General features: G+C 46.5%; 3 protein-coding genes and 1 non-coding gene across 5 annotated transcripts; 2 read left to right on the top strand and 2 right to left on the bottom strand.

The window, feature by feature from the left end:
- Nucleotides 1-11,044: 11,044 nt before the first annotated feature.
- On the bottom strand, nucleotides 11,045-26,888 carry LOC127684692 (WAP four-disulfide core domain protein 6A). Of its 2 annotated transcripts, XM_052181565.1 has the most exons (6): nucleotides 26,798-26,888; nucleotides 24,852-24,983; nucleotides 21,342-21,509; nucleotides 15,711-15,842; nucleotides 11,798-11,965; nucleotides 11,045-11,358 (listed from the first exon to the last, which is right to left on the bottom strand). In XM_052181565.1, the coding sequence occupies exons 1-6, from the start codon at nucleotides 26,886-26,888 to the stop codon at nucleotides 11,339-11,341; spliced, it is 711 nt and encodes a 236-aa protein (XP_052037525.1). In that variant the 3' UTR covers nucleotides 11,045-11,338. The 2 variants fall into 2 exon arrangements, with proteins under 2 accessions (XP_052037525.1, XP_052037526.1); XM_052181566.1 differs by lacking the exons at nucleotides 21,342-21,509; nucleotides 24,852-24,983; nucleotides 26,798-26,888 and adding an exon at nucleotides 16,921-17,093.
- Nucleotides 26,889-33,172: 6,284 nt separating this feature from the next.
- Wfdc8 (WAP four-disulfide core domain 8) lies at nucleotides 33,173-41,967 on the bottom strand. Its single transcript, XM_052181567.1, is given in 7 exon segments — nucleotides 33,173-33,312; nucleotides 34,123-34,263; nucleotides 36,847-37,014; nucleotides 39,116-39,256; nucleotides 41,678-41,780; nucleotides 41,864-41,943; nucleotides 41,946-41,967. Coding segments are annotated over 7 exon segments (795 nt in total).
- Nucleotides 41,968-45,776: 3,809 nt separating this feature from the next.
- Nucleotides 45,777-49,641, top strand: LOC127684695 (WAP four-disulfide core domain protein 6B-like). The gene is made up of 4 exons (XM_052181568.1): nucleotides 45,777-45,925; nucleotides 47,004-47,135; nucleotides 48,741-48,911; nucleotides 49,365-49,641. Exons 1-3 carry the CDS (start codon nucleotides 45,835-45,837, stop codon nucleotides 48,905-48,907), a joined length of 390 nt encoding a protein of 129 aa, XP_052037528.1. The 5' UTR covers nucleotides 45,777-45,834; the 3' UTR covers nucleotides 48,908-48,911; nucleotides 49,365-49,641.
- A 9,667-nt stretch (nucleotides 49,642-59,308) lies between these two features.
- On the top strand, nucleotides 59,309-59,441 carry LOC127686553 (small nucleolar RNA SNORA17). Its single transcript, XR_007978168.1, has one exon. It is a non-coding gene; the product is annotated as a small nucleolar RNA SNORA17 (small nucleolar RNA).
- The last annotated feature ends 11,190 nt before the right edge of the window (nucleotides 59,442-70,631 follow it).

The following is a 70,631-nucleotide window of genomic DNA, read 5'->3' on the forward strand; positions in this document are numbered from 1 at the left end:
CTTCTCCTCGTGGGATTACATTCAAGTAAAACACAATTTTACACCCCCAGCTAGTTTTCTAACAGATTAGAGTCCTGAAAGGCCTCTAATCCCTCTACAAAGGGGTGGTGCACACCTTTTCAAATAAAGTTTACCACCTATGCAAAATCTCCCAATCTATATTGACAAAAAGGTTATGAATGGGGTCTTCGCCTCTATGAACTTGGCTTAGATATAGGTATTATTTTCTCTATTAAGCTCCTTAAAGAACCTTTATATCATGCCCAGCCGGTCTCAATGGGGCCTAATCTTATGTTGGTACCTTGTCCTATTCCTCCTAAAGAAACTGACCAGGGCACCACCCATACTCCCTCTCTTAAAGTCACCTTCCTGCCTTCTGTATTTGCCCTCTGGCCATCAGCCAGGCCACTAGACACTATTCTGCTTGTACCACCTCCACAACCATCTTCCACTAAAAATCTTGTCCTTTCTTTAGTTAATCAGACCTTTCTTATCTGAATGAAACTTCCCCTGAACTTGTTGAAGATTGCTGGCTATGCTACCATTCCCAACCACCTTTTTATGAAGGAATTCCTGTTCTTGGTGATCCCCTCCATGTCGATGATCCACGGCACTGCCACTGGCAGAAGGGTGCTTGGCCAGGTCTTTCATTAACCCAAATATCTGGCCTGGGACTTTGTATGATCTCTCGTGGAACAAAATGTCCCCTCAGTTTATGCTCATTTGTGTAATGAAACCTTTTCTCTCCCTCTTGGCAATTTTTTTATTACCCCCCCCCCCATGGAACCTGGTGGGCGTGCCTTGATGGCCTCACACCTTGCCTCTCTGCCTCAATTTTTCAAAATGGAAAGGATGGCGAGAGCCCTGAGTTTTATTAAGATGGTTCCTCGTTTAGTTTATTATCATTCTGAGGAGTTTTTTCACCTTCACTAGTGGATCTATTCACATCCACTAGTGGCTCCACCTCTCTGAGCCGCTCCTGCAGAGAACCTATCTCTGCTGTTACTATCTCTGTCCTACTTGGCCTTGGAGCTGTGGGAGTGAGGACAGGTATTTCTTCCCTTGTTCTTTCTAACTCTAGGTACACAGAGCTAAGTGCCACTATCAATCAAAATGTCCAACGCCTTCAGCAGGGGATAATTGATCTCTACGACTCTGTTGATTCCCTAGATGAGGTTGTCCTCCAAAATAGGCGAAGACTTGATCTCCTGTTCCTTCAACAGGGTGGGCTTTGTGCAGCTTTAAAAGAAGAATGCTGTTTCTATACTAGTAAAACAGAAGTTGCCAAAGATAGCATGAAAAAAGTCAGAGAAGGACTAGAAAAACGAAAGAGAGAAAGAGAACAGGCAGAAAGTTGGTATGAAAATTGGTTTTCCACCTCTCCATGGCTCACTACCCTTTTACCCACTATCCTGGGACCCTTTGTAGGTCTATTATTATGTTCTTGTGGACCATGGACTTTTAAATGCCTCACTACCCTGATTAGACAACAGGTAGATGACTTGGCAGCCAAGCCCATTCAGATACATTACCATCGTTTGGCTATGGAGGATCGAGAGATGGCTACCTAGCACACACACACACACACACACACACCAGGGAAGTTACAAAACAGCCCAAACAGCAAAATCATGTGCCCAGGCAAAGAGAGCATTCCTGTCACAGCCATTCCAGCGGGGACTCCAGAAGGAGCCCAGAAGCTCAAGGCACCAATAACAATAACATTGCTGAGTAGGTGCTGATGACAGGCACTTTCCCAGGGCCACTACCCCCTAAGACAGGAGCCTCTGGAGGCTGGCAGAGACATCCAGAGACGGGAACGGGATGATGGATGAGGGCTGGGTCGATTCCTAAGACAGGGGCTGCTCCATTCCTTTGGTGCCTCTTCTGCTTTTCATCAATGGCTGTCTGACCTCTGCTCTTCCTAATACAGAGAAGGGAGAGATGCTAGGAGCCATTCCAACTTAGATCTCAAAACCTCCTCCTTTCAGCCATCTTACATGCTCAAGCCTGCCTTTAGAAGGAAAAATATTAGCTTTCGGGTTTGCAAATATCAATTTGGTCAGCACAAACAGAGCTCACCTGCAGTTAGGTTACTATAACAATCTTTTTCCACTTCACCTCCTCGTGATCATTTTAGTTTGCCAGCTTCCTTGAAGCCCAAGCCAGCTTTGTCATGAGATTCTGAGAGAAAATTCTGAGAGACTACTTCCTAGAGACAATGTTTAGAGACAATGTTGCCCCCTGAGAGACTGTTCCTCAGAGACAATGTTTACCCCTTCATACTCCCTCCCTACATCCTGCTTGCTTTCCTTTATATTACGGTATGTAAAACAATAGTTTGACAGCTTGATCAGAATATTGTCTTGCTGTCCATCTCTTACATCTCTTGTCTCTCGTCCTCTCCTAGGTGGTCCAGGGACCCTGTTGACAGTCCTGTGGGTTGGGACACGATTTTATCATACAACTCCTTTTCCTTCATTGTTCTCCCCCACCCCTGAGATGCTAAAAGCAACCAGTCAGCAAAATCATTCTTCAATTTTGTTTTCCCCAACTTGTAGAAAGTTTTGTACACCGAATCATCCAATTCATCAAGATAATCAAAGGCATTAGCTTCTTTAAGCTTGAAATACAGTTCCAACCACGGGTCCTCAATATTCTCTCGAGCTCCCAGGAGGGCGAGAATCTGGAGAGGTTTCAGTAGTTGAAGGTGCTGTTGAATTATCAAACCAACTCCAGATTTTTGAAATATTCATCCTTATATTTCTGCTCTTCTAGAACCTACCTAGATCCTCTGAAGAGCAGCTAGTGCTTTTGACCACCGAGTCACCTCTCCTGCCCCCATGAGTGTATACTGTTTTTGCAAAGGACCTAATCTGGGTTCTTAGCATCCAAGATGGGCAGCCCATACTTTCTGTAACTTCAGCTCGAAAAGAATCCAACACCTCTGGCCTCTGTGGGCTCCTGTACATACATGAACAGCCACTCTCCCACACACACACCACACACACTCACACACACACACACACACACACAATTAAAAGTAAAATAAATCCAATTCTTGAAAATAGCAAACTTAAGCTTCTCTGACTTTGTATCTTGCTATATGTTCTCTTTCTTTTCAAAAATATCCCTTGCATAATGTCACCAGCCATCCTGTGACAGTTGATTAGAGGGGGCGGGGATGGGGTTCCCATTGAAAGTCAAGCTGATGGGCTATCTCCTCTTGAACTTTCACCCTCCAATTTTTTTTTAACTAAGTAAACCTCTTTTTAAAATAAGGCATCCAGTCTTAGGCGTTTTGTTATAGCAACAGAAAATATGCAGAAGCACTCCATTTTTGTAACAAAACAAGAAGATTAAACTACTGTGCCCACAGTCATGTGAAGGACTAAGTTTCAGAACTGTGGCTGTGTCCCTGGTCTGTTCAGCTCTGATGATTCAGGCCACTCATTTATTACAGACCCCCTTTTCAAGTCTCTTACGCTGAGCCTGACTGTACTGACAGGAGCTGTCTTCACACCTGGGTGCTTCCAGGGAATTATGGGAACAACACACACTTGAGATAAAAGTTAGAAACTGTCACCTGGTTAGAGAAGGAGCAGATTCAGTGTATTTAAACAGAAATAACAAAATCTCAGAATAAAAACAAGGTGTGGTTTATGCAATCCCCGAACTTGGTAGTTGGGACAGGAAGATCACAAGTTCAAGGTCATCCTTGGCTAAATTGTAGGATAAAGGTCAATCAGTCTAGGTGATATAAAACCCTGTTGATTTTTTTAAAGAAAGAAAGAAAAGATTCCAAACCCACATGTTTACTTTTTAAAGTCAGTGTATCTTTTTGTAAAGCAAATGTTTCTTTTATTATTTTTTAAATTTTGTGTAAATGCACGTGTTGGGGGGGGGCATGTACACATGAATATGAGTGTCTGTGGAGGCTAGAGCCATTGGTCCTCCTGGAATTACACGTGATGGTGAGACTCCAACATGAAGGCTGAGAACCCAACTTGGGTCCTATGTAAAAGCTCTTAACTGCCGAGCCCTCTTCCAGCTCCTAAATTTTAGGGAGAAGGCTTTTTGGGGTATGTCTTAGTCGGGGTTTCTATTCCTGCACAAACATCATGACCAAGAAGCAAGTTGGGGAGGAAAGGGTTTATTGAGCTTACACTTCCACATTGCAGTTCATCACTAAAGGAAGTCAGGACTGGAACTCAAGCAGGTCAGGAAGCAGGAGCTGATGCAGAGGCCATGGAGGGATGTTTCTTACTGGCTTGCTTCCCCTGGCTTGCTCAGCCTGCTCTCTTATAGAACCCAAGAACACCAGCCCAGGGATGGCACCACCCACAAGGGGCCCTCCCCACTTGATCACTAATTGAGAAAATGTCCCTCAGCTGGATCTCATGGAGGCACTTCCCCAACTGAAGCTCCTTTCTCTGTGATAACTCCAGCCTGTGTCAAGTTGACACACAAAACTAGCCAGTACAATTGACCCCTTGTCAACTTGACACACAAACACATCATTAAGCCTCAACCCTTGCTTTCTTATTCATCCGCAAGATCTAAATTACTTTAAAAGTCCCACAGCCTTTACATATTAAAAGTTCAATCACCTTAAAATGTCCAATATCTTTAAAATTCAAAGTCTTTTAAAAGTTCAAAGTCTTTTAACTGTGGGCTCCACTAAAATACTTTCTTCCTTCAAGAGGGAAACATATCAGGGCACAGTCACAACCAAAAGCAAAACTCAAACTCCAAATGTCCATGTTATTGCATTTCAGGAGTTCTTTATATATCATAATAATAGCTATTATTGATATGAGTTATTGTCTTTATTTATTTATTTTTGGGGTAGGGCCTCACTGTATAAACCAGGCTGGACTGGAACTCGAAGTTCTGCCTCCTGCTGCCTCCCGAGTCAAAGGTCTGTGACACTATGTCTGGCTATGGTTTTATTATTGATTTATTATTTTCATTTATTATCTTATTATTTGTTATATATGAATAATTTAATTTAAATAGTAAAATATCTATTTATTTATTTATTTATTTCTGAGTCAAGGTATTACTGTGTGGCCTTGGCTGGCCTGGAACTTTCTCTGTAGACTTGACTGCCTCAAACTCACAAAGATCCACCTGCCTCTGCCTCCTGAGTGCTGGGATTAAAAGTCTATTCCTTTATACCTGGTTATTTATATATTTATGCTGAATACTTTTAAACCCATAAGGATTAATTTTGTCTGTGCATGTGTTATTTATACCTGGTACCTGAAGAGGCCAGAAGAGGGCATTGGATGCCCTGGAACTGGAGTTGCAGACAGATGTGAGCTGCCAATGTGGGTGCTGTGGATTGAACCTACGTTTTCTGTAAGAGTAGCCAGTGCTCTTACCTAGTGAGCCATCACTCCAGCTCCTGTTTTCTTTATTTTTGGAGAATAGTTACTCTGAATTCAACATTATTATTATTTGATAGCGTTTTTCTCTGTAATCAATTTGGCTATATATTCTAATACTTTCTGATAAGCTTTTGTTTCTGATGAAAATGGAGACATTATTTTTTCCCAAATATTTCTTTGTGATAAAATTCGTGGCCAGGTGGTGGTGGTGCATGCCTTTAATCCCAGCACTCTGGGAGGCAGAGGCAGGAGGATTTCTGAGTTCGAGGCCAGCCTGGTCTACAGAGTGAGTTCCAGGACAGCCAGGGCTATATAGAGAAACCCTGTCTGGAAAACAACAACAACAACAAAAATTCGTGATAATGAATTTAAATGTAGTTTTCTTCCTGGGTCTCCCAGTGAGCTTGTCATTAAGATTACTAAGTGATTCCTCCATCTATACATTTTTATTCACCAATAGTCCATCCGTTTATCAATTTTTATTAATTAATTTATAATTAATTGATTTCAACAATATCTTTCTAGATAGTCCTGGCTGATGTGGAACTTGATGTGGAACCCTGTAGAGCAGTGTGGATTTGAACTCTGAGATCCACTGTCTCTGCCTCCTGAGTGCTGAGGTTGAAGGTGTGTGCTACTACTACATACAGCCTAGATTAAAGAATGCATTCTTTTTTTTAGGGGGTTGAGGAAAGTAGGTGATTCTCCCTAGACTTGAATCAAGTGGATCTGTGGGTATCACACTTCTGACATCTTCATGTCTTTTTATCACTGAATTAGAAATAACACTGATTGCATGTTCATTTTACCTGATAAAGTAATACACTAGTGTAGAAAATAATGAAGAAGTCAGTGGCAAAAGGAAGAGAAATTGTGCATATGGAAAACACAGTGAATCGTGTATGATGAACTCTAAGCTGTCAGCATTTAACAGGAAAGGCAGATATGAAGAGTGGATCTTCAGAAAAAAATAATAGAAAAAGTGAGGAATGAGCCAAAGTATAAATGTTATTAATTAAAAGGTATGTGCTCTGCACTTGATAAAACTTACTGAGAGGATATCAGAGTAGGGTGTGGTACCAATAACCACAGCACTCAGTGGGTGAGACAGGGGGCGGGGGATCCAGAGGGTTTGAGGCTAGTGTAGGTTGCCCAGAGGATTTTAGAACAATTTAAGCTACATAGTGAGATTCTTATAAAACAAATTCAAAATATAACAGTATCTGAGATGGGAGAGTCTGATTGATCACTTGTATTGAGTGCTTATTTCCTCCTAGCTGCAAGGGAGGCTGGGAGAGCAAATGTACTGAGTACTTACCAGCAACAATCCCACCCTCTCTGTGGTATTGGGAATGGGGCTATGCATGTTAGATATCCCTACACTGGCTCCTTGTGGTATCCTTCAAACCTGCTTCCCTGTGTTTTTCCCTAGATACCACCTCTAGGTAGGCATACATTTCCACTCAATAAGCCAAAAAACATTAGTGCTCTCAGAGCTCTGAATCCAGCCACAACACATTCTAGAAGACAGAGTCCAGGTGTATATCCCATGGTCTATTCCTTCATGAGTGTCAGCTCCAGTTGTACTTAATGATTCTCATGCTTCCAAACCTAGAAATAAGAAAGCCTCAACTTCCCCTTATTCCTCCTACACTCATGCAACTATAAATCTCATGTTTAAAATACCTTTTTGTGGGTATGTTATTTGCTCATTTTCTATGTGTGTATGGTATGTGTGTCACACATACTCGAGTGTTCTTATGTGAGCTTACATACAGTCCACGGCACCAAGGCATCCTACCTTGTTTGAGAGAGTATTTACTCCTGTGCACACCAGTTTAACTGACCTACAAACATCCAGGAATTCTCCCATTTCCACTTTTCACCTCTCTCAAGGAGTACTATCATTTCAGATATGTGCTATTGTGCCCAAGTTTATATGGATTCTAGGGATTTGAAGTGAGTTATCTTTATCTCTCCAGCCCTGTTGTTTCTGTGTTCTTTACTAGATCCTGACAAATATAGACTGAGAGTCTGGCTTTTCCAGCCCTAACAGAAATGGTGGTTTTTGACTCTTAAGAAAGACTCCTCCAGTAGAGAATTCTTCAACGTGCTGATATTAAAAGCAAAATAACAAATAACTCTAAAGTCACCTGTATTTCCAAGGCTGCAGGATTTGGCAATACCTGACCACTCTTCAGTTCAGGGTTTTAACTCATTTTGTTATGACGTGCTACTGTGTGGTCTTGTACAAGGTCATTTTTTATTAGAAGTTTGCATTTATACACACGTAGAAACAAAAGAAGAAGGGTGAAGTTAGCCTGGATGTTCCCTGCTTCCAAATTACCCAAGCTCCCCCGTGCACTTCTGGTTCTGGAGGTAGATCCGAGAGGAGCATCTGGAGAGAAAGATGAAGGGTCCCGCACCTTGGAAACAACCACAGACTGTCCTCCTGGGGTGTGTGCTGCGATCTAATGAGGGACTAATAGGAGACGAAGGTCACCGGGTTCCTCTGAGGTTCTCTGTGAAAGCTACAAGTTCATTGTGAGCAGATGTTATCAACGCACAGCACACACTAGCTACTTCAAAGGCTCCCCTTGATGCAGGGGCAGGCACAGCTTGTTCCAGTTATTCGTGTATGTCAAACCGGATCAGGGCTGAAGGGTGTAAAGATTCTGAGTGGTAGGTGTTTATCAGATCTGGCAGCACTCCTTTGACGCCGTGTTTTCTCAGAAGTAGAAATACTATTTGACATCATTAGCCAATCACTCTCCTATTATGGATGTGAAATAGGCCCTGAGATGGGGATCCCTCCCCACTATCCTGTCCCAGCTAGGGTGTATACTGTGGTGAACTAGGGTGTTTTTAGGGGGCAACAATGAGGTTTAAATTTGGAGCTTCTGAGTCTCACACAGAGCTGAGACAGGTTTCCTAGGAGACAAGCATGCAGAGCTGATAACAAAGAGGCACAGACACACACCAGGGCTACACAGCCAGTAATGTCTGCCGGGTCATGGTCATCACACCCTGCATCACCGTGACCCAGACTACTCCTCCCGCCCACCTCAGTGGTTGGATAGTTCCACTAATTTCTCCTGTACTATATTTATTTTTTTTTTAAAAAAATATGTTTGAGTGTTTTCTCTTGTATGTCTGTGCACCATATGTATGCAGTGTCCAAGAAAGCCAGAAGAAGGTGTCGATCTACTGGAACAGAGTTCTAGATGTTGTGACTTACTAAACTGGTGTTGGAATTGAACGCAGATTCTCTGGAAGAATGTGTGAGTGTGTGTATGTGTGTGTAAGTATATGTGTGTGTATATAAGTATATGTGTGTGAGTGGGTTTGTATGAATGTGTGTATACGCGCATGTGTGAATGGTGTGTAGTGTATGTGTGCGTGTGAGTGTGAGGGGGAAATGGTGTGTGAGTGTTTGTGAGAGAGTGTGAATGAAACAGGGGGAGAGGGAGAAGAAGAGGGAGGGAGAAGAGGAGATGGAGAGGAAAGAGAAGAGGAGAGGAGAGGAGAGGAGAGGAGAGGAGAGGAGAGGAGAGGAGAGGAGAGGAGAGGAGAGGAGAGGAGAGGAGAGGAGAGGAGAGGAGAGGAGAGGAGAGGAGAGAGTCCACTTGTGGATCAGAGGGCAGTATTTTGGAATTAGTTCTCTCCTCCTACCTCACTGAAGCTGTTTCTGCTTTTCTGTGTTCTTCAGCCCAGCTGGCCCGTGAGTTTCTGAGTGACTCTCCTATGTCCCATATCACCGCAGGAGTGCTTGAAATACAGATGTGTGCTACCACATCTGCCATCTTATGTGTTCTGTGGATCAAACTGCACTGCTCATTCTGTGGCAAATGCTCAGCCCCTGAGCCATCCGGCCAGTGTGGATTATTTTAAAAGAATGCCCTATTTTCTAACACTTGCACCAAGTCTTATTTCCCTGGAAATTATTTGGGCTTAGCTGTAAATGTTTTCTAACAGGTGTATTGAAATACCATTCACATGAAAACGGCACATATGCAAGGTGCATTTGGAGTGTATACATATTGCCACCTCCTGAGTCATTGACACGTCCCTCACTTTACACAGACACTCTCCGTTTTTTGGTGTAGACCTGTGAGAGTCCTTTTGGCAAATTTCAAGGATAAAATACTATTATAAACTATAATTACAATATTAGAACTCCAGGGTTCTCATGTTTTGCACAATACAAACTTTAAAACTGTTCACCAACACCTCGCTGGAAATCATCTCATCTCAATTATGGCCTAGATTCCAACAGAGTAGAGTGTGCAAAATTTGTCTTTCCATGCCTGGCTTGTTTCAGTGAGTATTTCCTTCCTTGTCAAGGCTGAGGAACACCAGCACCGCCACCGCCTCCCTAGTGTGCTTGCCCATTTGTCTGTTGATGGACATTTAGGTTAGTCACACGCCTGCAGTTGTCATGAGTCACCAATCTCTCTTTCCAGGAATCCGTTAAGCTTTCTCATAAGACGTTAATCCTCTCCAGGTGTCTGTTGCATGTGCGGTGAGATAGGAGTCCTGTTCCTTTCCTTTCCTACTGGATATTTGTTGGGTTTCTGTGTACAGCTGTTGAAGAGAGGAGCTTCTCTCTAGTGTGTGTCCTTATGTGTTCTGTGGATCAAACTGCACTGCTCATTCTGTGGCAAATGCTCAGCCCCTGAGCCATTCGGCCAGTGTGGATTATTTTAAAAGAATGCCCTATTTTCTAACACTTGGCACTCTGTCAAAGACCAGTTGTCTGTACAGGTGTGGTTTCAGTGGTTGGCTCTCTGTTGTAGTCCTTTAGTTGGTATCTGACTCATGCTAACAATGCCACAGTACTGATTTCGCTTATTATGCTTTGGAATAAAAGTTAGAGTCAAGAGATGAGATACTGTCACATCCCTCTTTTTTCTAGAGATGGCTTCGGCTACTTGGAGTCTTTTGTAGATCTGTATGAATTTTAGGAAGCTTCTTCTTCTTCTTCTTCTACTTTCCATTAAAATGCCTTTACTGTGTGGAATATATAGATGGTTGAAAGTAGTTTGGACACTTTGACAATATGAAATTTTTTATTTATGAACCTAGGATATTCTTCATATAGCAGTTTGTTTTGTAAAAATTTCCTCATCAATACTTTGTGACTTTTGGTACACACAAACTTTACCCTTTGGATGCTTTAAAGAACTTTGGTTTTTTGCTGTTACTGATGAAATATGATTGTTTTCTAAGTTTCTATTTTGTGTAACTTTATTAGTATGTGAAATCACCACTTTTAGATATTTATTTTTTACCCTGAAACTTTAATGAATATACTATTTGTACTCTCTCTCTCTTTCTCTCTGTATCTATGTATGTATGTATGTATGCATGCATGCATGTATGTATGTATGTATGTATGTATGTATGTATGTGTCTGTCTGTGTGTGTAATCCTTAGAGCTTGTCTCTATGTAGTAACATGCAAATGTACGTAAGGAGGGGTGTATGTGAATGTGTGAACATCTGCATACACAGGACAATGGACAGATGTGAACATCTGCACACAAAGGCCTGTGAAGATGGGAAAACCTGCATGCAGAAGGCTCTGAGCAGATATGGTCAACCTGTGAACAGACAAGATATTAAGACTCTGGGACATCGGTACTCACAGAATCCTTTATTAGGAGGAACATCCTATTTCATAGGAATAAATTTGAGCCCTGAAAGTTAAGGTGATAGGGTCCCAGACTGAGAAGGGGGTCAAAGGTCGAAGGTCATGGTATTTGAATAGAAGCTAAGGTCTGGGGAAGGGAATAAGCAAATTCTAGGGTTCTGGTTTCAGAACAGCCAAAGTCTCAGTGGCTAAGACTTGGCCACTGGCAGCCAATCCAGAGCATGTGCTGGGCTCACGGGAAGAAAGCCTCAGATAAGGAGCCAAGACCTGGGACTTCTTCCAGTTCATCCTTATCATATCCAGGAAGACATATCTGCAAGACAGACACAAGGATAAGGATGGACATGCTTGGCTCCAGTCACCTTAGGAAACAGATCTTCCAGCTAATGGAAGGGGAGATGGGATCCTCTGTACAGCCTCGGGCAAGCAGGGAAGCCAGAAGAGGTGTGAGTGCTGGGCCCAGCGTGACCATGCCTTCTGACTGCCACTCCATACCTGCTGCTTCAGTGTGGTGGCCATGGCAGGCCTCAGGCTCCTCCTCTGAGTTGCTCTGGGTGCTCCCCACTCTTGTGAGCTTTGCACTCCTGTGACTCACCTCAGGTGTGCAGGTCCCTCTGCCTGCCGCCCACCTGCCTGCCTGCTATTCCTGCCATCCCAGGTCCTTCCCAGCTCCTGCCCAGGTGTTGGAAAGGACCAAGGCTCAAATCTCTATTTGGAATTGGTGAACATGGCTGTGGGGCATTAGCACTTACGTTTCTTTTTGCAGATGACTGTGCAGATACCTTCAGATTGGAAGTTGTTAGGGTTCCCTTGGCAACCGCCATAGATGAATTCGGTACAGAGGTCAGCTTCTTGGTCATACCACCATCGTGGAAAGTAGGCCAAGCAGGGACCAGCATCCTGAGGCAGACTGCACACATCTGTGGGGACATCATAGGAGACAGATATTTGGATGCCTGTCTCCCTAGGGGACAACCCCGCCCCCTTCTGTCCACTGCTCCTTTTGTGTAGCTCAGAGCTGTGCTCCCAGTTCCATGAGAACTGTGACCAGTCACTTGAACTGCTTTGGTCTCAGTTTTCTCATCTGCAGGATGGTAACACAAAGTACCACCTTGCTTGTCAGGACAGGGCTGTCGCTGGAGCAGATGCAGCCATCGCACACAGCTCTTCCGTTGCTTCTCAGCACTGGAGCAATGGCGTGTTGAAGATTTTGCCTCACAAATGTTCCTGCTTTCTTTCCTTCTGCCAGGAATGGCATCCATCTAAATCCAAACCTTTCCAGTCAGGTTCCAGAGTAACTGATCCACTAGCTCATGACAAAGTTGTCCCCAAACCCCAAATTCCATGTCCCCCCTCTCCACAGCTTCTCTCGTTTGCTGCTCCTAACGCACATCCTTTCATACTCATGCCTGAAAGTCACGATGTCCTCCTGTCTGCAGGTCCTCCTGTCTGCACGTCCTCCTGTCTGCATGTCCTCCTGTCTGCAGGTCCTCCTGTCTGCAGGTCCTCCTGTCTGCAGGTCCTCCCGTCTGCATGTCCTCCTGTCTGCATGTCCTCCCATCTGCAGGTCCTCCTGTCTGCAGTCCTCCCATCTGCATGTCTTCCCATCTGCATGTCCTCCTGTCTGCACATCCTCCTGTCTGCATGTCCTCCTGTCTCCATGTCCTGCCGTCTCCATGCCCTAACACCTGCTCAATGCCTGAGCTGCTCTTGCTAACAAGGCAAAATTATTCCTCAAAGCTCTTTCTGTAGCCAGCCATGGTGGCATTTTTCTGACATCCCAGCACTTGGGAGGCTGAGGCAGGAGGATTGTAGTAATTTCAAGGCCGCCCTGAGCTATATGGAAGTCCCTCCAATATCAAAACACTCCTGTACGTCAAAGCTTTTCTGACCTCCTGGGTCCACTCTATCTCATGGTGTTCATACGTGCTTTTTAATGTCTGGGATGTGGATTTATCCTGGGCTTGTTCATACTTTTCTGATGGCCTCAGAACATGAAGCCTTACCCTGGCACAGCAGTTCTGAGTTTTTCATTTGGCAAGGAATGCATGTTTCAGGAACGTTCTTAGAAAAAGAGAAAGATCCCAAACTTAGGCTTTTAATGGACGACTGATTTCCACGCTACAGGTTTAGCTATTAAAGAACTTGCCGTGGGGTTTAGCACTATGCTGATGGCTCCTCTTGGGGGCACATCTCTCACTGTTCTCATTATGCAGATAGGGAGCATGAGGCTTGGAGGGGTGAAGTGACTCTCCTGATGTCACATAGCTGGTGAGGGAGTTAATTGCAGGTGACACAGCAGGTGTGGTGGTGCACACTTAGAATCCCAGACAGCAGAGGCTGAGGCAGGAGGATGTCAAGGTTGAGGTCAGCCTGGTAATACCCTCATTCAACAACCAGAACCCAAGCGGACCACAGCCAGGGGCTGGATCACTGGGAGGATCAAGGCCAGCCTTCAAAGCTCCCTCCTTCACCCAGCTGCTCCCTCCCCACCTGCCAGTGGCTCCAGTCCTGATCAGGTCTCCTAACCCAAGGCCTTCCCATGAGCACTTGCTGCTGCCTGCCAAGCTGCTCCTCCCCTGACTGAGCACTCCCCATGCTTTGGTTTCCGAGGCCTAGATGCCTTTCCCAGGAAAAGCTCTCCTGCCCACAGTGAGCAGGTGGAGCCCTCAAGGGTGTCATGAGCACCCAAGTATTTGTTGACTGGTAACATTGGGGGAATAATTTTGATGGTCATTTGTAAGATTCAAGGATGTGAGACAGAGAGAACAGAGTAAAGGAGGCCGGAAGTGCTAGAGAGGACAGCACCTGGACAAACAAACCAGGAGACCCCACACCTGCCCATGGCACACCCACACCTGCCCCATAGTACACCCACACCTGCCCCATGGTACACCCACACCTGCCCCATGGTACACCCACACCTGCCCCATGGTACACCCACACCTGCCCATGGTACACCCACACATGCCCCATGGTACACCCACACCTGCCCCATGGTACACCCACACCTGCCCATGGTACACCCACACATGCCCCATGGTACACCCACATCTGCCCATGGTACACCCACACCTGCCCATGGTACACCCACACCTGCCCCATGGTATACCCACATCTGCCCATGGTACACCCACACCTGCCCCATGGTACACCCACACCTGCCCCATGATACACCCACACCTGCCCCATGGTACACCCACACCTGCCCCATGATATACCCACACCTGCCCCATGGTACACCCACACCTGCCCCATGGTACACCCACACCTGCCCCATGGTACACCCACATCTGCCCATGGTACACCCACACCTGCCCCATGGTACACCCACACCTGCCCCATGGTACACCCACATCTGCCCATGGTACACCCACACCTGCCCATGGTACACCCACACCTGCCCCATGGTACACACACACCTGCCCCATGGTACACCCACACCTGACCCATGGTACACCCACATCTGCCCATGGTACACCCACACCTACCCATGGTACACTCACATGTGTCCCATGGTACACCCACACCTGCCCCATGGTACACCCACACCTGCCCCATGGTACACCCACACCTGCCCCATGGTACACCCACACCTACCCATGGTACACTCACATGTGTCCCATGGTACACCCACACCTGCCCCATGGTATACCCATACCTGCCCATGGTACACCCACACATGCCCCATGGTACACCCACACCTGCTCCATGGTACACCCACATCTGCCCATGGTACACCCACACCTGCCCCATGGTACACCCACATCTGCCCATGGTACACCCACACCTGCCCCATGGTACACTCACATCTGCCCATGGTACACCCACATCTGCCCCATGGCACACCCACACCTGCCCCATGGTACACCCACACCTGCCCCATGGTACACCCACATCTGCCCATGCTACACCCACACCTGCCCCATGGTACACCCACACCTGCCCCATGGTACACCCACATCTGCCCATGCTACACCCATACCTGCCCCATGGCACACCCACACCTGCCCCATGGTACACTCACACATGTCCCATGGTACACCCACACCTGCCCCATGGTACACCCACACCTGCCCCATGGCACACCCACACCTGCCCCATGGTACACTCACAAATGTCCCATGGTACACTCACACATGTCCCATGGTACACACACAGGTGCCCCAGGGTACACCCACACATGCCCATGGTACACATACATGTGCCCCATGGTACACACACACCTGCCCCATGGTAAACACACCTGCTTCATGATACACCCATACCTGCTTCATGTTACACCCACACCTGCCCCATGGTACACCCACACCTGCCCCATGGTATACCCACACCTGCTTCATGGTACACCCGTTCAGTGAGCTTTTCATAGCTTCTGGGCATCTCAGAGCAGCACCACAGAACAGGCAAGGGAATCACATGACCCATGTTAAGAAGGAAAACTGAGGTTCAGAGAGGAAACACACCAGCAGTTCCATTGTTTGCTGAGCTTGAGGAAAACCCTTAGAGCACATGTGACAGGTGTCCCTGTCCAGCACCTACAAAACTTGCATCAAGTAGATAATGCTAGGGCACATTTGAGAAGCACTAGCTTTCAGTCACTCAGCAGAGGGGCAGAACAATGTGAGGGCAGGGGGGTGGGGCTGCCAGGGACCAGAGAGGTACCTTGCCTGAGGTCCATGCATTTCTTCCCACAGCTGAACATGCAGCACCTCTTCTTGTCTGGACACTGTCGGTGTCTCGTGCACTCATTTCTTTCTTCAACCTCACACTTCACCCTGACTCTTGGACATGTTCCTATGGGAGGAGATGTGGTCCTGTGAGGGGTTGAGGGAGATATTGTTCCTCCTTCCCAGTCCCAGGGCACCCCTGCAGAGTTCAGGAAGCCCCTCACCTGTCACTAAGAGGGGACAACCCTCAGCAGCTCAGGATTCTCACAACACTGGCCACATCTCCAGTTGTAATAATTCAGCATCTAAATCGCTGGACCTTCTCTATCCCCAGCAACTACAAGATTCTCCAGAGAAAGAGACCCACCCCTTTGGGACTATTCTGAGCTTTGTCCTTGGTTGGCTCCTGTTTGCCGAGATTATTGTCTTGAAAGCCAAATTTGACAAACTTGACAAAGTTTAAAAGGCCTTGGTCAAGGTGCCTGGGTTAAACGAACAGTGGGGCATACCGAAGAAGTACTTCCGGGCACAGTACTCATACCGAAGAAGCACTTCTGGCGTTCTTGGCCGTTCTCCTCGCTCCTCGCTCCTCACTACACAATTATGAGTGGGCCTGGTCAGTGTTGCACACACAGAACAGAGGACCCAGAGCATGGGGAGGCTGCATGGACTCATGCAGCGTCACACAGCTCCCGAGGAGTGGACCCAGAATTCGCACCTGTCACGTGACCTCCTAAGCACCCACTTTCCACCACTGCCTTCTAGTGCTCAGAATCTCCGTGCTTCATCATGCTAACGGACTCCTGGGGGCTGCCCTTTAGCACCAGGGAATGTCCTCTGTGGTAGAGGAAAGCTTTGGGGAGCTGCTGTGGGCAGGTTTGGGAGCTGAGGGGGTGGTGCTGGGAAGAGGCCAGGCCTTCAGTGGAAATCCCTTTGGCCTTTTAATCCCCAGGGCCACTTAATGCACAGTAATCCCAGTACTTCCACCAAGAATTCTTTATAATGGTGGGGAGTCAACCTCACAGACAGAGGGGCTGGGTCCAGCCAGGCCATCTTTTCAGGATTTGGGGAAACACTGACTCCAAACATCACCCCACCAGGGCCCGGGGCTGAGGTGGGGGAGACACTGTCACCTGCAGAGTGTTTTCTTCTCTAACCCCATCAAGTTTCTTCTCTCCATGCTAAGAACTGGACCCAGTACTTACTGACAAAGAACCCCTCTGCCAGCTCAGGTTCCTGGATGCTCCACAGGAAGATGAAGGGGACCAGGAGTGGCAGAAGTCCCCAGAGTCTCATTTTAGGAAGCCGTAGCCTGTTGGAGGCATTAAACTCGGAGCAGCTTGTCAGTGGCTCCGGCCTCTGCTGCGTGCTCCAACAGTCCAGGAAGCAGCTCTGGATGTGAGCCAGTTACGTTGCCTCCCCAGAGGCTATCAGGGGACTAGCTGTCCCTGCAGTACAAACTGTGGGAGAGAGGGATCTGATGTGCTGGTCTGGGCCTCTGCAAGCTGAGATTCTCCGGCTCTCTGGCTTACTTAAGGAGAGGGGGGTGCACTTGTTTAAAGTTTTCTAGAATCTTTTCAAAAGTTACATGAATTCTAGAATCTTACTTTTCCCAGGGGCAAATCGGAGACTGGACGTTTCCTGGGTTGCTTTTCTGCTGCTGAGATTAAACACTAACTAAAAGGGTTATTTTTAGGTTACAGTTCCAGCCCATCATGGAAGGAAGCTAAGGTAGGATTTGGACTTGGGATCTGAAGCAGAGACCTTGGAAGAACGCTCCTTACAGTGCTTCCTCTGGCTTGCCCAGTTACTTTCCTTACACAATCCAGAATCCCCTGCTCCGCGTTGGCACTGCTCACCGTAGGCCAGGACTCCCATCACCAATTAGCAATCCAGAAATTTCCCCACAGGCATGTCCTCAAGCCAGCTCTTTAACTGAGGTTACCTGTTTCATCCAGTTGACAGCCAAGATCCCTCCCCCTGTATCCAAGTCCCCTCCTTATTTCACCTTTCCCCTTCATGCCAAATTCTCATCTTGCTTTTCTCTTTCTGTTCTTCAACCCTCCTTCCTCCTCCCTCCACCCTCCCTCCTTTTGTTTCATGTTTCCTTCCTTCTTCCTCTTCCTTCCCTCTCTCCATCCTCTTTCTCTTGAGACAGGATCTCATCTCCCCTAGGCTGGTCTCAAACTTGCTACATAGTAGAAGTTACAGATCCACCTGCACCATCTCCGCAGCTCTGGGATCGCAGGTCTGCATCTCCTCACCCAGTTTATGTGGGTCTGGGGGTGGAGTCAGGGCTTCACACATGCTGGGGGAGAAATGGACCGATTGAGCTGTGTACTGTCCTGGCCTCGATTCTCCTCATCTCTGGGCTAATTATCTGTGGCTTTGATCTTGTGCCTCCTTTGTCTCCTTCTCAATGTCTCTGCTCAGATCTCTCTCTTTACCCTTCAGCTCCCTGTGGATGTTCCCTCTCTTGTCTTTGGCTCAGACATCATCTTCAGTCACCACCCAAGAGTAAAGACTGTTGGGTGAGCATGACCCCACTATTCCCAGTAAGCATCGGGCCAGGGCATGGGACCTCTAAGGCAGGAGAGCAAGGGGAGCTGAGAGCCTCCATCTCCAGTGCGGGTTGGCAGGGCTACGAGAAGCAATGGCTTAGTCAGCTGTGGGAGGGACTAAAAGTGGCTCTCTGACTGCTCTGGAGCATTCCCTCACCTTAAATCCTGGACCCAATGTGAGCCGTGCAAGGGTAAACTGAGGCAGGTACTGCTAGCAGGCTGCAGCCACATACACTTGATGCACCCAGGATTTTATCTGTAACTGCAAGAGACAGTTTCATGGCGTACACTTTGACAAACCCTGCTAATTTCTACCAGATAAAATCCACCATTTTCAGGTCAAGGATATGGAATCTGTCTTCTTAGTACATTCATAAGATTGTGCATCATTGCCAGTGTGGTGGCATATGCCTTTAACCTCAACACTCAAGAGGCAGAGGTAGACAGATCTCTCTAAGTTTAAGGCTAGCCTGGTCTATAAAGTGAGTCCAGGACAGGGCTATGTTACACAGAGAAACCCTGCCTCAAAAACAAAACAAAACAAAAACAAAAACAGCACACCAACACGTTTTGTGTTTCCTATCTACTGGTTCAGAAATCGTTTTCTCTCCAGCTGTAAACCCTGTCTCACAGCAGTCCCTCTCCAGCCTCCAGCCCCCTCCTGCCCCCGAGACTGCATCCCATCTTATAGATCTTCCTGCTGTCTTTTTCTTTGCTGGTGATGAGTTCAATCCTGGGCCTCACTCACATGCTCTACCTTAGAGCCCTATCTCTAGCCCTTCCCCCACCCCACTCCCACCCCTTTTTTAAAGGGATTGTCACAGGGTTTGACTAACTTGCCTAGGCAGGCCTTTAACCTGTAATGTCCCTGCCTCTGCTTTCTGAGTGTATGTGATTACAGGTCTGAACCACCACGTCCAACATTACATTTCATGCAAATGGAATTATACAGTGTGTGTGTGTGTGTGTGTGTGTGTGTGCGCGCGCGCGCGCGCGCGCACGTACTCATGTGTGCATGCACAAACACACATGCCTGAGTGTGTGCAAGTCAGAGGAGCATCTCTGAATCTCTGATATGGGATCTCCTCTTCTACCTTGTTTGAGGCAGGGTCTTTTTGGCCCCACCTCCATTCCTATACCATAATCTGTTGTATCTCCCGGGCTAGGTGGCCCATAAGCTTCTGGGGATTCTTCTGGTTTTGTTTTGTTTTGTTTTGTTTTGTTTTGTTTTGTTTTGTTTTGTTTTGTTTTGTTTTTTTCCTTCCCCTCTCAGTGTAGGAGCAAATGTAATTGAAGGTATGAGATACTTGTCTGGTTTTACATGGGCTCTGGGGCTTTGAACCCAGGTCCTCATGCCTGTGTGGCAAGCTCTTTACTCCCTTAGCCATGCTCCTAGCCGCCCGGTGTGCGCTCATCCACAGCAGAGCATTATGTTGGTTCCTGGTTTTTGTGGCTGAATAGCATCCTGCCGCACGCCAGAGTTTCACTCTCTGCTTTTGGGTCCCTTGGAGCCTACTCAGCTTGAATGTAGAGCATTCTGGGCTGAGGTGGGTTTAATAGTTCAAGCTTCCCGGGGGGTAGGGGACATAGGAAACTCTGGACCAGTGTCTTGGCTTTCCTGTCACTGGAAATAGGGGAAGAAGACTCAAAGGCATGTTTTATTGGTAGGAGTATGTTCCAATTCCCTAGCAGTAACTAACTCAGAAACCACTGCAATTAAAAAGAAAAAAAGATTTTTTTTAAAAATGGGAGGGGTGCTGGAACACATTCTTGCTGTTACTAGTGGAATTGGGTGGGAATCAATGTTGAGACATGGTAGCAACAGTCCCGCTACATTGTTACCACCACCCCTCCCCCAACCTTCACGGTCTGCACCTTGCATGTCTGGGGGATTTCTATAATAAGCCGCTTGAACCCCTTTCTCTCTCCCAGAGTCAGTCAGAAAGCAAAGCATTGCTCACAGGCCTCAGAGGGAGGAGAAAAATATTCCCTGGGCCTCCCAGGTTTCAAGGATGTTTCCGTACACATGTCCTCGATTGATGTCACCAGAGGCTTCGTTCTCCCTGTACTGAAGACGTGCGGACCACCCAGTCTCACAGACACAGGGTGAAGCCAAACACTTTACTGAATCAAGTTGAGAGCTACATGGAAATAAACTGGGAGCTTTTGACGGTGGCTCTGAGCAGCTGAGGCTCCGCCGCTGATGGGGACCCTAAGAGGCGGTGTTACGAACAGCAGCTGGCATGGTGGGAGGGAAGGCGTCCTAGGATCCAGGAACTGGGAAGACCCAAGTCCTTGCAGTGCTCAGAGTGGTCCCCAGAAGCCGGTCTGCAGCATCCAGGAGGCACACAGAGCTTGGAGCAGAAGCCCAATCCTGATGGTTTTCCCAGCGTGGCCTCTGTTCAGGTGAGGCTGCCTGTTGAGAACACGGAGATAAGATGCAGCTCAGCTCTTGGGCTCAGCTTATTTCCGGAGCCGGAAGTTACTTTTCTACTTCTTGTCATAGGATGGGGATTAAAAGTGGGGTTGGCTAATGGGAGCTGAGTTGAATGTGAGCGAACTGCGACCGTCTAGCGTAAAATACAGCAAACCTTGCTATTGCATGTGCTCGCTCAAAAGGACATTAAAACAAAAGTCAGTTTATTTGTTTGTTTCAAAGAAATGGATAGAATTGGCTTGCCAGCAAAAGGAAGGGAAGAAGTTGATGGCTTGGGATGGTTCCTTGCAAGGAGTGTCTGGGTGGGGCTGGACACTCTTGGATCATTTTGCAGCCAGTTTTGGGGGACCCTTCTACATCCTCCTTTACCCCTCCGAAATCCATTCTTGTTTGCTAACTCCCCCATGTCTTCCCAGCTTCAGTTTTCAGGAGGTCCTGTCTCTCCGCCTGATCAGATATAGTTCTGTCAGGTCTGAGAAAGACACAGCTGCCTCGGGACAGGCCAACCCATACCCACATTTCCTGGGACAGCTTTGGGGAGGATGTTAGATGCTGTTGGGAGGGGGTGGAGGGTCATGCGCGGGGCGTGTGCAGGACGAGGGTGGGGGTGTGCAGATCCAAGACTCACTTTTTTTTTCACAGGCGTTCTGACATATACTTTGGGATTGGAAGTTGTTATTATTTCCCTGGCAGCCACCATAGATGAAGACTTGGCATGTATTATTTTCTTTATTAAACCACCAACGACGAAAGTAAGCCATGCAGTAGCCGGAGTCTTTGGGCAGGCTGCAGATATCTGCAGAGGGACCCCAGAGTTGAGAAATCAAGAGTGCACAACCCGAAACAAAACAATGTCCTTCCTTCCCCTGAGAGCCGTCATAAGTGCAGTTGGAACAGACCCCCTTTCCCCTCACGTTCCAGCGGTTCAATACCCCAAACATTGCCCATACTTGCTGGAAGATGCTATGGTGGATATCTGCATTCCTGGAGGAAGGATCTTTGCGGGTGGTTATGGTTTGAACAAGAAATGTCCCCCACAGGCTTACATTTTGAATACCTGTCACCAGCTGGGGATGACATTTTTGGAGGCCACAGGACCTGTTAGGAGGTGGAGCCTGGCTAGAGGAAATGTGTCAACAGGAGAGGGCTCTTTAAGGTTATAGCATAACCCTGGTTCCCAAAGCTCCCTGCTTCCTGGTCTGAAGCCATTTGAGGAGTTCCCACCACATGTGTGTCTGACACCACAAACTCCACCATACTGTTTTCACAGGTCACAAGAAACCCTTCGTATACACGCATGCTGTTTCTCTTGAGTATTGTCATAGCAAGGTAAAAGGAATTAACACACAGGGAACACTCTCTTCTGCCTTGGTTCTAAGGGCACTAAGAACGGACTGGGGGCTCATGCCTCTGGCAAGGCCTCTGTTATTGAACTGTGTCTTCAGTCTGTAAATGTAGTCTGTTAAGATGGTTGTTCATTGGAGCACGGAGGGCCTCTAATCCAACATGGCTGATACTCTGAAAAAGTAGTAAACGCATATTGCCCTGAGATACACACACAAGGAGGATGCCTCGAGGACTTGAAGGCAGAGATAAGAAGCCAAGGAAGGCGGAAGACTGGCAGCACGCCATCAGCTATCAGTAGAGAGCTGTGTGATAAGGTGTTCACTCGAGAGCCAGAGAGATGGCTCAGCAAATTAAGATACTGTGCAACCCCGACAACCTGAACCCGATTCTCAGAGCCCAGGTAAAGGTGGAAGAAGAGAATTGAGTCTTAAGTTCTCTGCTAACCTCCCCCATCCCCCCCCCACACACATTTTTTTCTAAAAAACTCTTGCAATCCTGAAAAGAGACCTCACTGGCACCTTAACCTCATCCTTTTAACCTACAAAGCTGTCAGACAATACATTGCTGTCACTTTATTCGAGGGACGCTCACCAACCTACCATCTATCTCCATGCCCGTAAGTCTCCACAGTAGTGGCTTTTCCCCTCCTCACAGCTCATCTCTCTGCCAGGCTCTTCAAGCCTGAGTTTCACACCTAGTTTATTGAGGCAGCCTCTAATTCATTCTCCTGCCTTCGTCCCTGGCTCCTCCGATCAACTCTGTCATCCACCGGGAGGAGAACTCACAAGGTCCTTCCCTGTCTAGCTTCTATGCCTGGCCCTGGCCTCTTTTGCCATGGAATCTCTTTAAGCTCCACACTGAGACAATTTTCGATTCAGCACAGCACACTGCACTCCACATACCTTTGCATATCCACACGCACCATTGGGTACTAGCAGAACGTTTATTCTCCCTTCAAAACCTTTCTCAAAAATCAGTTCCTCTGTGACGTCTATCTTAGCTCTGCTCCATATCCCATACCATGGCAGTGGCCTGAACTGAGCCTACATTTCCCCATCTTGTTTCTGAAGCTTCTGTGTTCATTTACCACCACCACCACTACCACCACTACTACTACTACTACTACTATTATTATTATTATTATTATAAATGCCTCCAGTCTTGTCCCTGGGATTGTGAATCTCCAGCATGCCAGGATTGGGTCTGGTTCAACCTAGCCCAGGACTGAGCTTTATGGGGTGTCAAAGGTGAAGGAAGGTATGCTCCAAGGGCCTTTAGCATCATGTGAAGAAGTGGAAGCACATAAAAAAATTATTAATGTGGTTACGATTTTTAAAAGATGCTAAAAATTGGCCCAGAGATTCGGATTTTGGAAGTCTGGCATCAGACCCCTGGCATGTCACCTGCTTACCTAACCACTCTGCTCCACTGTCATGTCCTGTGCTCCCCAGTACTTCTCAACTGCCACCCACTCTTCCCTTCTCTGAGCCATGTCTCTGAAGCCATCATCTCCTTTCTCCTGGAAGTCCTCCAACATAAATCCAGTCCCTCCCCCCTCACGCTCCGGAGGACCACACATGTTCGTCATGACATGGCCTCACTAAATAGCAAAGACCATGCTTTCTCTTTGCCTTTTAGCCCATGGTTCTTAGGATTAGGATGAGAGTCCTTCTTCTAGCCCATCAGACTGGGACTGTTCGGTCCTAAGCCACCAAGGGCCTTTTCCGATGACAAGCACTCTCTGTCTCCCTAGAATCCCTGCTGAGGTTTTTTTTTTTGAGCCATTTTCTTGCTCGGTGAGCCTTTTCACCCTCAGTTTTACTATTATCTTTGATTCTGAATTCAGCTCTAAGTTTAGTTGCTGAGAGACCTTTCTCGGTGGTTCTGACCACAGAGAACTAGTCAGGTGCTGTTATAGGCACTGTGGTTTAGATATCTAGGCTCATGATTTGGAGTCTTGGTCCACAAGGTTGTAGTACCTTCAAGAGATGAGATCTGTTGGGAGACTCCTAGATCACCTGGAACATGTCCTCCAAAAAGATTGTAGGACCCCAGCCCCTCTTGGCTTCTGTTGATCACATGATCTCTTTCTCCTACCCACTCATCATCTCTTGTGGGGTTCATGCTAGTGTCTGCTCATCATGTTTGGTGAGCTCAAAAGCTCATCTCTATAAACCTTTTTCTTCATAATTAATTTGTCTCATATATTTTGTTAGAGAAAAATGAACTAAAAAAAAAAAGTTGGCATCAGAAATGCTCAGCAAATATTTTTAAATGAATGGAGAATCTCAGATAGCCTTTTGGGAATCCAGAAGGGCAGGAAGAGAGTTGGGGTTGCAGCTCTGGTTTGGGATGTTAGGGTAGGTTTCCTTGTACAGAGTCAAGTTCATATGGGCAGAGAGGCAACTGCTTAGCCGTCAGAAGCTTGGGAAGATAAATTATCTTGCTTGTCACTGATAATGGGAGCGTTTGTTAGCACAACAATGGCCACTTGGGGACTCAGAAAATCCTGGCAACGGAAAAATAGTCAAGAAACCAGTCTGACTCAACCCCACCCACGCACCCAACATTTATTTATTTGGGGAAACTGAGGCTTGTACCTGCTGGGATACGAACATCACTGCCACAACCTCACCAGGAGCTGTAACAAATCTAAACCACAGGATCCTGAAGGCAGCAATCTTACCCAGGGCCCACCCCCCAGTGAGTCACGGGGCAGTGGCAGCCCAGGTGGGCAGAAGAGGAGACATGGTAGCAGGCTTGCGGTGTCCCAAGCCCTTCGCATCATTACCTTGTTGGGGGTTTATACATTTCTTCCCACAGCTGAAGACACAGCACTTCTCCTTCTTCTGGCAGTCCCTGTCCTTGGTGCAAAGGTCCCTCTCTTTGTGCTCACACTCCTCTCTGAATCTGGGGCACCTCCCTAGGGAAGAAAGAGTCTTTCAGCCTCGGGGCCTTCAGATTTGGTGGGGGGGGGGCAAGGAAGCTTGTGTTCAAGTTTGCTCACCCTGAAGGAAGTCTTTTCTTTGCTCATGTTTCCAACTCCCCCCTCCAACCTCTTCAACACGCCCACCCTCCCCCACACACCTTCTTCCCTCCATCCCCGCTACCCCCATCCCCTGGAGCAGAAGTTTTCAACGCTGGACGTTTAGGTTAGACAACCCCCTGTTGGCCATGGGCACTGCCCCGTGCTTTGTGGGACCTTTAGCAGTCACCTTGGCTTCATGTACTAGACATCCAGAGCACTTCATCTCCTAACAACCCAAACTGTCTCCAGATGCTGGGAATGCTGGGAATGCTGGGAATGCCTCCTTAGGAGTAGACCCTTTCCCCCCTACAGTCTGTTTCCTCTGTTCTAGCTATTCAGTCATGCTGTGTCCCCACTTTCCTCTAGAGGGGGACATTGCACAGTGATTCCTCTCTCACCTGCAGCTGGGTTCTGGAATTCTAACTCTGCTGAGAGTATATATGTTGAGGAGGAGAAACATGATCCCAAATACATTGTTGAAATTTTTCAACAGATTAATAAAAACATTATCTTAGAAAAATCTTTAGTGGGTTGAATGCTGGTAGCCATGTGACCGTGGGCACATTCTTTAAATTCTGTGTCTTCAAAGAGGGAAGTTTATGGACAAAGAGTTATATACAACTAAGGGATGATGAGAGCAGGAGAAAGTCTTTCCCAAGGAACAGCCCCCTAATTTAATTGCTTATCCAATACTAAATGTTTAGCCCTGAAATCATATACATACAGGAAATAATAAATGGACACAGCAGGTTGTATTTATTTATTTAGGCGCGCGTGCGCACACACACACACATACACACACACACACTGATGTACATATAACAGCAACAATTAAAGAAAAAGAGGCCATAGTTTGAGACAGACTGGTAGCAAGTACATGAAAGGAATTGGAGGGAGGAAAAAAAAAGAAGGGGGAAATTATATTTTAATGTTTAAAATTCCAAAATTTTAAATTAAAAGAATAAAATAGGGGTGTTGATAGGACAAACTCTTGTGGAGCTCTTACAAGGATTAAATGAGATAGTAAACACAAACAAATGTTAGCTAATGCCTGCAGAGCAGTCACCATGAGGGAAGCGTTACTCTGTCCCGTTTCTTCACCACAAAGCTATAGGGCCGAAATTTGTTTAAAATGAAGAAATCAGGTTTCAGAGAGGCCACATGGAAGTTAAATATTTTTCTCAAGGTCACCTGGATACCAACTCTGTTCAACCCACCAACTCTGACCCCAGAGCCTCCCGATAAAGGGGTCTGTCTGCTTTTTTGAGAGGTGAAGGGTCTTCCCATTGATGTTGGAACCATAATCCTTCTCCACCTCCCCAAGGAAGACACCTCTTCAAAAGGACTTTGATGGTGTTTCCCCAGCCCCTAGTCCCTGTGTTAACACAGAGGACATTGTAACACAAAGAAACTTTTTTTTTTTTTGAGACAGGGTTTCTCTGTGTAACCCTGGCTGTCCTGAAACTCACTCTGTGGACCAGGCTGGCCTCAAACTCAGAAATCTGCCTACCTCTGCCTTCCAAGTGCTGGGATTAAAGGCGTGCACCACCACTACTCAACACACACAAAAAAAAACCTTATAAGTGTCTCTATCCTCTCTTGAGCCACATCCAGGAAGTGGATGACCCACACCTGAGGAATTGTTCCTTGTCTCTTCCTTCCAGTAAACTTCCCTTTCTCCCGGACAACACCAGAAAAACAATACTTACTGGGAAACAGCAAGTCAGTCAGACTAGGTCCCTGGACCTTTGTAAGCAGGCCAAATAGCATGAGGAAGCTCACGAATCTGGAAAACTTCATTCTGGCGAGGGGCTGGCCTGGCTGGCAGTTCTAGAACATGGAAATGTCTGCTGCTTTCGCGCAACCGATTCTCTCATAGTCTGTACCTTGGCTTTGAGAGCTGGAGAAAAGCCAGTCACCTACTATCTTGCTGGGAACACCAAGTTCTCGAGATCATAAGTGGAGCTAATGACATTCACAGCCCACATCAGTGGAGAAAGTCAACATCCTACTTTCTGCTTGGACTGAATAGAGCTAGCCTTCTGGTATACTCTACACTGTGCATGCTGCAGTAAAGTAAATGCCCGCCCTCTTGTGTCTTCGACTTGATAACTCAAAGTTAATTCGGAATGCCCTCTTCACCATTAATTTACCACTTTCAAAACACTCACTCCAATAAACACACTCTATTGTCTTGATATCTCTTCACATCGCTATCTAATGTTTATTCCCATGGTAGGTCCAAGGTCTCTGTGTTCCCTTCTCCCTCTCCTACAATTTCTTCCCACCATTTTCCGGTTTATCTTTTCTTAGGGGCATTCACCTTTTTGATCAAGGCCAAAGAGTAAAGACTTGCCAAAGAGAGCGTGGGACTGGGGAGAAACCGGGCTGATAATAGAGTCTTTAGATGGTATTTGTTACAGTGTTGTTGAATGTTGCAGACCAGAGGGAGCCTCCATCACAGGACAGTGTTGCCTGGGGAGACACTGAAATAAAGATACAGGTCTGAGAGACTGCAGCTGAATCAAGGTCAACACCACTGCAGAGTTGCTAAGTTTGCTGTCAGAAGAAGGATGCAGAATTGAGCGCCCCCCCCCTCCCCCTGCCTACCTGGGAGTCCACAGTACCAGCTGCTCAAACCTGGGCTAGAAGGCTGAGAGGCTCTCGGCTGAGGGAAAATGTTATCAACAAGATTCTTTCTTAGACTGGGCTGGTGGTGTGGATAGCCCAGGGCTTGTATTTTGATGCTAATTGTACTCCTTGGAGGAGCTGCAGATGAGAAGTTGCCTTAAAACCTTTTCCCCACCCAAACTTTTCAAATAAAGGCTTGAGCCAATGATTGGGCAGGAGGAAGGAGGAAGAGCTGAGAGTTTGGGGGTGGGGGGAGGAGGAGCTACAGAGAGGCTGAGAGAGAGAAGCTTGTGGCCTGGAGAAATGGCAAGTTATATGTTGGGAATATAGATGGGAATACATAGTGTAATGGGAGATCTGCCCAACCTAGGTTTACAATGTGTATTGTTACTGATTGAGTTGAGATTTCTTTTACCGGGTAATTGTGTTAGAAAAACATAGTAACAGGCTGGTACCATATTGTGGGGTCATTGTCCTCAACTTGTTTTACATGACAGATAAGCACACAGTTTCATCATTAAGTGATAACATGACCTCGAAATTCAGGATCATAAGCAGAACCCCCATGGAAATCCCATGTCAGCAGATTTGCAATGTCACTTAAGGATTATTTCACAAAAATGCTAAAGAATTTTTGGTGCTGGGGATCAAGCCCAGGCAGGTCTGCATAGCCTGGGAAACACTCTCCCAGATCTCAGGTCTCCGAAATAGAATCTCCACTAAACAACTAAGATTTCTTAAGCCAGCCTGATCTTCTTGGACTTCTGTAGTTTCTCAAAGACAGCTAGACAGTGAACACTTGATGTTTCTAGGCTGGAAGGCCCTGAGGTATTTTACCTTGCAACAGGGATTATGTGGCCCAGCGCAGAGAGGGTTCTGACAAGTGTCATCCAGCCAGTGAGTGTGAGAGACAGAATTCCAGGGCACTAAATCTGTAAGTCTCCACCTCAGGCCACCAGGGAGTCTTCTGGCTGGTGAGGTGGATGTAATTTATTGTAGACTTGAAGGTAAGAGTTGTAACCCTAATCTGAAGGGAACAAAAATAATGCATGCCAGTAGAGACAGGCTTCAGAACTACAGTTAATATACACTTCCTGCTGTCCTCAGGACAGATAAATCTGCCTTCTTCCTTAAACTCTTTCGGGGACGGAGAAGGGGAGGAATGTTAACACAGCCTGGTTATTCTACCACAGTCTATCTGACCTGTCTGATTCGCATGTCAATATGCATGTGTGTCATTTTCCAAGGAGCTGACATGAAATGCGTGTCTTTGGGGCCTAGGATGTATCTTGGGCTCCTTCTAACAATTCATGAACAAGCAGTGTAGGACACACTCAGCAGGTCCTCGCCTTTATTTTCTTCTTTCTTTCATGGAAGGTCATGGCCTTTATATACCTTTGTTCTAGGACAAATCTGCTCAGAATGAGTGATTTAGGGAGAACCAGGGCACATTGACCTGTATGTAGAAACTCATGCTTCTCCGTCAGACTAGGATCTGCTAGGTGGATGGCTCTCTGTATTGCTGCCCAGGCATCTAACTGCATTGCTGTCTTGGACGTCTGTTCTCCCAGACAGGCTCTGAGAGCCATCAGGCAGGTCAGTCAAGCCAATGTCTAGCAACTGGTCCTTAAAGTAGGATGAGGTTCTGAATAAACTCTCAGTATATCTCTCTGAGCAAGTCAGGTAGGCTGACTGGTAGGTATCCAAGCAGATACATGGGGGTTGTGGAGTAGAGTGATGGATGGGAGGGTGTTGGGACAGTGGAAAGAGGAGAGGAACATGGGGGTATTTGGAAGATGTGAAATTATATATCATAATTTATATTACACAAAGTTTATATGACAAAAGCCGTCGAGGAAAGGCTATGGTAAACAAGTGGGCTCTTTGGTGATGCCCTGCCATTTTGCATGGCTGCGATGGGTGTGCTCTGGAGACAAAGTCTCCAGAGACTTCATCTCAGGATTGCTTCTTGCTGCTGATACATGTTTCCTGCCACTGTCACATAGCTTAGTGAGTCATAGACATCAGCCCACCCCATTGGGCAAGTTTCCTGCAGGGCAACATGAAGATGTACTCTTATGTAGTAATAGTGTGTAAATGAATGGATGATTTCATAATCCCTGATAATGATTTTATAGAAATCTTAAATTGATAAAAGTAATCTCACAGAATAAAAGCTGCAAACAGAGCTCTGTAAACCTTCATGTGTCACAGGCTGACTGCACTAGGAAAAGAAAGTGGGCTTGGAACTAATTTACAACCAAGGATAACATTTCTTCTAGGTTCTGAATGAGGCCACTATTTGGCAGCTGAAGGTCGTAAATTGGGAACAGACAATTTAGTGTAGGTTCAAGGACAAAAAAAATTTAAAACATTCACTAGTCTCTGGGGACTAGTTTATCTAGACAAGACTTCAAAGTAATAAGGCACAGGCAGATGATTTGTCTCTTGATAAAACTGTGCTAACTCGTGACATAAAAACTATTGTTTTAAACTTGTAATGAACATATGGAGCTGGAAATTATATAAGGAATGTTTAGTAAAGGACCGGTCTTAGTGAAAAGACATGTAAACAATTCTACTATAATTCCCTAAACCTTATCCACCCACAACATGAACTACTGCCTTAAACTTACTATGAAATTATGGAATGTAAAAGTGCTTCGAAAACGGAGTGATCCACTCTCCTGAGAAGGGATAGAAACTAAGAACAATAAAGTAGTGGGTGTAGTCCTTTCCTGCTTCTCTCTCTCTGTCTGTCTCTGTCTCTCCCTCTCTCTGTCTCTCTCTCTGTCTCTGTCTCTCCCTCTCTCTGTCTCTCTCTGTCTCTGTCTCTCCCTCTCTCTGTCTCTGACTCTGTCTCTCTCTGACTTTCTCTGTCTCTCTCTGTCTCTCTGTCTCTCTCTGTCTGTCTCTCTGTCTCTCTCTCTGTCTCTGTCTGTCTGTCTGTCTCTGTCTCTCTCTTTCTCTCTCTCTCCTTTTCTTTCTGGCTCATGAACCATTAACAAACTCCCAGAGCAGACTCTGGTCTAGCCAGTGAGATGCCCTTGAGTCAAAGAGTATAGAGCCCAACTAACTAAGTTTCTTTTCTTAACCCCCTGCTACTATCAGCAGGGGTTAATTGCCAGAAGCCATTAGGTTTTAACCCTGCAGATGCCACACCTCCATGCCTTCCTCAATTTACCTGGATGCTGAGCATTAATACATTTGAAATATACAGAAAAACAGATCAATTTTAGAAAAGCATTCAAGACTGAAATCCACAGAGGAATGGGCAGAAAAAGCGCACAGGCTATGAGATGAAGAATCGAGTGGTAATAAGCCAGAGCCAGTGGCAAGTGGGGGAGGACACAATATGTATCAGGTCCATGTATCTGATAGTGTTGTGTTGCAGAATCCATGAGGGAGCTTCAGGGACTCTGGGTGAAGGAGGTGGTGGCCTCCACAGTGCAGAGGAAGGAGAGTTAGAACTCGGGAAGATGCAGGGCTTCACTGCATGTTCTGGTGCAGAACCCACAGCTGTGAAACAGGCAGCATCTGTGCAAGAGGTGTGTCTGTGCATCAGGCATTGCCGTGAACTCATGGCTCAAGGCCAGTCCGTGGCTCAAGGCCAGTACGTGTGCCCAGTGAGTTAAGAGGTCCTGGGTCCCTCTGGACAGGCACAGCACGCATCGCAGGGACAAATCCAAGATTCCACGGATACAGTGGGGGAGCATCCTGTGACATGGCCGCTAGACAGTTGTGTCACCAAGTGTGTGGATGACCATCTGCACCTCATTCCAAGGGTGACTGAAAAGGTGAAAGGGTCTCTCGTGTCTATTGGGGAAATAATTCTTCCCGGTTGCTGTCTAAGCAGAGAGCAGGAATCTGCATAAAAAGAGGGATGGAAACTTAGTCTTTTAAGTAAAACCTCCCTCCCCCTCTGTCTCTCTGTCTCTCTGTCTCTCTCTGTCTTTGTCCATCTCTGTCTCTCTGTCTCTCTGTCTTTGTCTCTGTCTGTCCATCTCTGTCTCTCTATCTTTGTCTCTGTCTGTTCATCTCTGTCTCTCTGTCTCTGTCTATCTGTCTCTCTCTCTCTCTCTCTCTTTTGTTTGCTTTGTGTTCTGGGACAAGCTCTCATTGCATATCTCTAGCTGGCCTGGATCTTGCCATATAGACCAGGCTGGCCCAGAACTCATACAGGTGTTCAGATCTCTGCGTCTTGAGTGCTGTGACCAAGCTCACCACAAGAAAACCTGTAACCTCCACAAACCGGAACTCCCAGGGGCTCCCGGAGACAACTGACAACCAGGGAGCCTGCATGGATCTAATGCAAGCAAGTCCTCTGTATGTGTTTCATAGTGCTTTTGCAAGGACTCCTAACAGAGGGAGTGGGAACTGGTTGTGACACGTTTGACTGCTTTGGGGATTCCTTTCCTCCTACTGGGTTGCCTTGCTTGTCATTAACATGAGGGGAGGAACCTAGTCTTATTACAACTTGATATGCCATGTTCAGTTGATATCTCTAGAAGGTCTGCCCTTTTTTGAAAGGAAAGGGAGGAGGAGATGGGGAGCGGGCAGGTGAGGGGGAGAGACTGGGAGGAGAGGATGGAGGGGAAACTGTCGTTGGGATATAATAAATTAATAAAAGGAAGGAAGAAAGGGGAGAGGAAGGAAAGGAAGGGAAGGGAAGGGAAGGGAAGGGAAGGGAAGGGAAGGGAAGGGAAGGGAAGGGGGACTGAATGAGCTGCAGAAGGCAAGCAAGCAAGCAGCAATCCTCCTGCCTCAGTCTTTTGAATGGCAGGATATGTGTGCAATCAAGGCCAGCTGAGGGGTTCCTGAAATTTTTTTTTTTAGTCAACAGAATGTGATAGTGTGTGTGTGTGTGTATGGGTACATGTGTATGCAGGTACATCTGTGTATGCTGGTGTGTGTGTACATATGTGCACACATGTATGAAGGCCAGATGTCATGCCTGGGTATTATTTTCTCATTGGCCTGGTGCTCACTGATCATGCTAACCAGTGGCCCACAGAGCCTCCCCTCCCTGCCTCTGCAGCTCTGGGCTCATAAGCACAGCCTTCCACACCCGGCATTTTCACATGAGCTCTGCGGATCAAGCTTAGGTCCTGATGTTCGCACGCCAACTTTGGTTCCCACCACCCCCAACAGGTGGTTCCCTTCCCCTTCACAACCCTTCCCTTATACCAGGGAATCTGACACCCTCTGCTGCCTCCAAAGGCACACACATAAACACATCTATACACTCACAATTACATAAATACAAGTAAAACTTAAGTGTGTGTGTGTGTGTGTGTGTGTGTGTGGCACAGCAGGCTAAGCAGTACTGTCATAACTGGCTAGTTGGCAATGTCACTTATGACTGTAGCTGGGTATAAAGACAGAGGTGAGGGCCTTATTTTACGCTACCCATAATGCACCACTGTGACAGCGGAGTGTCCCCCACTCACTGTTCAGTGTCTGGGCTCCAAGCACTTCAGTCCACAGCGTGTACAGCATTTCTCGTCCAGAGGACAGTCGCTGTCCTGCAGGCACTTGGGCTTGTCGATCTTAGAGCACACAACGGGCTTCCTCGGGCAGAAGCCTGTTTTGACTTTGTGAAGTAAAATAAGACAATTGACTTTTAATACTCGGAAATAATCTGACACAAATTTGGAAACCCCAATAATGTTTTCTCTCTCTCTCTCTCTCTCTCTCTCTCTCTCTCTCTCTCTCTCTCTCTCTCTCTCTCTGTGTGTGTGTGTGTGTGTGTGTGTGTGTGTGTGTGTGTGTGCATACATGCACACTTATCACAAGACACCATCAATTTGTGGTCACTGAAGAATGAAGACAGAGAACAAGCAAGGTTTTTTGTTGTTGGGTTTTTCTTTTTGTTTTTCCCCAAGACAGGGTTTCTCTGGTTTCCTGGCCTGTCTTAAAACTCACTCTGTAGACCAGGCTAGCCTCAAACTCACAGAGATCAGCCTGCCTCTGCCTCCCGAGTGCTGGGATTAAAGGTGTGCATCATCACCACCCAAGTAAGGTTTTCTTTTTTTTTTTTTCACATTCACAGAGAATGATTGCACTCATGAGAGGCTTTGAAGAGATGAGTGCAAGTGTCCAGAGGTCAACATGAGGGCGCTGGTTGGACATTTTAAGTCTCCTGAGAAACCTTAAAGATTAGGGCGAGGGGTATCTGAGGCTCAAGGGACTTCTTCATCTCTTAGCCAGGTGCTGCGGCAGGAGGATGCTAAGTTTGAGGTCAGCTTGATTCTATAGTGAGATCTAGACCAGGCTAGACCATCTAATAACTTCATGCTTTGCAATGCTGCCCTCACCCATTCCACAGCATACTGATGCCACCACAGGATGTCACCTGTGGCAAATGCCCATAGGCTCTGAGAGGTTTGCCCGCAGTCCTTACCTAGCCAGGCTTGGGCACAGATAAAGCCACACTTGGACTCACAGCATTTCTCCTTGTCCGGGCAATCCATGTCATTCTTACAGGAGGCTGGGCACTCCATCCGCATTTGGAAAGGGAACAGCGGGCACTGTCCTTTCTTCTCTGGAACAAGAGCAGAGGTGAGTTTTAGGGTGACTGACTGCCACACTGCCCTTCAGATAGCTCTTCTCAGGGGTGATCTCCAGTAGGCTGAGGAGAAACAAAAACATGGGGTACGCCATGCAATAGAGTGGGCTTAATGCTGCAAGCCAACCTTATCAAAGCCCCAGTCCTAGGGGCTGGAGAGGTGGCTCAGTGGTTAAGAGCACTGGCTGCTCTTCCAGAGGTTCTGAGTTCAAATCCCAGCAACCACATGGTGGCTCATAACCGTCTGTAATGAGATCTGGTTCCCTCTTCTGGCCTGCAGATATACATGCAGGCAGAATGTTGTATATGTAATAAACTAAAAATAAAAATAAAGCCCCAGTCCTGTCTCTCAATAAGCTCAGTTTCTCTATGAAATAAAGGAAACTATGTGTCATCTTCAGGTTTGTGGTTTACATATAGTCACCGGGGCCAAGGCCTAAACCTAGACCTAACCCTAGATAGGGTAGATATGTGAGCTGCCTATGAATGTAAGGGTGTCCTCTCCTTACCTTTGCAAGCTGGCAAGGGCCCCAGACGTGGTGCGAAAGTTTCCCTTTGAGTTATAATGGGAGAAAGCATCACACATGCCTCCCTGAGACTCCTTCAATTCATTCTCTCTCTGTCTCTCTCTGTCTCTTTCTGTCTCTGTGTCTGTGTCTGTCTCTGTCTCTCCTTTCTCCTTCATCCCTTCCTTTCTTTTTCTTAGGTCAGATTCAGACATGAGGAGTTTTTTCCCAACTTATTCCTGATTTTGTTTCTGTTTTAGTATTTTGAGACAAAGTCTCATGTAGCCCAGGTTGGTCTCCAACCCACTGTGTAGCCAACACCACCAACCTTGAACTCATAACTCTTCTGCCTCGACCTCCTAAGTTCTGCGTATATGCCTCATGTGTTTGACTTTCTTGAGTCCGTGGCTCAGTGATTCTTTAGAGCCCTCCAGAAAGGGAAGCACATGGCCCTACCTTCTCAAAGTCAGGTCACGAAGTTGTCTTTGCTATTCAGACACAGCAAGGCTGAGAAATTAAAAACTTCAGCTCCACCCTCTACCAGCTGTCCATCCCTGGGCAACTAAGAGGATTGTAACTCTGCTTCCTCATCTGCAAAGTGTTAGTGATGGAGCCAGGTATGGTGGCTCACATCTATAAATCCCGCAGCTGGATGGCTGAGACCGGAGACTTACTGCAAGTTCCCGGCTGTCCTGGGCTACAGAGTGAGACCAAAGAAATAAAACCGTAAAGTATCAATGATGGAATATTTCTCAGCTTGCCTCATGAAGCTTACGGTGGAAATACAGTGGCAGTAAGTCAACCACACTCAGCCCAGAGCTGGCACGTGCATTTTGAAGATCCACAGTCATTTCTCACTTGTCATGTAGTGGGCACATCGTGAAGAGCCAGCATGCCACACCCTTTATATCACTGACGGCATAGAATCCTGCCAACACCTCAGTGAGCCGCTGGATCTTCCAGAATCGGAAAGGTGAGAGAACTTGCAGCGAACAGAGGGGAGTAAGAATTTAATCCAGTTTATTTGGTGCACACTGGCTCCCAGCAGTAGCGGCACTGATCATTGCATTGAAGAACCAAGTCTATAGGCTTCCAGAGATTGTCACCACAGTCTCCACCTGTCAGGTCTACACTTACTTCACAGGGTTCTAGAACTGACCTGTCTGGGCCTCCTTCAAAGGTGGTTCCTCAGGACCATGCTCAATGGGTTGATGTAATGAGAAGCATCTTCCTCCAAAGAGTTAGACCCGGGCCTCAGCTTTTACTGGCCCGATGTTTATGAATACACTGTGTGTATTGTCTCATTTCTGGGGGTTGTGGGAGACTTCAAGAATAGAGAGGTCACACACAGGCAGGTGAAATGGGGAGCAGGAAGAGCAGGATTGAGTCCTCAAATGAGGGCCATGGAGAATCAGAGAGATCGGGGGAGCAGTATGGGAGCCCATCGTTGGGAAGAGAAAGTGAGAGACAGTTGCCCAACTGCTCAGAAGAGAGGAAGGGACCAGAGCTCTGAGATCACTCAGTGTAACCTGGAAGCCAGGGCGAGCCTGGGAAGTTAAGTTCAAGGAGTTTAGCTGTTTCCCTGGAGACAGCAGAAGACTGGGTGGGAGGGAAAGTCTTAAGATGCAGGCTGCTTGCTTGGAGAGTCACCTCCTGAGTGGGAGGCGGCTCGGAGCAGGAAGGACCACACCTCCTGGCCCTTCCCAGACCTCAAGCCTTCCTTGTGTAGGCATCCCAAAGTGAACGGGCAGAGGGGCCAGCCCACAGGACCACTTCCTGGCTCCCAGAGGCCTCCAGTCTGCTAACTCTTCCTCCTTTCCCAGCCTCACAGTGTTTGCCTTAGCTTAGCTTCCAATCACAACAATTCCATTAGGGAACACCGTTAGCGTCCCCATTTCATAGTCCAGCCAAAAGTCATGAATGCAAGCAGCTACCCAAAGGCCTCTCAAGCAGCAACCATAGAGCAAGGGTTTGGACCCAAGGCAGCTTGGTCTATTATTATACTGTTTGTAGTTAAGCAAGGCCCTCTGACTACTAGGGATATAGGTCTTACCAATTAACATGCAAGCATTCCTGCAGTCAGTCTTGCTGAGGAAGTTGTTCGAATTCCCATGGCATCCACTGTATATAAAGGCCCTGCACTGGTGCTTCTCAGAGTCAAAATACCAGCGCATCAAATTGCTGGAACAGTCTCCTTTGTCTGCAGGTAACATGCAGGGCTCTGAGGTGAGGAAGCAAAACAGGAGTGTAAAGAGGAGGTCAGGTTCCTAGCCACAAGCCTGCATCACAGAAAAATCCAGTGGGGAAAAGACATAGGTGGGCCATGGAGATGGCTCAGCAAGTAAAGACATTTGTCGCCAACTCTAATGACCTGAGCTATGGATCTCCAGGACCACACAGTGAAAGGAAGAAACCAACTCCTGCCTGTTGTCAGGTGACTTCCACAAAAATGCCATGGCAACCTCCCCAGCAGAATGAAAACAAACACATGTAGATTTTTCTTTTTAAATTCCCACCCCTGGTATTTTATATGTACTGAGTAGTCGGTCTACTTTCATGGGGCTTGTACACTATGTGTGTGCAGTACCGTCTGAGGCCAGAAGAGGGAGCCACAGCTCCTGGAACTGAACACAGGTCTCTGCAAGAGCCAACAAGTGTTTTCAACTGCTTGAGCTATCTCTCCGGGCCTCCAATTTTTCTTTTTAAAAGACATAGGCTTTGTGGCACACAACTGTTTATAACTCCCGTTGCAGGTGACTCGATATTCTTTTCTGACCTTGACAGGCACCAGTCAAACGTGATGCTTATACTTACATGCTGGAAGGCCCACCACACAGATAAAACATAGATAAATCTTTAAAAAGACATAGGTTCTAGTTCTAGCTCTGCATCTGAGCTCCGTACTGTGCAGCTCTTCCAAGCATTGCTTCTTACAAAGTGCATTATGAACAGCACACAGAAACACTTTGATGCAAATCTTTCTTGCAAGTGACCTTGAGCTTTGAGAGGGCAAGATGTGCTCAGGAACTGTGCCCAGAACGCCCGACAAAGTGTCTGGGATACAGGGAGAACAAACACAACCCCTGATGTCTAAAACTGGCTATGACACAGGGAGGCCACAGTGTTCCACTGCTCACAACCCACACATTATTACTCTAAGATCATGATAAAGGGAGACAAAAGCAAGACAACAGAGACTCACGGAATACTAAAGACTTCCAACTTCTAACTAAAGTCAATAGCTAACATTCCTCCACTGATTGACGCTTTCTCTCCCCTCATCCTATACACCCTCGTTAGAGACAAGAGCCACAGAGATAGATGCCCAGCCACAGAATTAATCCATTTTTGGACAATATCCAATTTAACACTAACCCTTACTTGTCTAGTCTCTCAGAGTTACCCAACCCAAACCCAAATCCTACAATAGGCTCAAACAGATTCTTACTGAGCTAGACGCCTCGTGGTTGTCTATGGGGACCCTTCTCTGTGAAGGTCACGAACAATAAACTGAAATGAATTTATGTTAGTTTTAGGTCAAAGAAAGTAAAAACTGATCTCATATGGCTCCGAGTTAACAGAGAGCTTGGGCTCTTAGAACACTTCCAGACAGCAGGTTCTCTGGTCTCTCCGTCCAGCCAAGCCTCTGCTGTCATGTCTCTCTTCAATGTCCTTCATGTATCTTTAATTTTGAGATACAAACAGTCAACACTGTGTGTGTGTGTGTGTGTGTGTGTGTGTGTTGCTTTTTTGAGACACAGTATCTCTATGTAGATCCAGCTGACCTGGAAATCATAGAAATCTACCTGTCTTTGCCTCTCAAACGTCTTAATATATTAAGACACACGCCACTATGTCTTAATATATTACTTAGGTGTGAAATCAAGAAAGAAGTGAATGAATCCCTGTTAAATGTTTGGTCCCTGACATAAAGGATACTGAAAAATTAGGATTTCTAGGAAACCCTTTTTAAAGGCCAAAGAGTTTAAAATGATCCTAGCATCTGGGTTGAGGGAAGCTTCATTTCTCAAACAACAATTTGATTGAAGTTTGTTTTTGCAAATAATAGCCTTATACATAGTGAACCCTGAGTAGGCACGAGATATTTGTAAATGATCGAATGAAAAAAAAAATCTAGCATCAATATCAACTACTTGAATTCATTCCACCTGGACACACGACTTGGACTTAAAGGCAGAGAGTGGAATTACAGAATGAGGAAGGCATAAACTCTGACCTTTTGGTCCGGTCTTCTAAGAGGATTGTTCGAGTAGTTCTGGGCATAGCAAGAAGTGGGCAACCTCCCACCTGGATGCCAGTACCTTCGTAGGGATCCATGCACCTCTTCCCGCAGGCAAAATGGCAACACTTGAAATGCGCCTCACAGTTGAAGTCTGTTATGCAGGAGCTCAAACTCTCATTTTTGCATTCCAACCGCTTCGGAGGACACTCCCCCACTTTATCTGCGAAGAGAGAAGCAGCCAAGTTCACACCCCCATTCAGCCCCCTTCCTCCACGGCAGAGGCGAGCTGTGGGGGTCTCTGTCTTCATCCACCTCCGACTCGCAGTTCTTCCCTTGCTTATACGTAGGAGCCACATCTGTCACTCTGTGTGAGCACTTGATCCCTTCCAGTGGAGCAGAATCAAGAATTTGAGCTCAGGTAGCCAAAGGAAAGCTGTCTTGGGTTCCAAAGCACATAACTAGGCAGAGACATAGCTGTTGGTCTTAAACAAGAGCTATTTCCATGGGACCCGATGACTTTGGCGCCTAACTCCTCTGCCTCCGGCACCACAGTCAGCAGAGGACATTGAAGAGCAGTGAAGGAAAGGCAATGGCATGGAGCCAGGAGTCCTGACTTTGGTCCCCGACATCTTTTGTGAACTAAGGACCAGTCTGGGTTCAGTTCCTCTGTCCAGTCTGGCAGAGGAAGGAAGTGCAGTCCGACAGATCTGATCTTGTTAGCCTGGCAAGGTCTTGTTAACTAGACAAATAATATTTGAAAATACTTTTTATTGTCAGAGTCCCAAGTTTCCCAACTATAAGATGAGAATATTGATCCCTGCTTGGAGTCTGCTTGTTGAAATTATGTGGGACGATGCCTGTAATACACGCCCTACAGTGCCGGGCATTGGGTCAACACCAGTTATGAGGTCGCATCCTCCCTTTTACGCCCATGGCATGACTTCCAGGCTTCATGGTTTGCGGTGGCCAGGATTCTAACGTTGTGTGCCTCAACACTCTTGTCCTTTTTATTGAACCAAGCAGTGATCTAGGCACTGCTCAGAGGGACCTCGTGGGCATGATCCAAGCCCTATCAACAGGACCCTTTAAAAGCAGGGTTTCATCGTTGGTGGAGAAGTTAGAGAGATTGTAACTGTGGGAAGGTTCCAACAGACTGTCTCAGCAGCTGTGACCATCCATGGCAGATGGCCAAGTGCCAGGAAGTGACTGTGGCTTCTAGAAGCTGGCATCACTATAGAAACAAGAGCCCCAGACCTAAAATTGTAAGAGGACGATTATACTGCACGTTATCTGAGAAGACAGATAAGAAGCCCCACCTGGCACTTTGCTCTCTGCCTGGTGCGAAGCTGAGAGGAAAATCTAGACACACAACACCAGATTTCTGACCTCTTGATAGAGGTTCCGTAGCAGCAGGCAGCTAATGCAGTGCCCCGTGACTCTGAGCAGAGCACCTATAATCGGGATTTAATCACAGAGTGCAGATCTTCCTGGGTTTTTGGAACTATGCAACTTTAGAAGCAAAAAGGTCCACATATCAGTACTGGCTTCCTGGCTTTGTAAGTTCAGAGAATTAGATCAGTGAATTAGGTGGAGTCTGGGGCTTACAAGGATCACTCCAGGAGCCCAGTCCTGCTTTGTAAGGTACCCAGTAAAGACGGCCTGGTTCTTATCTGGAGCAAACACTGAAATAATTTGTGATTCATGAAGAAACTATGGACTATGGGGCTGAGTCAGAATCTCTATAACATAAGGGCTAGGTGATTCTGTGTTTTAGAGATACCCTAGGCAATCCTGACACAGGCATTTGGATGCTACATTGAAGCACAAGAAAAGCTAAACAGATAACGTGGAATCACCTCACAGTGATCAGGACGAGGAAGTTTTGAGATTATAAAGTCCAGTCCCCCATCTCAGTACTGTTGACTCCAGCCTCCCTCCTGCTTCCTGGGGACACTTCAGCCTCAGTGTGGGGTTGTTGCTATTGTGCATTCTGCCCACCTTGTCACCTTGTCATTTGAGCTCTCCTTCCTCCACAGATGGCCCTCAGTCACTTACCTTTTGTGCACGCACCCAAGGGACTCTTCCATGTTTTCTGGTCTCAGGCGTCTCCTGAGCTTCCTGGACTCTTCCTGGCTTAACATGATTCCTTCCCCACAATTCTGTTTAGTTCGGGTGTTTCTCCCCCAAGCCCACCCTCTCCTCTGAGCTGAAGACCTTTCTTCACAGTTACCTGAGGAATAGCCATCTAGGAAGCTCTGGAGAGCATTGGTTTCAATGTGTTTAAGACAGAACCAGCGTCTCCCAGGCCCCCACTCTCTGTACCCCTTCCTGACCCCACCCTGACCTTCAACACGGAAACAATCCTGTTATGGAAAGCACTGAAGAAAGGAGGCCATTGCACACCTCTCTGGATGCACAGTGAATAGTTAAGTCAAAAACCTTGAAGGCACATATTGAGGAAAACTAGGGAAATAATTTGGGTAAACAGGTGAAGGAAGCCACCAACTGGTAAACAGAGGTGGCTCTCTGTGACCCTGAATCCAGCAGTGCCAAGCAACCCTAGTCCCCGCCTCTCGCTGCAACCCTCGGTCCCCAAGAGCACTGTGCAGGAAGAATGGCTTAGCCAGGCAGTCATGCGCACGTTTGATCTTGGCGGTATACGATGCTGTGGTCTGCTCCAAGGAGAGGAGGAGAGACAGCAGGAGAACTCCACTCCACCAGGAGCTGGCGAGGCCACGGAGGGTCTGTGTGAACAAAGGACAGGCCCGAGTTAGGCTCACACGGCCTGTGCAGAGATGCCCCGGGGAGAGCCCCCAGCCCCACTTACATCTCGGATGAGAAAGAAGAGCCGGAGGCAAGAAGGGATCTGTCTGAGGTGGCAGGTTGAGACCAGTCTGAAGCAGTCACCCAGGACTCCCCATGGCACCCCATACTTAGCCATGGTGCTGCATCTGGTCCTCCTTGGTCGTGTCCCCACTGTCTCGCTCCTGGGTAAGAGGTCACACTTGAACCACCACAGGGCTCCATTTGGAACAGTTCCCAGGTCACTTTCCTGTGCTTCTGTCTGAAGTAACTTCAGACACGATTCGGCAGGACCTTTGCTCTGCTCCACTGATGACAGGAATGGAGATTGTCTGGAGACCTGGGCAGATGTCACAGGATTTGGGTGTCTCAGAATTACCCAGGCATGAGTACATTTATGTGCACGCACACACATAGAGAGAGAGAGAGACAGACAGACAGACAGACAGACACATACCCAAACACACACACACACACACACACACACACCTTTTAACAAAGAGATTCTTCTTATTTCTTCTGGCTTTATAGAACTCTTAAGATCTTATGATTCATCTAGACAACCTGTTTGTTCCTGTCCCACATATGTTTTTAAATGTATGTGTGTGTGTGTGTGTGTATCACAGTATACATGTGGAGGTCAGAGGACAACTCTTGGGAGTCCATCTCTCCTTCCACTGTGAGTACTGGGGTAGAACTCAGAAAGGAGCCCCTACCCGCTGAGCCAGGGCCTCTACATGGGTTTTTTGTTGTTGTTGCTTTGCTTTGTTTTGTTTCAAGATGAGATGACCCTGTGATGTCTGTAGCTTCCTCTAGACAAACACATTTCAGAAGCAGTGAGAAGAAGGGAGAGGGAAGAGAGGACGCCCTCGTGCAGCCTCTGCCGGGATGAATCCTACTGGAGAGTCTCAGAGCCCACAGAGCTATGACCATGCCTTGAAGCATCACTCCTGGAGCTCCGACCGTACGACAATTTGCAGAAGCTGCCACCCCTTTCCCCACCTTTAAAAGAACCCTGATGTCCTTCAGCCCCCCAAAGACAGCAGCACCTGGACTCTTCAGGAATAGGAATGTTAACCCCAAATCAGTAATTGTGATTTTGGCCTTTTCTTGCTCATGCCTACAGCATAAGTTGGATCCTCAGTTTTTCTCTCCCAGAAAATGGGCAAATACAGCTAGCTTAGCAGCCTTGTTGTGGGAATGTGGACGTAACAGCGTAAAAATCTGATCCATCATTATAGAATCACGATAGCATGGCATAAAGCTTGCGCTCGGAGTTGGACTGTTTTCCTGGGTACACCGGGTTACCAGCTGTATGGCCTCAGCTCAACCATTTAACTTCACTGTAACCTCTATTTCTTTTTACTACAAACAAAACAAAACAACCAAGAACACCTATTGCCCGACAGGAGAATTGGTCAGACGTAGTCTGATTAGACATGCCCTGATCCATGCTTGTTAGGGAACCAGCAGCCGCAGTGAGTGCCAACAGTAAGCCCTGCCTTGTCCACCAGCTCCACTTCCCCAGCCAGACTGTAGGCTCCTCAGAAAGCTGAGCCAGACACTTAAGCTAGTCTTTTGGTTTAAAATTTAACTTGTCTATCAATCTAGTCTTGAGAAATAATTGATCAGATTAGCCTCTAGCCAGTCATTAAAAAGGAGAGTTCCCAAGATAAGCATGATAGGAAAACACAGATCTGTCTATAGTCCTCCCAAACATAGTGGAGGATATTCCATTGCAATTCTACCCCATGTCTACCCTATGGAATATAGTTATATTAACATGGAACATATATTACTATGCACACAGGGAATGTGGATATATTACAATAATTTATTGTTTACTTAACAAGTCATTCTGTGTGGTTTTTAGGGGGCAGCTTTACCACAGGATGAGTCTGTTTTAAGTGGGAGGCATTTATTTGCCAAGAAGCCATAAGATGGGATTGGAGGGATAACTCAGCGGATACGAGACCATTGAGCGCTCTTCCGGAAGATCTGGGTTTGATCCCCAGCCACTGTGACACCGCTTACGATCATCTGTAACTCCAGTCCCAGGAGACCTAGACCTCTCTTCTGGACTCTCCTGGTATCAGGCATGCATGTAGTATACAGACATTCATGCAGGAAAAATACTCATATACATAAATTAAAAAAAGAAAAAGAAATGAAAAGATGCTGTTTGTAAGAGGCAGGGGCATACTGCTGAAGAGTTGCCTGGTACAGTTTAACAGAACCAGGATGAACCAGAGTGCCCAGGTAGAAAGCTGTCATAAGACATAATGGAAGCTGGGCTGGGGTGGAGCTCAGTGGACAGAGTTCTTGCCTAGCATGCAGGAAGCCCTGGGTCTAATCCCCAGCCGCACATAAACCTGAAGTGAAGATCTGACATCCCAGCATCAGGAACTAAAGGCAGGAGGATCAGGAATCCAAGTCTCCATAAAGAGTTCATTCACCCCGGACTGCATGAGACCCTGGCTCAAAAAACAAAACGATACGAGAGATAAAGACATGAGTGGACACCAGGTGACCCTGCCAGCCGCAGTGCGGCAGGGGGGAAGGGGGGCGGACCAGGGAAGACCCCAGAGGTCCCACCTGGGGACCACGAAGATGACCAAGTGTGCTGTGGAAAGATGGGAGGGAACGAGACACAGAACAGGGCGCAGCGGAGACAGACGGAAATGGAGAGAAGCAGTTTGGTGTGAGCAGCCTGGACCTTAACTGTCCAGCCGAGAATTAAGATTCCAAGTGGCAAAATGTGTCTGGAAGGTCACGCGTGAGCTTGTCTTTTAAGTCCTTCGTGTAGTTTCCCATGATGCATTGTCATTTGGTTTTCAGTATTTATTTCAATATTGCCCTTCGTGGTTTCAATTAGATGTAGTTCGCCTGATTTATCTTAGTGTTTTCGTCTCTCAATACCTGCTTTCGTTTTTTAATGCAACATAGCTCTCCCCCTTGGAACATCGTACATATTACCCTTTTCATTTTAACTTTTACTGGGCAAATGATGGTTGCACATGCTTATGGGGTAGGATGAAATGAGAGGCATGTACACTGCAGGCCAATGTGAGGTAACTAACATAGCATGGTTATTCTGTTGGCAACTCTGAAATCTGCAGAACATATCATTGACCGTGATCCTTAACATGCACAAAGACATGAAAACTTACCATGTTTTCTTTGCTTGAGTTCTGTGGGAAGCATGCACAGAGGAGTGGAGTTTGGAGGTAGGTAGAGCACGCACCACGAGGAGCTGAGTCCAGATCTTCAGAAGCCAGAGAAGGCTGGATGAAGCAATGCATGCATCTCTAAGGCCAGGGCTCCTACAGTGAGATAGGAGACAGAGACAAATTCCCTGGAAGCTGATGGGTGAGCTGTCCTGGAATACATGCTAACAGAAGCAAAATCTGAGGAGACTGCCTCAAACAAGGCAGAAGAGGCACAAAACAGCCCGGGGGAAATGAGATCCTGTCTCAAGGAAAAGAGAAGGATGGAGAGAGGGAAGGAAGAGGAAGAAGGAAGGAAGGAAGAAGGAAAATGTGAAAAGAATGGAAGGGAAATGGAGGACTAGGGACAAAAAGGCAAAAAATAAAAAACAAGAAACAAAACAAAACAACAAAAATAGCACACGAGGGGAATCAGAAAGTAGGAGTAAGGTATTTCCAAACCCCAATTTGTCTCTGAGAAATGGAAGGTTCTGAAATTCGCATAACTTTGCTACGAGGTTCTAGAAGACCCCAAGTACTGCTTTCCCTCTCCAGAAGAAGCCACAACTCAAGAACCACCCATTACAGAGGCCCAGACCAGCACAGCAGATCCCTCTCTCCCACAGTTTGCACTGCAGGGACAGCTAGTCCCCTGATGACTTCTGGGGAGGCAACGTAACTGGCTCACATCCAGAGCTGCTTCCTGGACTGTTGGGGCACGCAGCAGAGGCCAGAGCCACTGACAAGCTGCTCCGGGTTTAATGCCTCCAACAGGCTACAGCTTCCTAAAATGAGACTCTGGGGACTTCTGCCACTCCTGGTCCCCTTCATCTTCCTGTGGAGCATCCAGGAACCTGATCTGGCAGAGGGGGTCTTTGTCAGTAAGTACTGGGTCCAGTTCTTAGCATGGAGAGAAGAAACTTGATGGGGTTAGAGAAGAAAACACTCTGCAGGTGACAGTGTCTCCCCCACCTCGGCCCCGGGCCCTGATGGGGTGATGTTTGGAGTCAGTGTTTCCCCAAATCCTGAAAAGATGGCTTGGCTGGACCCAGCCCCTCTGTCTGTGAGGTTGACTCCCCACCATTATAAAGAATTCTTCGTGGAAGTGTTGGGATTAGTGTGCATTAAGTGGCCCTGGGGATTAAAAGGCCAAAGGGATTTCCACTGAAGGCCTGGCCTCTTCCCAGCACCACCCCCTCAGCTCCCAAACCTGCCCACAGCAGCTCCCCAAAACTTTCCTCTACCACAGAGGACATTCCCTGGTGCTAAAGGGCAGCCCCCAGGAGTCCCTTAGCATGATGAAGCCCGGAGATTCTGAGCACTAGAAGGCAGTGGTGGAAAGTGGGTGCTTAGGAGGTCACGTGACAGGTGCGAATTCTGGGTCCACTCCTTGGGAGCTGTGTGACTGCATGAGTCCATGCAGCCTCCCCATGCTCTGGGTCCTCTGTTCTGTGTGTGCAACACTGACCAGGCTCACTCATAATTGTGTAGTGAGGAGTGAGGAGCAAGAAGAATTGTCAAGTGCCCCGGAAGTGCTTCTTCGGTATGACGTACTATGCCCAGAAGTACTTCTATGGCCCACTGTTCATTTAACCCAGGCACCTTGTTTGACCAAGGCTTTTCAAACTCTGTCATATTAACTTTCAGGACGACAATCTAGGCAAAAGTGATAGCAACAGGGGCCAACCAAGGACAATGGCAAATGCTCAGAACAGTTACAAAAGGGTGGGTCCTTCTGGGGATTCTTGTGGGTAGTGGAAAGAGGGATAGAGAATGTCCTGGAAATTAGATGCCAGAGTCATTACAGTTCGAGGTGCAGCTGGTGTTGTGAAAACCCTGAGCTGCTGAGGGTTGCCTCCTCCTAGTGACAGGTGAACTTGGCAGAGGTGCCCTGGGACTGGGAAGGAGGAACAGTATCTCCCTCAACTCCTCACGGGGCCTCATCGTCTCCTCCTGTAGGAGCATGTCCAAAGTATAAAATAAAGTGCAACTTAGAAGAAAGAGACCGGTGTTCACGACACTCACACTGCCCAGAGAAGCAAAAGTGCTGTCTGTTCGCCTGTGGGAAGAAATGCCTGGACCTCAGCGAAGGTACCCGTTCTGTCCCCTGTGCCTGCCCTCCTGCTCTGGCCCTGCCGTGCCTTCTGGGTCACTCAGGTTTCATGTGTGACCCAGATTCTCAAGGTGTCTGAGTGATGACACCACTGGGCAGGGCGAGTGTCCTTTTTCATTTTTCTTCAAGTATCTGAATTGAGCGATATTGCCTTTTCTTTTAAAAATGATTATTTTCTGTGTAAATATGTTTTGCCTACACGAATATGCACTACATCCATGGAGAAGAGAAGAGGGCATCATCTCCTCTGGAATTGGTAATGCAAATGGTTAGGAGCTGCCATGCGGGTGCTAGGAACTGAACCCAGGTCCTTCAAAAGGGCAGCGAGAGCTCTTAGAAAGGAGATGTTGATCCACCTTTGACTTTTCTATTTTGGACTCTGTTTTCTCTTTCATAAGATGGATGTAGGTACGGGTCATGTGATCTCTTGCCTGCTCTGTGGTGCTGCTCTGAGATGCCCAGTAGCTGTGAAAGATTCATCAAATACCAACAGTGTGTCTGGTTATAAGATAGCATGAGGCAGGTGTGGGTGTATCATGGGCAGGTGTGGGTGTACCATGGGGCAGGTGTTGGTGTACCATGGGGCAGGTGTGGGTGTACCATGGGGCAGGTGTGGGTGTACCATGGGCAGGTGTGGGGTCTCCTGGCTTGTTTGTCCAGGCACTGTCCTCTCTAGCACTTCCGGCCTCCTTTACTCTGTTCTGTCTCACATCCTTGAATCTTACAAATGACCATCAAAATTATTCCCCCAATGTTACCAGTCAACAAACACTTGGGGTGCTCATGACACCCTTGAGGGCTCCACCTGCTCACTGTGGGCAGGAGAGCTTTTCCTGGGAAAGGCATCTAGGCCTCGGAAACCAAAGCATGGGGAATGTGCAGGCAGATGGGGGAGGAGCAGCTTGTCAGGCAGCAGCAAGGGCTCATGGGAAGGCCCTGGGTTAGGAGACCTGATCAGGACTAGAGCCGCTGGCAGGTGGGGAGGGAGCAGCTGGGTGAAGGAGGAAGCTTTGAAGGCTGGCCTTGATCCTCCCAGTGATCCAGCCCCTGGCTGTGGTCCACTTGGGTTCTGGGGACTTTCAGGCACGAGTTTGAAAGGATGTGTGTCAGGACCAGCAAACAAGAGAAGCTGTGGAAGGGGGGAGGGGGGACATGGAATTTGGGGTTTGGGGACAACTTTGTCATGAGCTAGTGGATCTCTGGAACCTGATGCCCAGTCAACTGGAAAGGTTTGGATTTAGATGGATGCCATTCCTGGCAGAAGGAAAGAAAGCAGGAACATTTGTGAGGCAAAATCTTCAACACGCCATTGCTCCAGTGCTGAGAAGCAACGGAAGAGCTGTGTGCGATGGCTGCATCTGCTCCAGCGACAGCCCTGTCCCGACAAGCAAGGTGGTACTTTGTGTTACCATCCTGCAGATGAGAAAACTGAGACCAAAGCAGTTCAAGTGACTGGTCACAGTTCTCATGGAACTGGGAGCACAGCTCTGAGCTACACAAAAGGAGCAGTGGACAGAAGGGGGCGGGGTTGTCCCCTAGGGAGACAGGCAGCCAAATATCTGTCTCCTATGATTTCCCCACAGATGTGTGCAGTCTGCCTCAGGATTCTGGTCCCTGCCTGGCCTACCTTCCACGCTGGTGGTATAACCAAGACACCAGGCTCTGTACGCACTTCATCTATGGTGGTTGCCAAGGGAACCTTAACAACTTCATGTCTGAAGATATCTGTACATCCATTTGCAAAAACTAACACTGTAAGTGCTAAAGGTCCCCAAACTTCATGCTTACTAAGTCTAATCAGCCATCTGAGAGCCTTGGTCCTTTCCAAGGCCCAGGCAGTCCTGGAGCTGGGAAGGACCTGGGATGGCGGGAATAGCAGGCAGGCAGGCAGGCGGGCGGCAGGCAGAGGGACCTGCACACCTGAGGTGAGTCACGGGAGTGCAAAGCTCACAAGAGTGGGGAGCACCCAGAGCAACTCAGAGGAGGAGCCTGAGGCCTGTCATGGCCACCACACTGAAGCAGCAGGTATGGAGTGGCAGTCAGAAGGCATGGTCACGCTGGGCCCAGCACTCACACCTCTTCTGGCTTCCCTGCTTGCCCGAGGCTGTGCAGAGGATCCCATCTCCCCTTCCATTAGCTGGAAGATCCGTTTCCTAAGGTGACTGGAGCCAAGCATGTCCATCCTTATCCTTGTGTCTGTCTTGCAGATATGTCTTCCTGGATATGATAAGGATGAACTGGAAGAAGCCCCACATCTTGGCTCCTTATCTGAGGCTTTCTTCCCGTGAGCCCAGCACATGCTCTGGATTGGCTGCCAGTGGCCAAGTCTTAGCCACTGAGACTTTGGCTGTTCTGAAACCAGAACCCCAGAATGTGCTATTCCCTTCCCCAGACCCTAGCTTCTGTTCAAATACCATGACCTTCGACCTTTGACCCCCTTCTTAGTCTGGGACCCTATCACCTCAAATTTCAGGGCTCAAATTTATTCCTATGTAGACTCTAGTTCCTCCTAATAAAGGATTCTGTGAATGGTGTCACCTCAGAGTCTGAATAACTCATCTGCTGTCTGCAGGTGTTCACATCTGTTCACAGTCCTCTGTATGCAAAATCACAACTGTGAGTCAGGATAGACGTATCTATCATAAGATGCTACAGAACCGTGCAAGGGAAGAGCCAGCAGCCCTAAATCTGAGCGGCTCATTTGAAAAGTATTTAGAAATGTGGTAGAAAGTATTTCAAATAAGAGCATGATTCACAATCAACTTTTTAAAAGGTGTGTGTGTGTGTATGTGTGTGTGTGTGTGTGTGTGTGTGTGTGTGTGTGCAAGTGCATGTCCATGGAGTCATCGTGGTTTGGAGCAGTTTGAAGTGGTTGCTGGAAACCACACTTGGATCCTCCACAAAAGCAGTGTGCCCTCAGAGCCATTGAGTCATCTCTGCAACATGTTAATTCTATTATTACTTGTAAAAAAAAAAAAACTCCTAATGAGGCCTCCATAAAAACGGACTTATGGGGTGTTTGCAAGATATCTCAGAGTGTTATGGGGGTCCACTTAAATTCAACATAACTCAAACACCAGGTCAATGCAGATGACAAAAATGCATTGTAGGGCAGTGGTGGCGCACTTGGGAGGCAGAGGCTGGTAGATTTCTGAGTTCAAGGCTGGCCTGGTCTACAGAGTGAGTTCCAGCCAGGGCTACACAGAGAAACCCTGTTTCAGAAAAAAAAAAAAAAAAAAGGAAAGGAAAGGAAAAAAAGCATTGTAATGGAGCAGCTACTGATTGATCAGGACCTCAGAACAGACTCAGGAACTGATCTGCAACAAGCCAGAATAGCCCACAAGCTTGCAAATCTTAAACACCTGTGCCAAGTTATTGCTACATTTTCCCACCACTCAGGATAGTGTTGTTTTCTGGGCCTGGGAACATGACCTTAGTTCAACCCTGCCGGCAAGATGGAGAAGCTGCCCTTGAGATGGCTGAACTCAGGCAACTGTCTCCTTACACGTTGTCCCTGAGATGTCTGCATTCCATCAGCTGTTTACAACAGATGCTGCTCAGCTGGAGGGAAGTCCCCAGCTCCCCTAGGGCCTGGGGCCCTGAACTTAGATTCCCTCTATGATTAAACTGAGTCTGAAAAAAAAAACTTGGCAACATTTAGAACAAGTTCATTCTGCTTGTTCCCAACAAGGCCAGAAGATAAAGGTGTTTGTTGAGCAAACCTGACAGCCGAGTTCTATCCCTGTAACACTGTCTTAGGGTTTCTATTCCTGCACAAGCATCATGACCAAGAAACAAGTTAGGGAAGAAAGGGTTTATTCAGCTTACACTTCCAAATTGCTGTTCATCACCAAAGGAAGTCAGGACTGGAACTCAAGCAGGTCAGGAAGCAGGAGCTGATGCAGAGGCCATGGAGGGATGTTCCTTACTGGCTTGCTTCCCCTGGCTTGCTCAGCCTGATCTCATAGAACCCAAGAACACCAGCCCAGGGATGGCACCACCCACAAGGGGCCCTCCCACCCTTGATCACTAATTGAGAAAATGCACACAGCTGGATCTCATGGAGGTATTTCCCCAACTGAAGTTCCTTTCTCTGGGATAACTCCAGCTTACATCAAGTTGACACACAAAACCAGTCAGTACACATTCGTGAACGTGAGAAGACAGAAGTGATGCCAGTGTCATCTGACCTCCACTTGTACACTCTTGTCACACACACACACACACACACACACACACACACACACACACAGAGCGCATCACATACACCATATACATATACTACTTGGAGGTAGATCCTAGCATTTTGGAGGCACTGGCTTCTATCCCCAGACAAGCACACATACATGAGGCATGGCAAGGAGAGAGTTGTTTCCATTTTAATTTATTATATTTCTTCACTTAGTGGGAGCATGGGCCATGGCAAATATGTGATAGTCAGAGGTTCATGCTCAGGAGCTGCCTCTTCCTAAGTCAGTATGGTGGTTTGAATAAAAATGGCCCCCACCGGCCCCAAAGAAGGCACTATTAGGAGGTGTGGCCTTGTTGGAATATGTATGACCTTATTGGAGGAAGTGAGTCACTAGGGGCTGGCATCAGAGATTCAGCCATTCAAGCTAGGTCCAGGAAGTGTCACTTTGTCTTCCTGCCACTTACAGTCTCGGATGTAGAATTGTCAGCTCCCTCTCCAGCACCATGTGTGCCTGCCTGCCACCGTGTTTCCCACCATGATAATGAACTAAACCTCTGAACTATAAGCCACCGCCAAAGAAACATTTTCCTGTCTAAGACTTAGCATAGTCATGATGACTCTTTGCAGCAATGAATCCCTAATTAAAACAATCAATGTTAGGATTAAGCAGTGGAGGGTACCTTGGAGGTTTGGGACCAGACCAAGGTGAGTTGCTAAGAGGTCACAGCTGGCAACAGATCTAATGCAAGGGGAATAACTTATATTATGTGAATGTTTTTGTTTTAATCATAGGTGTGTGATATGAGGCTGCCTCAGTCTACAGCCATTAACTATGATTATTTTGAGGTCTGGAAGGGGCCTGATTTTGCCTGCTGCAGATAGTTTAATTCTGGGGACTCTGGAAAGGGAATAAATAACAGAGCCCCAGAGACAGACAGGGGTGTTCTGAAGGAGGAAAAAGAGGAGAAGAAGGAGGAAGGGGTTAGGAGGAGGGGAGGCTGCTGTTACTCCCTCCTGCTGCACCTGGTTGCTGCTGCTGTAGTTTGTAAAGTGATCATGGGCAAAGAGAAGAGACGTTGGAGATATCCTGCTGTCAAAGATTGGACTTGCCCCAAGGAACTCCATACCCCTAATCATCAGAAAACCCTTTCTCCTCTAACCTTCTCTCCTGCCTAATGTTGGGTGGTTGGAAGGATGTTACAGGTATAAGAACCAAATAGCTTTTTAAAACTACCAACCAAAAGGTTTATTGGGAGTGAGAGGGAGCGAAACATCATCTCAGAGTGGAGATATGAAAGAGAGACAGAGACACAGGGAGACATAGAGAGAAAGGGAGGGGGGAGAGAGACAGAGGCAGAGACAGACCAGGAAACAGAATGAACAAGGCCGAGGGAGCCCTGTGGTGTGGCTGGGACCCTTTAAAGCTTTGGAAACCAGTGATGACAGCTGCTGGCTTGCAGAGTCCCTGAGGCCAGGCTGGGAGAGCACCCGATTCAGGACATTCCTCCCTTCTGTTTGCTATAAGAGCTGAGGAAATAGGAAAGGATGTGGTGAGGTAGGAAGGAGGCTACTACTATGCTCTTTTGACTGCTTCCTGCTGTCTGGGGGTGTTGACATCTTTGGACTAGTGAGGACCCTGGTCAAGTCCTGGGAGAGCGGAGTGTTCCACTCACTGTCCAGGCTGTGGGACCATCTGGGGCTAGGAAGGTACAGGCCTATTGGAAGCAGTCTGTGACACTGGACCAGTTAGGGTAGCTGCTTTGAAGCTGTCCAGGATGCAGATTCTTGAGGGAGCACTTAGCCCTGGAAGAATGGTGAACAGAGTAGGTGTGGTGTGGGGGGCAGAAGGTAAAGTTAAGGAGTTTAGGGAGATTATTTTTTTTTCCTTAGGTGTACTTTTGAAACTTTTAGGCCCGCGGTACTGGTAGTTGGGGGAGGGAATTCCAAAATCAGGGAAAGAGGGAGAGATCCTTCCTCCTCAGGAACAGGCAGTGGGTAGGGAAACTTAGGCTGTTGATAAACAGGAGTGCTTATTAGAGTCCATTTCACCCTTGAGAGTTGCATTCAAGTTGACTCTCCAAAGCTTTCAAGAACTTCTGAAGTTTACAAAGATACATTTAGACACGCTAGCACTACCACTGTTTGTAATCTGCACTGAAATCCACATTGTAGAAAAGGCAGTAGACTCACACCTTTGTGTCTTGCAGAAGATTGGGGACCCAAAATGATTTTGAGTTAAAAGCATGAACACTCTTTCCTCTGTCTAGAAGACTGGCTGCATATAATTGGACAGATGTTTTTAGCACAATAAGAAGAACTTTTAAGTCTATACTTAGAAGACAACCAAGGGAAATTTAAAATCTTGAGCTTGTGACTGTGATAGAATTCCATTGATTAATATTAAAACTCTGAACACTTACAGTCTTGCCACAACAGTAGCATAGCCAGGGAGAGAAATCTGAAGCGGTTTTTATTTTATATACACCTTAAATCACTTTGTTATCGCAAGTTAAGCTTTTGCATCTTTGGACCTTATATAAACTTTACATCTTTTTTCTCTTTCCAGTCATTTGCCAGGAGACACAGACGGTTGCTTACTGAGAGCAGTCATTATAAAGCAAGGTCCTTTAAATGAAGGAATATTAAAAAGTTACATCGAATCGAGTTTATCTCTTTTCTGAGTCCCTTAACAAGGTAAACTGTGTCCAGACCTAGTAGTAGCTCTGGGAGAGTGAGGCCTGCGGCCTGATTTTTATATATGAAGAGATCTAAAGCCTGGGCTGCTGCTGGTAAACTGGTAAATCCATCACTAGCGTGGTCATCAACCCCATTAGAGACCCAAGAAGGATCAATTTCACCCGAGTAAACAGGAAATGCAAACCAAGTAGCTTCTGAATCTATTAAAAATGGCAGACTTGTCAGCTACCTGGGCAGTCACCCTGGGTTCCTCCAAGGTCAGTCAGGAGCAAAGGTCCTGGGGCGGCGTGTATTTTTGTCTGCTGGGCCCAGAAGATCCAATAGACTGTCCTGTGGGTAAGGGTTGGGGGACAAGCCTACCTGGTCTAGGCAAGTGGGCCAATCCACTCTCCAGTGTCTTGCTTGTCCTCAGTTTGGACAGTGTCCTGGTAGCAATTGAGGTGAAGGATAGTTTTTAGCCCAGTGTCTACCTTTGTTGTATCTAAAGCAAGCTCCAGGTGGAGGTTCTTCTGTGCCTGTCATCTTCATTGGAGGAGATTCTGGGTACTGCCAGGAGCCGGCATGTCTCTCTATCATGAAAAGCTTTCTTTTTTAAGATTTATTTATTTATTGTAATACACTATATATTTATTATAATACTATATAATGTTCATTATAGTACACTGTAGCTGTCTTCAGATACACCAGAAGAGGGTGTCAGATCCCATTACAGATGGTTATGAGCCACCATGTGGTTGCTGGGAATTGAACTCAGGACCTCTGAAAGAGCAGTCAGTGCTCTTAACCGCTGAGCCATCTCTCCAACCCCATTAAAAGCTTTTTTGGTTAAACATTTTAAAGGCCATATTCTGCATATCTCTGAAGCATTTGAGAACCATGTATCTATTAAGTATATCTAAACTGAACAAACTTTGCTTGTTTCTTGGTACTTGTTTTGGGCTTAACATTGAGAGCACATACAGGAGGCTAAACAAGGCTTATTCCTGTGATTAACTACGTCAGGACTTAGCATGACCACAAGTCTAGTTCTGAACACATTAATGAATTTGATTATTTATAAGGTGACTGGCCACTAACTTGTATTTCTTAATTATCTTTAACACTGTACAGTAAATTAGTAGGTTTTATAAGACTAAGACTTTATATAACACCCCTGTTAGCCTTAAAAATAACACTTTTTAAACTGATGCTCTTTTAATATCAAAATAAAACTTTTAATCATAAATGCAGTCCATAGAAAGACTGGCAACTTTATGATCCTTTTATAGTGTGCCATTATAGAATATTGCAGATTTTTTGGTATGGTTCGGTTGATCCAAATATCTAACACTTAAAAGAAAAAGAAAGCTAGACAAATATTACTGGGAACCTGAGTAGACCTTAGGAATTTATATTTATCTTGATTATCAAATATACCTTATTTATCATACATAACCTTAACCTTTTATCATCCTATACAATATATTCTAAGCCAGGGTTGAAGCACATATACACAGGATGCTGTGACAAATATAACCTTAAATTTTTATCATCATAAAAAATGTATAGCAATCCAAAAGATGAGACTTGTTGCTTCCTTAGTCTAAAATAAGGTACAATGAGAAACAGAGAGCTCATCAGAACTCAGAAGTTTACAGCTGTTGCCCTGTGCCACATGGTCACGCAAAGATGGTAGTCATGACATATGACATGCAATCTTTAATACAGTGAAGATGGTTGCCAGCCATGCTTACATCCTCATGATGTCACCAGCCAAGATGGAGGAGAGCCACATGGTTGCTAATTTTAAGTCTGTTTCTAGTACCTAGAGTTGAATCCAAGTTGCATACAAACACACAGGTTTAAATCCAAATCACATACACACATGTATAGATCTGAATCCGAGTTACATATACATGTACGCACAGAGTTAAATCCCAGCTACACACACACACACACACACACACACATTCCAGAGAAATGTCAAGTCAAGAGTGTGATGACACACCTCAAGAATTAGAAAACATGACCAAATCAAACCTCAAATCACTAGACATAAGAAATAGTGAGAATCAGGGGGGAAAATAATAATACAGAAATGAAAACACAGAGGAAATGAAACACAGGGTCGGATCTTGACATTATAAACAGTATTGATGCTGGGCGGTGGTGGCACACACCTTTAATCCCAGCACTTGGGAGGCAGAGGCAGGCGGATTTCTGAGTTCGAGGCCAGCCTGGTCTACAGAGTGAGTTCCAGGACAGCCAGGGCTATACAGAGAAACCTGCCTCGAAAAAAACAAAAACAAAAAAATAAACAGTATTGACAAAGCATTGACTGAACTTAACAAAGGGAAAGGAACAATGATGCAAAGGCATGAAGCCATGGTTGGGGAAGGAGACATCAGTGAAATCAGATTGCTGGGGCGTACTTTGAAAATTTCATATTCTCATACACCGGAAAATCTAGAAGAAAATGAATCTATTTCTAGACATATGTCACTTACTAAATCAAGCTAAGATGCATATTCAAAACAAGTGATTCTGTTGAAGTGATAATAAAAAGTCTTCCAATGGGGGGGGGGGGGAATCCAGGTCCCGATGGCTAATCGTGTATAGTAGCAACAACTGGACTCTTTTTGTAAATTAGAAAGTAAGGAATGATACAGGATCTTTTTACAGATGCAGTGTTATTCTGATTCCAAAATCAGACAGAGATACAACAAAGAGGTGGAGGCTGCATGGGGGAGGGGAGAGGCCACGGCCATCATGCATGCATGTGTGTAGGAGGAGAGGAATCCAGAGCTCAGCCTTGGATATCACCCGTAGATGTCAATCACCTTGGTGTTTTGAGAGCAGGTCTCTCATTGGTCTGGAGCTCATGAAGTAAACTAGATTTTGACTGGCCAGTGAGTCCCAGGGATCTGCCTATCTTGACCTCCCTAGGATGGAGATTTCAAGTTCCCGCCCTTATGCCTGTCATTTACGTGGGTGGCGCGTGGCTCACGCAGCAAACACTTTCCCAACAGACCTAGCTCACCAGCCCCTTGATTTTTTTTTTTAAACGTAGTCACTTGCAGCTATGAATGTTTCTTTTAGAATTGCTTTCGCCTTGTCCCAGAAGTTCCATTTTGTTGTGTTTCTGGCTTACAAACAAACAAAATGAAAAACAAGATCTCACTGTAGCCCTTGCTGGTCTGGAATTTACTTTGTAACCCAGGCTAGCTGTTAACTCCCAGAGATTCTCCTGCCTCTACCTGTGATTAAAGGCACACACCCTGATGTCTGGCTTCTGTTTTCTTTTTGTCTTAGGAATTTACACTTTTTCCTATTGATGTTCTGATGATCCACTCATCATAAAATCATGTGTTATCAGAGTGTACTGTGGGCACAGTGGTGCACATAGCTGACTTCAATGAGTGGGCCATTCAGTTCTCAAGAGTGTTTACACTGTCTATAGTTTCTTGCTATTGACTTCTAGTTTATTTCATCATGATCAGATAGAATGGGAAAAAGTATTTCAACTTTCTCTCTCTCTCTCTCTCTCTCTCTCTCTCTCATTTCTTTCAAGTCAAGATTTCTCTGGGTAGCCCTGGCTGTCCTAAAACTAGTTCTATAGATTAAGCTGACTATGAACTCAGAAATCCCCCTGCCTCTGCCTCCCAAGTGCTGGGACTAAAGGCATGTGCTATCACTCCCCGCTTCAATTTTCTTATATGTATTAAAACCTGCTTTGTGTCTATTTTAGAGAAAGTTCCATGTACTGAAGAGTTGAGATGGAATATTCTGGAATGTCGGTTAAGTCCATTTGTTCTATAATGCCTTTAGCTCTGATGTTACTTTGTAACTAAATCACCTGTCTGAAGTGGAAACTTGTGGGTTCTTTGGAAAGTCAGTTGGATGATGTTTTGCTGGGGCAAACATGAACGTTTTTCATTAAAGTGGACACAGGTGTGAAAGGCTAAGGCAGATTTGTGAAGGAATGTTTCGCTGAAGCAGACACAGGAGATAGGATGCTCTGCTAAAGCAAGGATGTGGAAGGACTCATGATGAAGGATTTTTTGCTAACAACATGAATGTATTGGTCTGCCATACATTGCACAGCTGAGCTGCGTTTGTAGAGAGAAACAAACCGAAAAACCTCGGGTGCTGTGCTGCAGTTTCTTGCCGCTTCTGCAGATTCAGCCTGATGGGCAGAGTGACATCACTTGAGTGACAGATGCACAAGCTAAGACTCACGGAGCACATGTGATGTTTGGAGGGTATAAATAGGACTCAACGGACAGCGGTGGGGGCTGAGCTAGGCTCGCTTATAGAGCTATCTGTGCAACGCTTGTGCTGAGAGAGGCACAGCTGAGAACTTCTGGTGTTCCTCCGGGTCCCTCCTGCTGGCTCAAGCCAAGGCCTGGCTGTCTCTGCTAGGTAGTTCCACCACTGCTGACTTGTGTTTGCTATCCAGACTCTACAGAACTGGACCGCTGATGCATCCATGAAGTGTTTGCAAGGGGATCTAGCTACTGCTGCTAACCTGTGCACTGAACTGCTGATTTCCAGACAACACAGACAGGAGGAGTCACTCCAAGGAACCTTTCTAAGCAAGTCCACTTCCCCGCATCCTTTCTTTCCCACTGCCTCTGGCGGGTGGTGGGCTACAAGGGAGGTTAAAGAGTTTAAGAACCATCATTCAAAATAAGCCTTGAAAACACTAAAGTTACACCTGCTGGCTGGTGAGAATGGGCTATTAGGCACCCACTATTGACAAATGGAGGCCAGTCTTTGTGTTTACCTCTAGTATTGTTTGTCTAAAGAAACTGCAGGTACCGGTGCTTGATCCATACACGTCTAAGGTCATACTGTGCTCTTGATGAATTGTTCCCTTAATCAATATGAAGTTACCTTCTTTGTTTCTTCCAAATTTGGATTGAAGTCAGCTTTGTCAGGAATGAGCCCAGCTGCACCCATCTGGGTCCACCTCAGTTGCCTGGCCGCCGTCCGTTCTCTCGCCATAAGGCTGTGTTTATTTTTGCCCATCAGGTGCATTTCTCGCAGGCAGCAAGAGATGCTATTTTTTTTTAAGCCAATCTGCTAGTGAATGTCATTTGATTGGGGAAACTAAGACCATTTGAATTTATAGGCCAGGATGGTACAGGCCTGTAAGAACTGCATCTGGAAGACAGGGGCGAGAAGATCCATCCAAGCTCAAAACCAGCATACGCAACAGTGACTTTTCAGGATTCAGCTAAGGCTGTATAGTGAGGCCTCATCTTTAAAAACCAAAACCAGCCTGCCCCTAGAGGCAGTGCAGGTATGACTGCTGTGTCACACACGAAGCAGTAGGTGGCAGAGAGGAGAGAGGCCTTGTCTATGCTCAGCGTTTCTGACCTATGAACATCTGAATGATTAATAGCCTAACATTCCCTGAAAAAAATAAATTGGGGTGACCACCAGTCCAGACAGGTTCTCAGGTCATAACCCTGCCTGAGGCCACGTGGACTAGCAAGAGAAAACCCGAGACTAGAAGAACCTCGCCCAGGATCTCAGCCTGGGGCAGGAGACAGACAAACCCCACATGGGACCATGCGGTGGCCTAGGCAAGGAGCCAGCCCAAGATGACTACCAGTCTAGTGCCATGGGTCCAGACAGGGAACTAGCCTGAGGTGACCAGCAGTCAAACCCTGCACAGGCCTGAGGGGCAGAGCATGGCGGAGATGACCCTGCCTGGTGCCATAATGCCACAGCACTCCTGAGACCACTCCTGAGATGACCTCAGATAGTCAGAGACCCGGGGCGCCACAAAGAGGATCAAGTTATTGGTAGAGAAATAGATGGGAAAGAGAAACAGAAGGACATGGGCACAACGAAGAGGCAGAGCTGGAGACTGGAGGGTAGTGAGGAACAGTCAGATGTGAGTATTTGGGGATGCCATCTGGGACCATGGTGGCGTCCTGGCCTGTGCTGCCACCCGGGGCCTTGTCTGGGTCCATGGCTCTGCAGCAGCAGGGACTGTTACCAGCAAAGGCCCGACGGACGTCCCTGCTCCGGTCTGCCATCCAGGGACATGTTGATATCTGAGGGTTGTGCAGAACTGGCCCTACCCCTCACCTGGGTATCATTAGGACGTGGAGCACGAAGACAGGAGAGCTACCCTCACCACTCACCAGCTGCAGTACTTGGGACAGTGGGCCCTGAACATCACCAAGCACAGTAGTGCTGGCCCTTGTGGAAACTGTGGGTGAGCCGGCCTGAGGGGATGAATGTGGGAGAATCGGTCCTGCCATTTGTCTCCCACATGATGGCATGGGTGAGGGAGAGATACCTTTCTCTCCCCTCACCCCTTGCAACCTGTGGCAGGTGGGAGACAAGGCTTTGGGTTCATGAGAACAGTAAAGCTGGCCCTGCACCCCACCAGCTGTAGCACTCGGGAGGAAGATGTCTCCCCTCCTGCCTCTTGCCATCTATGACAGGCAGGAGAGCTGCCCCTGAGGCCATCAAAGTGGGAGATCTAGTCCTGTCCCTCACCTACTGTGGTACTTGAGAGAGCAGGCCCTGTACCTCACCTACGCTATACATAGAGCTGGCCCTGGATGTGAGGGATATGGGTGAGCCTGCTCGAGGGCGAGAGAACAGAGGCAGGAAGTTAGCTGGTGAGCTACGCAGGTCAGATGCCTGTCAGGCCCAGATCCAGGGCTCTGATTGGCCCACCCTAACATCCACCCCACTGATGAACTGCTGGAGTGTGTGAAGGGACCAATCCCACAGACCCAAAACTACAGGATCCCCATGACACAAGGCAACAACAAGATACCCGAGAGGGCCCCCAGTGAGGATCCAGAAGCTGGAGGCCTTGTACCAGGCCAACATCTCACTGTAATGAACATTTGTGAGCAAAGAAGTGTGGACCAAAGGAATACACTACAGCTTCCATAACAAGATTGTTTTTCTCTGTTGGTGGGGGGGTTGCAGAGGTGGAGGGTGGGTATGAGAGGAGCGGGGTGCGGGGGGAGGGGGCGATGAGTGGGATTGGGTTGCATGATATGAAATTCACAAAATGCCAATAAAAAGTAAAACAAAAATCAAACAAAAAATTAGTTATTAGTCAATTTCTTAATTTCATAGCATGCTCTGTGCTATTTATACTGTCTTCTAATTATTGGTGCTGTATTAGTGATAATTGACATGAAGTTTCCAAGCCCTTAAGAGCTGGGTGTTGTGGCTGTTGTAACTTAGATTTGTTTCTTCTCCCTGAGTGGTATGGGGATCAGGGCATTGCTTGACAAGAAGACTTTCAAATAACACAGGAAGAGAAATCAACACTAACGTGTGTCCAGAGTGCAACGCAAAACACAAGAACCATGCTAAACGCCAAGGCAGCATGGCGGCTCCAAAAGATCAAAACTCCTTAGCTACTGGATTAAAGATATTGAAACAAGGAATGGAGACATGACTCAGAGGTTAAGAGCACTGGCTTCTCTTCCAGAGGTCCTGGGTTCAATTCCCAGCAACCACATGGTGGCTTACAACCATCTGTGATGGAATTGGATGCCCTCTTCTGGCGTGCCTGAACACAGTGTGCCCACATACATGAAGGAGAGGTGAAAGGCAAGAAGATGGAGCTACAGAGATGGTTACATGGGTAGGAGCACTTGCCAAGAGAGCGGGAGGACCTGAGTTTGGATCCCAGCCCCCATGTGAAAAGCCAATTGTAGCCCAGCTTGCTGCAGCACACTTATTACCTAAGTGTTGAAGCAGAGTGGAGACAGGAGGATTGCTGGAGCTTGCGGGCTGCCAGCCTAGCTATGAGATCTGCAGGTGTCGTGAGAGATTCTGTCTCAAGAGAATAAGGCAGAGAGTGACAGAGGACACATGACATCATCCCCTAGCCTCTGTGCACACACATAGATGCATACATACATACACACACACACACACACACACATGTGCACACACATGTACACATATATGCATATACCTAACATACTCATATACTGCACATGCAAACATATACACAAAGTTCATTAGTTAAAAATGATCGATGGGTGGCTGAAAAGATGGCTCAGAAGCTAAGAGCTCTTGTTGCTCTTGTGGGAGCCTTGTGTTCACATTCCAGCACCTGCGTGGTCACTCACACCAGTAATTCTACTTCCAAGGGGACCAATGTACTCTTCTAACCTCCCGGAGCACAGGCACACACAATGCACATTGCTAACATTCAAGCAGAACACTCATGCACACAAGATAAATAAATCTAAGTTAATAACAACAGCAACAACATCCTTGGAAAGGACACAACAGAGCAAATTAATTCAGTTCAGGACCTGGACCGAGACACCAGCATCACACAAGGACAAAACCAACAATGCGGACAAGAAAAGCATCAGTGTGAATGAGCAAGTCAGCCACATGGAAAGTGGAATTCTTGAAAAACTGGAAATGCCATTTGGAGCTGGGACAGCAGAGGGCAGTAGTTCTGCTTCCATCTTGTCTGCCATCTTGTCTGCCATCTTGTCTACTATCTTGTCTGCCATCTTGTCTGCCATCTTGCACACATAGAGTGGCCTGTAGGCTGCTCATCAGGATTTCTCAAGCAGAACTGACCGTTGTTCTTACACTGAGGTCTCAGAACCACTGGACTCTCCTTGCTCTACGTTGCTTTGATGCTTCAGCCACCTATCAATCACTAAGCAAGAGGAGGAGAGGGGTGGTAACCATGGCCACTGCTGCATTTCAGACTAGCATCCCAGTGTGTGCTGCTCTCTTGGATGACGTCCTTATCCTTATCCTCTACTGTCAAGTGTAACCCTTCCTCTAGGCTGGCAACTCGTGCTACCCGTCAGAAGCTCTGGATGGAAATCTGGGTACCTGGTTCTTGTGCCAGCTTTTATTTAAAAGCCATTTGAAGCTGGCAGAATTATGGACCAGTGAGGAGAGAGAAATTTCTCTTTTCTTCTTGGAATGGTTTTATGTGGAAGAGAACTTTCCCCTTTACCTGACTTCTGAGGCTACTGTGGGTGTGAGCCTCTTACTCGTCATTAATAATGCTATGGGCGCAGGCAGGAATAGATTTCTTTCTTTGTCTGGGAGAGGTGAAACTTCCATAACTTTTCATGTTTCTCTATCAAGAATTAAAATGTTTTGTGGGGGAGGGGGGAAGAAAAAATGGAAATGTTGGAAATCAAAATTTCAATAAAATAAATTTAAAGACACAGTGGAAAACATTTCCAATAAATCTGATCGAGGGCAAGGGACTGGAGAGATAGCTCAGTGGTTAGGAGCACTGGCTAGTCTTCTAGAGGACCCAGGTTTGGGTCCCAGAACCCACATGGTGTCTGACACACCTGCTTCTGGCCTCTATGGGAACCGAGTGCACGTGTGGTATGCATTGACACACATGCAGGCAAAACACCTATATACATCAAAAATTTTTTTAATTAAAAATTTTAAAAACAAGTGGATGAGACTGAACAAATAATACTTTCAAATCTTGACAAAGAGACAATGACATTCATTTATTCTCTTGAATCACACCAAGCATTCTAAACACAGGCCATGGAGGCCTTGGTGTGGGTCTGCAAGGACATACAATACAGCAATCACTCACATAGACACACACATACACATGAATGAAAAATAAATCCTTTTTAAAAGTCCAGTATGGGCCAGGGAGTGGTGGCCCACGCCTTTGATCCGAGCACTTGGAAGGCAGAGGTAAGTGAATTTCTGAGTTCAAGGCCAGCTTGGTCTACAGAGTAGATTCCAGCCAGGACTACACAGAGAAACCCTGTCTCAAAAACAAAAAACAAACAAACAAAAAAAAAACCCAAAAAACAAAACAAAACAAAAACTGGCCTTCATTATAGCTGGGCGGTGGTGGCGTATGCCTGTAATTCCAGCACTCTGGGAGGCAGAGGCAGGTGGATTTCTGAGTTCGAGGCCAGCCTGGTCTACAGAGTGAGTTCCAGGACAGCCAGGGCTATACAGAGAAACTCTGTCTCAAAAAAAAAAAAAAAAAAAAAAAAAAAACCAAAAATTCAAAACAAAACAAAAATAAAATTCCAGTATGGCAATATTTACCCATTGATTGACATTTATGGTTATTAATGACATATGAGGATTCATTTCAATAATTCATTTCAAAGATTCTGTAGTTGTAAATTCACCTGCCCACCAAAAATTGTGTGCCAGCCTGGTACCAATGTTTCGGCAGTCTTTTAAGGATGTGTGTGCAGTGACAAACGAATCTTCCAGTGCTTGGTTGCGTCAGCCAATATTTCATTGGCTGAAGCCAGTGAGGAAGGGCTACATATTCCTTCCATAGATTCCAGGAGTCAAAGATCAATGCCCAGTCCTCCCGTGGAATGAATAATTGTGATGAACAATGTAATGTGCCATTATTACTCCCTTTTAACTTCAACAATGTTATGTATCACATATAAACATGTATGTGTACATGTACATGAGAAAATGCTCAGCTATATCCTGATGGAGAGCTTCTGGAACATTCTCTCTATAGACACCCAGTTCATCTGATCTATAGATGCCCAGTTAGTTCATCTGATCTATAGACGCCCAGTTCATCTGACCTATAGACGCCCAGTTAGTTCATCTGATCTATAGACGCCCTTTTCATCTGACCTACAGACGCCCAATTCATTTGATTAGGGTACCATGGCTACATCAGATCATCCCTGGAAATCAGTGGCCTCTTGGATCTGCTTAGCTAGTGATACCCTGCTCTGAGAAAGCCCTCGGCATTAAGATTGGCTATTATTCCTCATAGCAGCTATATGTTCTCAGTCTTCTTGGCCTCTGACGCTCCACATCTGCCCGGGCACCCTTGGGACCGCACTGAGATTGCACTGTATTTGCTGGGTCTTGCTCTCACAGACACCCTGACAGACACCTCCTTTCAGCGACCACATTCCATGCCAAGCCTCCTCTGAGGTGAAGAACTTAACTGGCCCAGCTTCTCCACCAGGCTGCATTCCTGCCTGGACACCCTCCCCACATGACTCAGGTGCTCCTCCTGTGCCAGGCTGCTCCCCCTGCCTTCCATCTCATTGGGAGCGTTTATCATCCTCCTCGGGGCAACTTTCCCTCCATACTGCCTCCTGCCCCTGCACCAGCAGGCATCCTCTGCACCTAGCTGGTTCTGCCCTGGGTGCCAACAACTCTCCCACACAGATGCCCTCCAACCTGTTCCAGCTCCGACGCCCACACTAGGCCCCTTGGACCCTTCTCCTCAGGGCAGATATCCACCTTGATCTGCCCTATCTAATGGCTTTAAGGTTGACTAGTTCTGTTTCTGAGGGGAGAGAAAGGGCAGAACATCTTTTATGAGAACATGTGTAAAAAAAGTAATGCTGAGAATGCTGAGATAGTCATTAAAGATTAATATTCTACCTGACCACTCTCGTGCCCACTCACTAAGTATCACTGAGGTTGAAAGAGAGTACATCCCACCCCCGAAGCTCCTTGTCTCCTTCCAAATCTCATCTCCTCAAATCCCCCAAAGGCTCATCTATTATTAACGGACTCATTCTTTCCTTCATATTTTCAAAAATATATTTCCTCATATATTGGGGCTTTGACAGACAGGGCCTCACTACTTAGCTCTGCATGTCCTGGAACCCAAAATGTAGATAATACCAGTCCTGAGCTCACAGAGATCTGCCTGCCTTTGCCTCCCAGGTGTTGGGATTAAAGGCGTGGACCACCATGTTTGGCCAAACACATCTTTTAATTACCATCTTCTTCTGTTCTGTGTAAACAGAGTCATTTCTAAAATACTTCTCTCTCTCTCTCTCTCTCTCTCTCTCTCTCTCTCTCTCTCTCTCTCTCTCTCTCTCTCTCTCTCTCTCTCTCTCTCTCTCTCTCTCTCTCTCTCTGTGTGTGTGTGTGTGTGTGTCTGTGATGTGATTTTAATTCCAGTGCCATTTATTGTATAGATAACCACAATATCTCTATTCTGCCATCTAGATTGCTTACAACTCTTTTTGCACGTGCATGTGTGTGCTGGCATGCAAGTGTGCATGCATGTTTGCGTGTGTGAGTGAATACACGTGAGAGTGTATGTGCTTGTGGAGGCCTGAGGTTGGCACTGGTCTTCACCCACTCCCCTCCTGACATGTTGAACAGGGTCTCTCAGTCGAACCCAAAACTACCCATCATGCTCTGCCGATCCATCATCTCTGCCTCCCAAACCTGGGATCACAAGCAGGACACCACGCCCCACCCTGCATGTACATGAACGGTGAGGATCCGAACCTGCTGTGCGGATCCTTCACCATGGAGCCAACTCCCAGTCCTGGGTGCCTTACATTTCTCAACACGCAAAAATGCTGTGAGCAAGCGTGTGTGTGTTTGCTGGAGTGCACAGTCGGGGGTTCTCACAGGTTATACGGCTGCATCCCGGCTGGTTAGGTTGCATGGTTTCTATATCTTCAGCTTCTGAATGCCAAACTATTTCTTAAAACATTTCCATGGGTTTGCTAGCTGCTGTTGATAGTGGGATGTTCTGTTGCTCCCTTTCTACGGCATCTGTCAGGACCTTTTCATGTTTACCATGCATGTAAGAATACACACATAACTGGGCAGTGGTGGCACATGCCTTTACTCCCAGCCATTGGAAAGCACAGGCAGGCAGATCTCTGTAAGTTCAAGGCAAGCCTCGTATATATATCAAGTTCTAAGCCAGGCAGGGCAACATAGAGAAACCTTGTCTCAATAAAAACGTATATGATTGTGGATGAAATTTGAATTTTTAATATTAATGAGGATAAGTTCCTTCTTTTATCTCTATTAACCATAGAGATATTTCCCATACTTTCCTATTCAGACATTTTCTTGCCTTCTCTGAGTGGCCTGGTTTTTTCTTGCCAGCTTTTGGAACTGGCCTTTTGGCAATTATAAGCATTATAAAATTTTCACACAATCTAGAAGAATCTCCCAAGATTTTTATTAGTTTATTAGTTTTATATGTCTGGCACTTTTTTCAATTTTTTTGTTTGGTTTTGGGGGTTTTGGTTTGGTTTGGTTTGGGGTTGCTGTTGTTGTTGTTGTTGCTGCTGCTGTTGTTGTTGTTGTTGTTTGTTTGTTTTTCCAAACAAGGTTTCTCTGTGTAGCCCCGACTGTCCTGGAACACTCTCTATAGATCAGGCTGGCCTCTAACTCAGAGACCCTCTTGTCCCTGCCTCCCAAGTGTTGGGATTAAAGGTGTGCACCACCATACCTGCAAAGTTTTAATTGTTTTATTTCTTTGGGGTGTTGGTTATCAAACCTAGAAGCATACATACTGGGTAAGTACTATACCACAGAGACACATCCCCACTCACCCAGCACCAATAATTTTTTTTAAACCTTTACCTTTCCTACCCCAGACATAGGACTCTTCTTTTAACTATATTTCTTCAACAAGTTCAGTTTTTAATTGTTCTTTTAGTGGGGTTTTGTGTGGCTTAGCTCCCAACGCTAGCTGTCATATAGGCCATGTTTATTCTAACTCTCAAATGTTTCCCAGAGAGTGTCCTAGCCAGTTGAATAGATATTTTGAAGGAACATTTAAAGATATTCTGCTGCAGCCACCAAGTTCCTGCTACTTCTCTACTGAGAACACTTTTATCAATAACTAAGTTACCTTTTTTTTACATAGTGATACATTATATTTCTATGTATTCTATTTGGTACAGTTTCAGATATTTTTATCATCCTGTGTTCTCCTCCTCGGCTATAGTATTGATGCTCTCTCTCTTAAATAATCTATATTTATTTCATCCTGATGATATTGATCTTCATTGCTTTATTAAACCACTTTCATAACTGGCAACGTTTTTAGATATGGATGCTGTATTCATGTGACATTTTGATGTGTATATATACTGTAAGATCATTAAATCAAGTTAAGTAAACACATCCAACACTATCTAGTTATCTATTTTTATTTATTTATGTGCCATGGGGTTGGGAGAGTGGGTATCCATGCTTGTGCATGTCTATATGGAGGTCAGAGGACAACTTTGTGAAGTTTTTCTCTCCCACCTTCATGTGGGCTCAGGATATTGGATGCAGGTAACCAGGCTTAAGCAGCAAACGCCTTTGCCAGCTGAGCTAATTTACTGGTGGCCCGTCACCATGTTAATGAGGACGTTAAAGTCTAGTATCAACAGTGGTGGCACACACCTTTAATCCCAGCACTTGGGAGGCAGAGGCAGGCAGATTTCTGAGTTCGAGGCTAGCCTGGTCTACGGAGTGAGTTCTAGGACAGCCAGGGCTACACAGTGAAACCCTGTCTTGAAAAACCAAAACCAAACAAACAAAAAAAAAAATCAAGTGCTTTTATTTGTTGGTCATTTGAATTTCTTCTTCTGAGAATTATTTGTCCTCCAACCTTCATGTGCATAAATAACAAATATAAAAAAGACCAGTGCTTACATTTTAATAAATGAACTTTTTATATATCTTATTTTACTATTAGTTTAATCATACTGTGGCCACCTTAATGTAAATCTATTAGACCTTTTAAAAAATGTCCATGTGCTGATTTATTTATTTATTATTTTTGGTTATTGGAGAAATACACTTAAATTATCTGCTGATCAGTCTTGCTATAATGTCAAACCAGGTAACTCTAGAGCAATGACTCTCAAACTTTCTAACCCTTTCATCCTTTAATACAGTTCCTCATGTTATGCTGATCCCCAGCCATAAAATTATTTCATTGCTATTTCATAACTGTAAGTTTACTAGTTATGGATTGTAATGTAAACATCTGTGTTTTCTGATAGTCTTAATCGACTCCCGTGAAAAGGTTATTCTACCAGCAAAGGGTCAGGACCCAAAAGTTGAGAACCACTGCTTTAAACCGTTCCAACCAGTAAAGCTAAAATCAGATACCTAGGGGGACTCCCAACCCACGCCTTTGAATACTAATCTTCTGAAGTGAATTAAGCAGGACGGCCATCAGCTCTGCGTGTTCCCGGGTGCACTGGAGGGGAGATGAACGTACTGTCCACCAGCGTTTGCCTCTCTGACTTCTTTTTAATTGCTCAACAGAAAACAGCCAGTGACTTTTGCCTAAAGCAATCGCTTCAAGCTAACCCAATACAACTTTAAGGGTCTGGCCCACAGTGCTTGTATCAGGGTTCTTTTTGCCCTGTGTTCCTCCCTAACCCAATTCCTCACTCAATCTTACCCTTGCCCTGTGATGGGCGACATCTTTCTGGAAGCTCAGATGCTGCTTGGTGAGGGGTTTAGCGTTGGGTCTGTATGTCCGTCCGTTCATCGCCAGCTTGCTAAGGGGACTCCTGAAGGCTCATCTACCAGTTTGTGCCTATTTATGCTCCTTTCCTATTTTTCAAAAAAACTATTTGTCGTTATTTCATGTATACGAGTGTTTTACCTGGACATAGATATAAGTAACACACGCATGCAATGCCTAAGAGACCAGGGCATTGGATCCCTTGAAACTGGAGTTAAAGATGGTTGTGCGTGCTGGGACCTGAACCTGGGTCCTCTGCAAGAGCAGCAAGTGCTCTTAACTGCTGAGAAGACTCTCCAGCCCCTCCTTTGCTGTTTTTCGCAAACTACTTGAGCCGTCCAGATTTGTGGGTATAAAAGGAGAAGCCAAGCAGGTAGGGCTGGCAAGTGAAGATGTGTCTGTAGCCCACAGCCTCATACTCAGTTCATCAGTCCACCCTGCTCCGTCTGTGGTTGAGGTAGAAGCAGGAGGAACCTGGCATTGCTGCCTATGACTTGTCTTGCCCTTCCCCAACCCCACTCTATGTTTATGATTTTCACTCTGCCATGTGCCCACTCTGTCTCATCCTCTGGGGTAAAATGAAGCATTTCTTCTTCCAGAGGCCTACCCGAGTGCCACAGCCCACGGAACATCTCTTCTCTATGTGTCAAGGCCCTGACCCTTTGGTCCCTTCTTGCTACACCCTTTTCTAACTTCTACCTGTTTGAATCATGTGACTTTCCCCTTCCTCGGTGAATATACTAAAAGTGACGCCCAGTGACCCCTGCACTCACCCAGTGACCCCTGCACTCATTTGAGGTAGATTCGAACACAATCTTCACGTACTGAGTTCTTGACAACCCTCTAGACATTGTTTATTCTTTCTGTAGCATTTTCTTACATTTGAAAAGACCCTTACAGCCCCCCCCAAACAATTGACTGAATCATAGTGACAATCAGGTAATGTTTAAGAGGAGAGCTTATTTAGAGCAAAAAATGCCATCTTTCAGTTCTGAATCATTGGTGTAGCCATATTTATGTAAGATTTCATGTCCATGGACTAATTAAATAAGGAAGTAACTTGTGGGGAACCTACTAGAATCAAGGGCCTGAGATAGTCTCAGGTATGGAGAATTCAAAATAACAGTATCCTTATTGGCCAAAAAGAACACTTCCCCCACCCCATATAAGCAGCTTTCTCTTCATTATGTCATGTCAATAGGCAAAGATAAATAGGTCTGGGAGTCTGGGTGAAAAGGATTAGACTGCTAAGGAGTGGGAAGTAGGGAAAATCTAGACCAGGAGGTAGGGGCTAGGGAACTGGGAGGAGGGGTGGAGTCAGAGAAAGTAGCTGGGGCAGCAACCATTCTGTAA

This window comes from Apodemus sylvaticus, chromosome 5, assembly GCF_947179515.1.
Source record: "Apodemus sylvaticus chromosome 5, mApoSyl1.1, whole genome shotgun sequence".
Classification (NCBI taxonomy): Eukaryota; Metazoa; Chordata; class Mammalia; order Rodentia; family Muridae; genus Apodemus; species Apodemus sylvaticus.

What these genes read in the sequence shown, in the direction of transcription:
- LOC127684692 (XM_052181565.1), bottom strand. Translation starts at nt 26,888, where the DNA reads ATGAAGTTTTCCAGATTCGTGAGCTTCCTCATGCTATTTGGCCTGCTT. An exon ending in GACTGACTTGCTGTTTCCCA is followed by an intron (nt 24,984 to 26,797) that starts GTAAGTATTGTT and finishes TTTCTTCCCTAG; the next exon opens with GGAGGTGCCCCAGATTCAGA. An exon ending in ATGTATAAACCCCCAACAAG is followed by an intron (nt 21,510 to 24,851) that starts GTAATGATGCGA and finishes GTCCCTCTGCAG; the next exon opens with ATATCTGCAGCCTGCCCAAA.
- LOC127684695 (XM_052181568.1), top strand. Translation starts at nt 45,835, where the DNA reads ATGAGACTCTGGGGACTTCTGCCACTCCTGGTCCCCTTCATCTTCCTG. An exon ending in GGCAGAGGGGGTCTTTGTCA is followed by an intron (nt 45,926 to 47,003) that starts GTAAGTACTGGG and finishes CTCCTCCTGTAG; the next exon opens with GAGCATGTCCAAAGTATAAA. An exon ending in ATGCCTGGACCTCAGCGAAG is followed by an intron (nt 47,136 to 48,740) that starts GTACCCGTTCTG and finishes ATTTCCCCACAG; the next exon opens with ATGTGTGCAGTCTGCCTCAG.